General features: G+C 42.8%; 1 pseudogene across 1 annotated transcript; it reads left to right on the forward strand.

Annotated features, from left to right (window-relative positions):
* The first annotated feature begins 29844 nt into the window (after positions 1 to 29844).
* Positions 29845 to 54914, forward strand: LOC127488356 (uncharacterized; annotated as a pseudogene). Its single transcript, XR_016227512.1, has 5 exons — positions 29845 to 30250; positions 46989 to 47114; positions 48264 to 48390; positions 48620 to 48712; positions 51060 to 54914. The product of XR_016227512.1 is annotated as an uncharacterized LOC127488356 (transcript).
* The last annotated feature ends 17175 nt before the right edge of the window (positions 54915 to 72089 follow it).

The raw sequence follows: 72089 nt of genomic DNA on the forward strand, positions 1-72089 counted from the left end.
GAGAGTGCGGTCCAGCCCTGTAGGGCAGCAAGGGGAGCGGAGTCCAGGCCCTGGAGGGCGAGGAGGGGAACAGGGCCCAGGCCCTTAGGGCAGCGAGTGGAGCAGGGTCCGGCCCTGGAGGGCAGGGAGGGGAGTAGGGTCCAGCACTGGAGTTTAATGAGCAGAGTGGGGCCCAGGCTCTGGAGGTCTTGGGGACCTGCACTTTAGGAGAGCAGTGCCCAGCCTTGAGGGGTGAAGAGGAGGGCAGGTACTGGCCCTGGAGTGTGGTGACAGGAGCAGGGTCTGGCCCTGGAGGGCAAGGAGGGGAACAGGGCCCAGGCCCTGGAGGGTGAGGAGGGGAGCGGGGTCCAGCCATGAGGCAGCAAGGGGAGCGGGCTCTGGCCCTGGAGGGTGAAGAGTGGAGCAGGGAGGCCCAGTCCCTGGAAGGTGAGGAGGGGAGCGGGTTAGGCCCCAGAGGGAGGTAAGGGGAGCGGGGCCTAGGCCCTGGAGGGTGAGGTGGGGAGCGTGGTCCAGCCCTTGAGGGTGGTGAGGGGAGCAGGGTGCAGTCCTGGAGGGTGGCAAGCGGAGCAGGGCCCAGGCCCTGGAGGTCCTGGAAACCTGCACCTTAGGAGAGCAGTGCCAGGCCCTGGGGGCGGGGTGAAGAGGAGGGCAGGTCCTGGTCCTGGAGGGCGGCAAGGGGAGTGCTGCCCTGGAATGGATGGCGAGGAGGCCTCCACTTTCAGAGAGCAGTGCTGGGCCCTGGAGGTGGAGGAGGTGCGCATGGTACAGCTCTGGAGGACAGCTAGGGGAGTGGGTCCCAGGCCCTTGAGGGCGAGGAGTGGCGTGGGGCTGGGCCATGGAGGGCAAGGAGGGGAACTGGGAGCAGTACCTGGAGGCAAGGAGGGGAGCGAGGTCCAGCCACAGAGGGCGGCGAGGGGAGTGGGGCCCAGTCCCTGGAGGGCAAGAAGAGGAACAGGGCCCACGTCCCTGAGGGCAAGGATGGGATCAGGGTTTGGCCCTGGAGGGCGAGGAGGGGAGCAGGGCCCAGGGCCTGCAGGGTGAGTAGTGGTGAAGGGTTTGGCCCTGGAGGGCAGTGAGGGGAGCAGAGCGCAGGCCCTAGAGGGAGAGGAGGGGAGCGGGGCCCAGTTCCTGGAGGGCAAGAAGAGGAACAGGGCCCCCATCCCTGAGGGCAAGGAGGGGAGCGGGGTTTGGCCCTGGAGGGCGGGGAGGGGAGCGGGGCCCAGGCCATGGAGGGCGAGGAAGGGAGTGGGGTTTTGTGGGGAGCAACTGAGACTAGACTAAGTTACTGGAATTAAGACTTATTCTATGCATCTGCTCTCCCACAATATGGCGCTGGGGAGGAGTAAACTTCTACGCAGCTGCCTCTCGCCAATTTGACTGATAAGCTGCAGGAGCTGATCCTGCTCCTGATTGGAGGAGAGCAGCATGCTTGGCGTGTAGGTAGCAGAGTTGGGATTGGTGGAAGAGGACTATAGAGGAGGAGAGAGACACCATGCACCGGGAACATCTGAAGGAACACCTGAGCAGCCCCCGAGAGCCGGCCGGTGGTGTGTCATTCCTCCGCGGAAGTGGGGAAAGTGGCAGGGGGAGCTGCCCCTCCACGGAGGTGGAGGGGTCGGCAGCCAACCCGGGAAGGACCAGCAGCAAACCCGGGAAGGGCCGAGCAGACGAAAGAACAGTGCAGGGTTTGGTGTCGTTCCTCCACGAAGAGGTGGAGTGACAGGGTTTGGCCCTGGAGGGTAGTGAGTGGAGTGGAGCCCAGGCCCTGGAGGGTGAGGAGGGGAGTGGGGCCCAGGCCCTGGAGGGCAAGAAGGTCAGCTGGGCTGGCCCTGGAGGTGAGAGACCTGAGCCTGGATCAAGGTGCAGCTATTTTAGACTAGGCCTCCATCTTGTTATTCGGGCCTGACTGGGCCCTGAACCCTAAGCCAAAAGCTCCTAAAAAAGAAAATAAAACTCCCCTTACGATAGACTCTCCTAGCAACAGCCGATTAACAGACAGTAGAGAAATATGCAAAGTTCCAGGTGTCTTTCAGACAGCTAAGGTGATTGATAACATCCCGAAACCCTGCAGTTTGGCATGTACACCATAGCAGCTCGGATCCTAAACTTTAGCCAATTATAAAACGACAAGTATAAATTTAAAACATAAGCCTAACAGAAGCTATACAGCTGAATTTGTTTGTTCAACTGTATAAAGACCCTAACGACCTTACTGTAGGGGCCGCCGATCCAGCCCAGCTGTGCCTGGTGCGGACATCGGTCCAAACTCGAGTTTGAAATAAAATTCTTGTGCTTGCCTCAGCCTCAGCTCCTGGTGGTCTTAATTGGTGGGAATCGGACACTTCGGGTACAACAGCTCTGCTCTCCTCCTAGCCCTCCAGGGCCTGGGCCCCGCTCTACACCTGGCCCTCCAGGAAAGGGCCCCGCTCCCCTCCTAGCCCTGCAGGGCCTGACCCCGCTCCCCTCGCCACCCTCCAGGGCCTGGGCCCTGCCCCCCTCCTTGCCCTCCATGGCCAGACCATGCTCCCCTCCTCACTCACCAGGGCCAGGGCCCTGCTCCCCTCACCACCCTCTAGGGCCAAACCCTGCACTCTCCTTGCCCTCCAAGGCATGGGCCTTGCTTACCTTCTCTCCCTCCAGGGCATGGGCCCTGCTCCCCTCACTGCCTTCCAGGGCATGGCCTCGTTCCCCTCCTCACCCTCCAGGGCAAGGCCCTGCTCCCCACCTCGCCCTCCAGAGCCAGGCCCTGCTCCCCTCCTTACTCTCCATGGCCTGGGCCCCGTTCCCTCCTTGCTCTCCAGGACCTGGCCCTGCTCACCTCCACACCCTCCATGGCCTGGGCCATATTCCCTCCTCGCCCTCCAGTGCCAGACCCTGCTCCCCTTGTCGCCCACCAGGGCTGGGCCTTGCTCCCCTCCTCGCCCCCCTGGCCAGGCCCTGCTTCCATCCTCACCCTCCAGGGCTGGGCCCTGATCCCCTCCTTACCTTCCTGGGCTAGGCCCCCCTATCCCCCCCTTTTTTTTAACTTTTAATTAATGAATATACGTTTCCAAAGTACGAATAATGGATTACTATGGCTTCCTCCCCATACCATCCCTCCCACCCACAACCCTCCCCTTTCCCACTCCCTCTCCCCTTCCATTCACATCAAGATTCATTTTCGATTATCTTAATATACAGAAGATCAGCTTAGTATACATTAAGTAAGGATTTCAACAGTTTGCTCCCACACAGAAACATAAAGTGAAAAATAATAGATGATTTTTTTTAATGATGATGAAATCAGATCAGACCTATTGTCATGTTTAATCCCAGTGAGAGTCAAGTTGGGAGTTGATAGTTTATTTTCTTTTCTTTTTTTTCTTTTTCTTTTTTTTTTTTTTTTACAGAGGATCAGTTTAGTATGCATTAAGTAAGGATTTCAACAGTTTGCACCCCCATAGAAACACAAAGTGAAATATATTGTTTGAGTACTCGTTATAGCATTAAATCTCAATGCACAGCACATTAAGGACAGAGATCCTACATGAGGAGTAAGTGCACAGTGACTCCTGTTGTTGACTTTACCAATTGACACTCCTGTCTATGGCATCAGTAATCTCCCTATGCTCCAGTCATGAGTTTCCAAGGCTATGGAAGCCCTCTGAGTTCTCCGATTCTTATCTTGTTTAGACACGGTCATAGTCAAAGTGGAGGTTCTCTCCTCCCTTCAGAGAAAGGTACCTCCTTCTTTGAAGACCTGTTCTTTCCACTGAGATCTCACTCACAGAGATCTTTTGCCAGAGTGTCTTGGCTTTCCATGCCTGAAATACTCTCATGGGCTTTTCAGCCAGATCGGAATGCCTTTAGGGCTGATTCTGAGGCCAGAGTGCTATTTAGGACATCTGCCATTCTATGAGTCTGCTGAGTATCTCACTTCCCATGTTGGATCACTCTCCCCTTTATTTATTCTATCGGTTAGTGTTAGCAGGTACTAGACTTGCTTATGTGCTCCCTTTGACTCTTAGTCCTTTCATTATGATCAATTGTGAACTGAAATTGATCACTGGGACTAGTGAGATGGCATTGGTACATGCCACCTTGATGGGATTAAATTGGAGTCCCCTGGTATGTTTCTAACTCTACCATTTGGGGCAAGTCAGCTTGAGCATGTCCCAAATTATATATCTCTTCCCTCTCTTATTCCTACTCTTATGTTTAACAGGGATCACATTTCAGTTAAATTTCAACACTTAGGAATAACTGTGTATTAATTACAGAATTAAACCAGTCATATTAAGTAGAACAGACAAAAAAACTACTAAGAGGGATAATGTATTAAGTTGTTCATTAACAGTCAGGGCTATGCTGATCAAGTCACCGTTTCCCATAGTGTCCATTCCACTTCAACAGGTTTCCTTTTTGGTGTTCAGTCAGTTGTCACCGATCAGGGAGAACATATGGTATTTGTCCCTTTGGGACTGGCTTATTTCACTCAGCATGATGTGTTCCAGATTCCTCCATTTTGTTGCAAATGACTGGATTTCGTTGTTTCTTACTGCGGTATAGTATTCTAAAGAGTACATATCCCATAATTTCTTTATCCAGTCTACCGTTGATGGGCATTTAGGTTGGTTCCAGGTCTTAGCTATTGTGAATTGAGCTGCAATAAACATTAGGCTGCAGACCGCTTTTTTGTTTGCCAATTTAAATTCCTTTGGGTAAATTCCAAGGAGTGGGATGGCTGGGTCGAACGGTAGGGTTATCTTCAGGTTTCTGAGGGATCTCCAGACTGATTTCCATAGTGGCTTGACCAGTTTGCATTCCCACCAACAGTGGGTTAGTGTCCCTTTTTCCCCACATCCTCGCCAGCATCTGTTGTTGGTAGATTTCTGCATGTGAGCCATTCTAACCGGGGTGAGGTGGAACCTCAATGTGGTTTTGATTTGCATTTCCCTGATTGCTAATGACCTTGAACATTTTTTCATGTGCCTGTTGGCCATTTGGATTTCCTCTTTTGAAAAATGTCTATTGAGGTCCTTGGCCCATCTCTTAATTGGGTTGTTGGTTTTGTTTTTGTGGAGTTTCTTGATCTCTTTGTAGATTCTGGTTATTAACCCTTTATCTGTTGCATAGTTTGCAAATATTTTTTCCCATTCTGACGGTTGTCTCTTCACTCTCCTGACTGTTTCTTTTGCAGTACAGAAACTTCTCAATTTGATGCAATCCCAATAGTTAATTTTGGCTTTGAGTGCCTGTGCCTCCCGGGTCTTTTCCAGAAACTCTTTGCCTGTGCCAATATCTTGAAGGGTTTCTCCAATGTTCTCTAGTAACTTGATGGTGTCAGGTCGTAGATTTAGGTCTTTAATCCATGTTGAGTGGATTTTTGTGTAAGGTGTAAGGTAGGGGTCTTGCTTCATGATTCTGCACGTGGAAATCCAATTTTCCCAGCACCATTTATTGAATAGACTGTCCTTGCTCCAGGAATTAGTTTTAGATCCTTGATCAAATATAAGTTGGCTGTAGATGTTTGGGTTGATTTCTGGTATTTCAATTCTGTTCCATTGGTCTATCCATCTGTTTCTGTACCAGTACCATGCTGTTTTGATTACAACTGCCCTGTAGTATGTCCTGAAATCTGGTATTGTGATGCCTCCGGCTTTGTTTTTGTTGTACAAGATTGCTTAACTATTCGAGGTCTCTTGTGCCTCCATATAAATTTCAGCACCAATTTTTCCAGATCTGAGAAGAAGGTCTTCGGTATCTTGATTGGTATTGCATTGAATTTATAAATTGCTTTTGGGAGAATGGACATTTTGATGATATTGATTCTTCCAATCCATGAGCATGGAAGATTTTTCCATTTCTTGGTATCCTCTTCTATTTCTTTCTTTAAGGTTTTGTAATTTTCATCGTAGAGATCTTTAACGTCCTTGGTTAAGTTTATTCCAAGGTATTTGATTGTTTTTGTAGCTATTGTGAATGGGATTGATCTTAGAAGTTCTTCCTCAGCCATGGCATTGTCTGTGTATACAAAGGCTGTTGATTTTTGTGCATTGATTTTATACCCTGCTACTTTGCCAAACTCTTCTATGAGTTCCAATAGTCTCTTAGTAGAGTTCTTTGGGTCCCCTAAATAAAGAATCATGTCATCTGCAAAGAGGGATAGTTTGAGTTCTTCCTTCCCAATTTGTATCCCTTTAATTTCTTTTTCTTGCCTAATAGCTCTGGCTAGAACCTCCAGAACTATATTGAATAGCAGTGGTGAGAGTGGGCATCCCTGTCTGGTCCCAGATCTCAGTGGAAATGCTTCCAACTTTTCCCCATTCAATAGGATGTTGGCTGTGGGTTTTTCATAGATTGCTTTGATTGTATTGAGGAATGTTCCTTCCAAACCCAGTTTGCTTAGAGTTTTCATCATGAAGGGGTGTTGTATTTTATCAAATGCTTTCTCGGCATTTATTGAGATAATCATATGGTTTTTCTTCTGCAGTCTGTTAATGTGGTGTATCACATTGATTGTCTTGCGCACATTAAACCATCCCTGCATACCAGGGATAAATCCCACTTGGTCTGGGTGGATGATCTTTCTGATGTGTTGTTGCATTCTATTGGCGAGAATTTTATTGAAGATTTTTGCATCTATGTTCATCAGGGATATTGTTCTGTAATTCTCTTTCAGTGCTGCATCTTTTTCCGGCTTAGGAATTAAGGTGATGCTGGCTTCATAGAACGAATTTGGGAGGATTCCCTCTTCTTCGATTGTTCTGAATAGTTTGAGAAGAATTGGAGTTAGTTCTTCTTTAAATGTCTGGTAGAATTCAGCAGTGAATCCATCTGGTCCTGGGCTTTTCTTTGTTGGGAGGGCCTTTATTACTGTTTCAATTTCTGTCTCAGTTATGGGTCTGTTTAGGTTTTCGATGTCTTCCTGGTTCAATTTAGGTAGGTTGCATGTGTCCAGGAATCTATCCATTTCTGATAGGTTTCCCTGTTTGCTGGCATACAAGTCCTTGTAGTAATTTCTGATGATTCTTTTTATTTCTGTGGTGTCTGTTGTTACATTTCCTTTTTCATCTCTGATTTTATTGATTTGGGTCTTTTCTCTTCTTTTTTTAGTTAGTTGGGCCAATGGGGTGTCAATTTTGTTTATTTTTTCAAAAAACCAGCTCCTCGTTTGGCTGATTTTTTGTAATGTTTTTCTTGATTCAATCCTGTTGATTTCTTCTCTGATTTTAATTATTTCTCTTCTCCTACTAGATTTGGGTCTGGTTTGCTGTAGGTTTTCTATATCCTTGAGGTGAATAGAAAGCTCATCTATTTGGTGCTTTTCCAATTTCTTGATGTAGGCACCTATTGATATAAACTTTCCTCTTAACACTGCTTTTGCTGCGTCCCATAAGTTTTGGTATGTTGTGCTGTTATCCTCATTTACTTCCAGAAAATTTTTGATTTCTCTTTTAATTTCTTCTATGACCCATTGTTCATTCAGGAGCATGTTGTTCAATCTCCATGTGTTTGCGTATGCTCTAGGGATTCCTGAGTTGCTAATTTCCAACTTCATTCCTTTATGGTCTGAGAAGCTGCATGGTATGATTCTAATTCTTTTGAATTTGCTGAGACTTGCTTTATGGCCTAGTATGTGGTCAATCCTAGAGAAGGTTCCATGTACTGCTGAGAAGAATGTAAAATCTTTAGTTGTAGGATTGAAAGTTCTGTATATATCTGTTAGATCCATTTGGGCTATAGTGTCGTTTAAATCTACTGTATCCTTGTTGATCTTCTGTCCTATTGATCTGTCTATTTCTGAGAGTGGAGTATTGAAGTCCCCCAGTAGTATTGTATTGGGGTCTAAGTCTCCCTTTAAGTCCGTTAACAAATCTTTTAGATAAACCGGTGCCCTGTAGTTAGGTGCATATACATTGATAATTGTTATATCTTCCTGTTGAATTGATCCCTTAATCATTATATAGTGCCCCTCTTTGTCTCTCTTAACGGTTTTTGTGGTAAAGTTTATGGTGTCTGATATTAAGATGGCTACGCCTGCTCTTTTTTCATTTCTGTTGGCATGGTATATCTTTTTCCAGCCTTTCACTTTCAGTCTGTATGGATCTTTGTTGGAAAGATGTGTTTCTTGTAAGCAGCAAATAGATGGGTTTTGTTCCTTAACCCAATCAGCCAAACGGTGTCTTTTAACTGGACAGTTCAGGCCATTCACGTTCAATGTGACTAATGATAAGTGGTAACGTTGCCCTGCCATTTGCCAAAGATAAGTTCTAATATATGCTTTGAATTCCCTGTGATCTTTTGCTGTGAGCTTTCCTTCCTTGGTTTCCTTCCTTTACCTTCTTTCATATTGATGACCGTGTTTCTTTGTTTCTGTGTGTAACACATCTTTAAGCATCTTTTGCAGGGCTGGACGAGTGGTGACAAATTCTTTCAATTTCTGTTTATTATCAAAAGTCTTTATTTCACCTTCATTCACAAATGATAGCTTTGCAGGATATAATATTCTGGGCTGGCAGTTGTTCTCTCTTAGTACCTGGGCTATATCTCGCCATTCCCTCCTAGCTTGTAGAGTTTCTGATGAGAAGTCAGCTGTGAGTCTGATTGGAGATCCTCTGAGAGTAATCTGACGTTTCTCTCTTGCACATTTTAGGATCTTTTCTTTATGTTTCACTGTGGAGAGTTTAATTACAACGTGTCGTGGTGAGGATCTCTTTTGGTCGTGTTTATTAGGGGTTCTGTGAGCTTCCTGTACTAGGATTTCTCTGTCCTTCTCCAAACCTGGGAAATTTTCTGCTAATATCTCACTAAAAAGGCCTTCTAATCCTTTCTCCCTCTCCATGCCTTCAGGAACTCCTAGAACCCGAATGTTGGGTTTTTTAATAGTATCCTGAAGATTCCCGACAATATGTTTTAGATTTCTAATTTCCTCGTCTTTTCTTTGGTCTGACTGTATCCTTTCCTGTTCTCTGTCTTCTAAGTCCGATATTCTCTCTTCTGCTTCTCCCATTCTGTTTGTAAGGCTCTCTATTGTGTTTTTCATTTGATCTATTGAATTCTTCACTTCAGTCACTATCCCAGTTTCCTGTTGTACTAGTTGTTTCATTTCATTTTGATTCCTCCTTAATATTTCATTTTCATGAGAGAGATTTTCTATCTTGTCCATTAAGGATTTCTGTAGTTCAAGAATTTGTTTTTGAGAACTTCTTAATGTTCTTATCAATTTTTTGAGATCTGCTTCTTGCATTTCTTCTATGTCATCATCCTCATAATCTTGAATTGGGGTGTCTTTTTCATTTGAGGGCTTCATGGTGACTTCCTTGTTTTTATTACCTTGGTTTTTGCGTTTGTTATTTGTCATATTGGAGATATTTGGCTTCTTCACTGTGGTGCTTTTTCTTGTTATACTATGACTCTAGATTCAGTGGACTATCTGTTTTTGATGGAGCCTTAGGGCTTGAGATGGGTGTGGCCTGAGAGCTCTGTTTGGTGTGCCAAAGGTGACACTCCCAGGTTAGGCGTGGTAAACCTCTCTCTCTCTCTCTTTTTTTTTTTTGATTCAAAAGGGAAGTTATTCTGCACAGCTGAACGAAGTTGGAGGTAGTTAGCAGGCAAATGATATACCCACAGGAGCCAGAGATCGGAAGCTCTTTCCCAAGGACCACACAGGGAATCTGTTCTGCCCTCAGAGTGGGCTCAAATTCTCCTTCAGTCTCCCACTGGGTTGCCAAAGTTACGGAATTGTAGCGTCTCTGGAGAGTGCTCACGTGAATTCCGTGAGTTCTCTCCCCCACCGTCTCTTTTTTCACAGTCTCAGTTCAGTAGCACCACAAATTTACTAGGTCCTAATCTCCTGTTAATTCGCCCCGCCCAGAGTCAGGTTTTTCTGCTAGGCTCAGGGCCGGTGCAGACCTGAGGTGGCTCTGCTTATGACGTATGTCCAAGATGGCGCCTGCTCTTTGTCTTGCTCGCCCTTGAGAGGTGAGCGGAGAGAGAGAAACCCGTGTCCGTACCAGTCACCTTTTTTTTTTTCCCTCTCTCTCTCTTCCAGTTAGCTTGGTGAAGTCCCCCCCCCCGGGGGTCGTTCCCTCTAGTCTCCTCTCTCCACTTGCCTGCCGGTGTCTCGGGTTATTGAGGTTCGGCTCACCTCGCGTTCCAGCGCTGGTGTGTTGAGTCTGCCGCTGGTGTCCCGAACTGTGGGCTCCCACGCTCTCCACGCAGGTCTGCTCCCCTTCCAGCGCCGATGTGTGGACTCGGAGCCCTGGACGTCCCAAGTCTCCCCGCTGTTGCACTCCCCTTCGAGCACTTGCGCGCAGACCCTGCAGCTTGCGCAGCTCAGTCCCGTGGCTTGGCTTCCACGGCCCCCCCATCCCCCTTGATCTATCCCCCTCTCTAGGGCCTGGACCCCTCCCCATCTTGCCCTAAAGGGCTGGGACGGGCTCCCCTTAGTTCCCTCCAGGGCAGGGCCCTGTTCCCCTTCCTGCCCTCCAGGGCCAAACCCCACTCCCCTCAGAAACGGCCATCATTGCCCTCCAGGTCCCTCCTAGGGGACCTCCTAGCAGGGCCTAGATCCTGCTCCCCTCTTTGCCCTCAAGGGCCCTCTTGCAGCCCTCCAGGGCCGGGCCCTGCCCACCCCCTGCCCCGCCACCCTCCAGTGCAGAACCCTCCCCCTCCGCCCCCAGGGCCAGGCCCTATTCCCTTCCTTTCACTAGGGTCTGGACCCTGCTCCCCTCCTCACCCTCCAGGGCCTGGGCTCTGCTCCCCTTGCCACCCACCAGGGCTGGACCCCACTCCCCTCCTTGCCCTCTAGGGCCTGACCCCACTCCCCTTCTCACCCTCCAGGGTTGGGCCCTGCTCACCTCCGCACCCACCAGAGCATGGGCCCCACTCCCCTTGCTGCCCTCCAGGGCTGGGCCATGCTACCTACTCACCCTCCAGGGCCCGGCCCTGTTCCCCTCCTTGCCCTCCAGGGAAGGCCTTGCTCCTCTTGCGGACCTCCAGTGCCAGGTCCTGCTCCCCTCCTCACCCTCCAGTGCAGGACCCCTCTCCCCTCCTCACCCTCCAGTGCAGGACCCCTCTCCCCTCCTCACCCTCCAGTGCAGGACCCCTCTCCCCTCCTTGCCCTCAGGGCCTGAACCCTGTTCCCCTTGCTGCCCACCAGGACTGGGCCCCGCTCCCCTTCTTGCCCTCCAGGGCCAGAACCTGTTCCCTTGGCTTCCTCCAGTGTGGGACCCTGCTTCCCTCCACAGCCGCCAGGGCCTGACCCTGCTCCCCTCCTCGCCCTTTAGGGTCAGGCTGCGCTCCCCTTACTGCCCTCCAGGGCCGGGCCCTGCTCCCCTTACTGCCCTCCATGGTCCGGCCCTGCTCCCCTCCTTGTCCTCCAGGGTCCAGTCCCGCTCCCATCCTTGCCCTCCAGAGCCAGACCCAGCTCCCCTAGCCTCCCTCCAGTGCGGGACCCTGCTTCTCTTCACGCCCTCCAGAGCCTGGCTCTGCTCCCTCTAATATTTCTAAAACCTAAAATGAAGATGATTTCTGAACTCTAGAAAGCTGAAATTGTGTTAAGTGAAATGCATTGGGGAGATCATGTGCATTGGTCATAAAGTTTATAATCACTGTTTAGTTATAATGGAGAGTGAACATGATGCATAAAACTATGGTAAAGTCCAAATGCCTGAATCTAACACCAAACTGTACATGTAGTGTTATGATCATGCTAAATTCTCTTTTTTTTTGACAGGCAGAGTGGACAGTGAGAGAGAGAGAGAGAGAGAGACAGAGACAGAGAAAAAGGTCTTCCTTTACCGTTGGTTCACCCTTCATTGGCCACTGTGGCTGGCGCACTGTGCTGATCTGAAGGCAGGAGCCAGGTGCTTCTCCTGGTCTCCCATGGGGTGCAGGGCCCAAGTACTTGGGCCATCCTCCACTGCACTCCTGGGCCACAGCAGAGAGCTGGCCTGGAAGAGGGGCAACCAGGACAGAATCCAGCGCCCCGACCGGGACTAGAACCCGGTGTGCCGGCGCTGCAAGGCGGAGGATTAGCCTATTGAGCCACGGCACTGGCCCATGCTAAATTCTAACAGAATTTGAATCACTAGAAAATATTGAAAAGCTGCCCAAATATTTATAAACCTCGCATCTGTATCCATAGTAATGAAGCTAAAAGTACAGTGTGTAACATTTCCCAGTGTGCATTTATATGCATTTCCCTTTCACAAACACACATGAATGCACACATGTACAAATCATGGATGCTTAGGGGTTTAGAAACAAATATTTATGGACTTTAGGCCTCCATTATAGTTTATTGACAATTGAAAATAACCAAGTTTAATAATTTTATATGTGTTAACATTTTTGTAACTTTGAACCCGCTATGCTTTTCAGCATGATTAGCAAGCCAACATCTGCTATGTCTTCAAAGGGACGCTTAAAAATCGAAAGTATACAATGGTGCTTAAAACAATCAATGCAAAGCAGGTGGTTCTGAGCAATGTCTATAAATGGTGTCAATTGCTTGGCTTCAATTACATTTGCTTGTTCGCCAAGCAGTGTGGGAACGGGGTATAAACTGCCCACTTTCAGGTAAAATAACTAAAATTGATTAATCGGTATAATGCTAGTTTTTTTGTGGGGGATATACAATATGTATTGTAAGTATGTTCTTTCAAATTAGTGGATATAAGTATATATTTCCTAAAAATTGGAACTTAATCCAAAACAGGACATGATTTGGGGACATGAATTTTATTAGATGTTGCATTATATTAGATTTTTGTAAAATGGCAAATATTTTATTTATAGCTACCAACTCATAAAACATTTGTTGTGGAACAGTGTTTGTCGATATGCTTGGCATTATAGAATGACAGGTGCACAGTGCACTTAATAAACTGAAAGTTAAACCCAAAGTTACATCTTACTCAAACTAATTATGCATCATATTGTAATTTTTCCTAGATATTCCATCATTTTTTTTGACAGGCACAGTGGACAGTGAGAGAGAGACAGAGAGAAAGGAGAAAGGTCTTCCTTTGCTGTTGGTTCACCCTCCAATGGCCGCCGTAGCTGGTGCACCACGCTGATCCGAAGGCAGGAGCCAGGTGCTTCTCCTGGTCTCCCATGGGGTGCAGGGCCCAAGCACTTGGGCCATCCTCCACTGCCTTCCTGGGCCACAGCAGAGAGCTGGCCTGGAAGAGGGGCAACCGGGAAAGAATCCGGCACCCCGACTGGGACTAGAACCCTGTGTGCTGGAGCCGCTAGGTGGAGGATTAGCCTGTTGAACCGAGGCGCCGGCCCCATCATTGTGTTTTACTATTCATTTCTGTCTTACTGAGTTGTGTCTTTTTAATATTTGCTTCAGAGTAGAAAAAAATACTCTGTTGTATCTCAGAGATTAAGGAGAATGTTGAACAATTTAAAAATCTCAAAACTATAGAATGCACCATTTTCACTATTTTTCTCGGAGTAGATTAATTTTGGGGTAAGAACTCTTCGAACTGAAGATGCTTTATTGTTGAAAGTCATCAATGAATGAAAGGAAGAATGTAAATAAAAATGAGAATATTTTTCAGTTCTGTGTTAGTCTCTAAAATATTTGAAAAGGATAACCCTTAAGTGCAAGATATAACAATGTATAAGCTTTCACTCAGATTAGAAATTTGATGCTAAATATTTAACATTTAATCTTTATTTAATAGTAACTAAGAATGGAGGGCATTATGTTGACACCCTGTAATCTGATTTCTACTCTTAAACTGAAAAAAAAAAAAAACCCCACAGGTGTTGTTCATTACCCCTCTCCTCTCCGTGCTTGAAAACATTGGCCTTTGTCACAACGCCAGAAAGTCACATCTGAAGCCAGGACCTCCTCAAGGTCTCCCCCGTGGATGCAGGGGCTCAAGGACTTGGGGCATCCTCTACTGCTTTCCCAGGCCATAGCAGAGAGCTGGATGGGAAGTGGAGCAGCCGGGACTCGAACCGGCGCCCATATTGAAACCTTAAGTTTTTAGCCTTCCCAATAAAAATAAATCTCAGCATCATTTAAAATGTTGGCTACTGCCATTGAGTGAACACATTGAAATCTGACAAAACACTTAACTTTGGTGTAAAAGACCATTGTCTGATCAGATTTTATGATTACCAGAGTCATTTTTGATCCTCGTTTCATGAATACAAACACTGATACATTTTCTTGGCTTCAGATCTTGAACATTCCAGTGATGTAGCTCCTGCTAACAAAGTGCCTGAATATTTTTGACACCTCATAGCCTTCTAATGTGTCCTATCTATATACACACGGGATCTATTATAAATTAGAGATACTTTCCATAAATAGAATAATATTTTGGATAACCATTGATGAATTGAAGAATCTCTTTTCGTCTTCAAAATTTTTTTATTTTAAGGCAATTTTGTGAAGTTGAATTTTACCTATGGTTTTATTTGTCTTTGTGTCCAGATAAAGTAATACATAAAATAACTCCAATTATACCAAGGAACCCATCCTTGTCTCAAGTACTTAACTTTCTCTCTGCATTCTTAGATAACTGCTGATTTCTTAAATTGAACAGTCATCTTGTCCAGCAGCTGCTCAAGCACATTTGTGATTGGCCATTTTGTTTGCACTAAGCAGACATGCTTTCCTTCTTTCTCCCCCTCTCTGGTCCACATCATCTTCCCATCACCTGTGCACACCAGGCCCATCTGTTCCTTCCTCCCCCAATAAATCACTGAACCCTGCAAAGACTCTAACTCTGACCTCTCATGGTTATTCCAGATCCTTGTTTTTTCAAGACTCTCAAAACAAAATCAAGTATGGAAAATAGGGTTGATTATTCCACATTTTTTTTTGTCAATCATGACTCTGATCCCAAACACATGCATAAAAATCCCTGCTTTACATAACTAATTTTAATTTGCTTTCCAAATGTCTTCACATTAATGATTTCCACTGGTGACTTCTCATCTTCACTTACATTCAGTCCTCAGTGCCATGGCTTTATTCTACTCAGCATGGAACAAATGCATTCTATTTGACATCATCCTTTATTTTATTCCTATTGCCACTTTGTGTCTCTGGAATTTAATGTATTCCCCTCCCCACAGAACTCCTAAGTTAACTGTCCTCTGAGCATTTTTATCTGTTTTCATTGTTCCCTAGTGGGATCTTGTAGGATTTATTTACTATAACACACACTAATATGTTAACTTAATCATTTTTCTTCTTAGAATTCTGCATTAACCTGAAGCTATTCCACACTTACAATACAAATGCTTACTCATAAAGTTTGATGCATATGACACACAAAGTGCCTGATATGCATTGCTGAGATACTATGCAACTTTGCTTGGACTGTCTCTTGAGTGTAATCTTGTTTTATTGAGTGCAGTGTTTTTCTGGAAAAATTAATCTTTGGAGCATGATTGTACATCATTAGCATTCAAGACAGTGTTCTGTTACTTCATGATGTGAGCACCTAGAACTCCTTGTGAAAGATTCATTCAGGAAATTTTCAGAAGGTTTTCTGCATCCATCATTTAGCTAAGAACCCCTAGCGACATGCAGTACCATATTCACTATCTGATTTCCTTTGATAAGAATTTTGGAGTGTATATTCATAGGCTTTCATCTAGAATTTCTTAATCCAATCATTAAAGCCTTTATTGAATAGTTGATTACATTTGCACTGATAATTGATTTTGTTTGGTTTTAACACATCTTTTTCCAATAGATTTGCTTCTGCTTAGCACTTCACTACAAAAACTATTTTGAGCAAGTGTAAATTCACGTGCAGTATTTAAAGAAACGATGCAGAGGTATCCTATAAATCCTTTACCTAGCTACCCTCAACAGCAGTAGCTTGAATAATTGCAATATAATAGCACAACCAGAAAATTCATTTTGATACAATCCTCCAACATTACCCAGATTTCACTAGTTTTACATGCTCTGTGTGTGTGTGTGTAGCTTTAGTTGCCTATCATATTCATTTATTTTTAACCCACAGACTGCAGCATCTTTTTGCCAATCTGCATGCATTGTTTTTATTAAAATCTGCATGACACCTTGTCAGATGCATTCCTCCATGATTAATCATTACATTCTCCACTGGCAGTAAAGACTCTAAAGTCTCACTGTTCGAGTTTGTGTGTGGTTGATATCAATGGATGCTTTCTAACATCAAATACCTTTGGTTATATATTATATGTTTACCATTTTTTATTAAGTCTGGACAAAAATAAGTGCAAACTTATTAAAAAGTTTACCATAACCAAGCTAAAAATGTGTATTTTGAAATATAAAGTGTCTATACTTTTAATAATCTGGTAACTATGAAATCCAATTTCCTATTAACCAATATGTATGAATATCTTGTGACATTACTTTTAGATGAGACATGAGATTCTATAGTGATCTCTTCAGAGTTATGCATTGTTTAGCTTTATGCATTTTATACATTTATGCATTGTTGAACATTATATGTAGTCAATTCATCATTTTTTAAAATGTCAAGTACTAAATAAAACTTGAACTTATTGGACATTTGGGAAGCATGTCTATTAAGCAAGCTGCATTGTACTACTTGATAGTGGTACACACATTGGTGAATTAAAGAAAAACAGACTGCTTTCAAATTTTTTAAATTCACTGGCTTTAAAAATAGATTAAAAATCTCTTTTATGAGGATTTTGATACAATGATGCTGCTTCAGTCCAGGATGTCTGAGTATGTATGACCCACTTTGTAGAGGATCATAGTTAACCATTGTCTAACAGTGCTATAGGATTAGGGAACATGGATCTGAGACACTGACTGAGGACCACCTGGGTGGCCTGGCCAGTGAATAAAGTACAAGGAAAGGGAGGGTGGGCAGACCAACAGTACTCTTCCCATGAGGTCTTCTGAGATAGGTTCCATAGACCACCTGGAAAGGAAAGTTGGTGGTAAATCTACTTGTGCAACACTGTTAGCATTATTTTCTGTAAGAGAGTGAAGATAATGCACATGGCAATGCATTTTGGTCAGTCTTTTTATTTATTTCTTTTTATAAAATGATTATTTATCTACTAATTTGAAAGGCAGAGTGATAGGGAAAAGAAAGACAGAGAGAGGTTTTCCATGTGCTGGATCACTTCCCAAGTATCCAAAGCAGCCAGGGCTGGGCCATGCAGAAGCCAGCACCAGGAGCCAGGAATTCCTTTCTAGTCTGCCACATGGGTAGCAGGAGCCAGGTACTTGGACTGGGCCATGCAGAAGCCAGCACCAGGAGCCAGGAATTCCTTTCTAGTCTGCCACATGGGTAGCAGGAGCCCAGGTACTTGGACCATCAGGTGCATTAACAGGAAGCTGGATAGAAGCAGAGCAGTTGAGACTCAAACCTGCACTCTGATATGGGATGCCAATGTCACCAGCAGTGGCTTAAACAGCCATGTCACAAAGCCTGCTCCTTGATGAGTGTTTTTTTAAATAAATATTGTTTTCTATGACTTTGCTATTGATTCCTTTTTCCTGATCTCTTTGGATCTTAAGGAAAGATAGCTCATATTCTCTGTGCATCAAGACTTCTTCATAAACCAGTGATTCTCAAAATTTTAAGCACTGGAGTAATACAAGCCCTTTCCAAAGATACAGAAGCCTCTTAGATTACAATTAAGTTCATCTAGAGTGCAGCTGCCTTTTGTTAAATTTGACAATACATGGAAATCATAGCATGAAATGGGAGAATGGAGTATAGGACGTGTGCAAGTCCTGTTTAGTGTTTCTCAGCATGTGACAAATGCCAGCTCATTTCTGCCATCCTGTCTCTGTTCCCATTTTTCCCTGTATTTTAGTGCAAGTCCCAAGTGTCTCATCATTTCATCAGGACACATCCAGCCTACGAAAAGTCCCCAGGTGATTCTTACACACCATCAGAGTCAAGAATTCCAAGACAAGAGGAGTCCTGTTTCTCAATGAGAAGTCCTAAGACATAAGCACTTGTCCTTTGGATGTTATTCTTTCAACATGACTGCCCAACAAAGCATTACAGATTTACTACAATGCATGGCTTGTCTCTGTGTTTATCAGCAATAATTGTAATATTCCCTTTTATAAAAATATTTGTTTAATTTTATTTATTTGAAAGGGAGAGGAACAGAGAGACAGACACAGGCAGAAAGTGGTCTCTTATTTGCTGATTCATTCTGCAAATTGCTGCCACACTGGGGTTGGGCCAGGGCAAAGCCAGGAGCCTGGAACTCCATCCAGGTCTCCTGTGTGGGTGGCCCTGACTTAAGTTTTTCAACCATTACCTGCTGCCTCCCAAGGTGTACATTAGCAGGAAGCTGGAATTGGAAGTGAAGCCAGGACTCCAAAACAGGCATGCAATCCACATGGGACATAGCCTGTCCCATTATAATACTCTTTCATGCTGTGTGGTAAGGGAACCACTAGCCATTTATGGCTTTTTAAATTTTAATTAGGTAGACTTAAAAATGCAATCCCTTGATTCAATGAAGCACATTCCATGCACACCATAGCTGTGTGTGGCTATTGGCTAATGTATGGGATAATGCAAATACAGGACCCTTTTTTTTTTGACAGGCAGAGTGGACAGTGAGAGAGAGAGACAGAGAGAAAGGTCTTCCTTTGCCGTTGGTTCACCCTCCAATGGCCACCGTGGCCGGCGCGCTGCGGCCGGCGCACCGCACTGATCCGATGGCAGGAGCCAGGAGCTTTTCCTGGTCTCCCATGGGGTGCAGGGCCCAAGCACCTGGGCCATCCTCCACTGCACTCCCTGGCCACAGCAGAGAGCTGGCCTGGAAGAGGGGCAACCGGGACAGAATCCGGTGCCCCGACCGGGACTAGAACCCGGTGTGCCGGCGCCGCAAGGTGGAGGATTAGCCTGTTGAGCCACGGTGCCGGCCAGGACCCTTTCTTCCACTGAAGTGTTCAGTTGGTCTAGATGTAAGGACCAACCTTTTTAATCTTCAGCTGCTGAAAGAAGGACTTTCTCAACAGAGCAAGAGATTATGAGAACTCCAACACGGAGAGAAGCTAAATATGATAAAAAAGGAAGCATCTTTAAAAGTGAAATATAGAGAGCATGATTTTACAAAAGAACTTTTAAAAAATAAACGCTTGCATCAACCAGCTCTTTGGTAGAAGAAAATGCAAGCATGGATTTGAGGACAAATATGCATCCTAAAGTCATTCTTCATTGAGGACAATGTATAAGCATCAACTTTGGGCAGTCATCAAGAGACAAATGGACTCAGAGGTACTGAGATGTTATATCAGTAAGTTGTAGATACGCAATTAAAACGCAGTCAAATGCACCGTAACAATGGATTTGAGTGTCAGAAAATGGAATTTTTGAAGCGGGAAGGCAAACAATAAAACATATTTAAAAATGTAAGGTCAACTAGGGAGAGTTCCAGGCCCCCAGAGGAACATGGAGGAGAACATGTTCAATATAAGAGTAGGAAGGGTGGGGAGCATGCAAGGAACTAGGCTGGATTTTTCCAGGGGAAAAGTATGAAAACTTAATAGAATCAGACAGTGGCAACTACCAACATAGAATCATTAACTTTTAAAGTCTCACCCAAGATTCAGTGTTTTTGAATCCCTAGACTGAATTCTAGAATTGCTAGTTTGGTAGCTGACAAGCAGAAGGAGTTCCTAAAGGAGATTTGAAGCACTTTTAGCAGGTGGGGATAAAGCATTCATCTTGGATTTGCGGAAAGTCAATGTAGAGAAGTGTGAGGAGTACAGCGTCTGTCCCATGAAACATTGGGCCTGCTGGGTTTTCAGCCATACATTGTGCAATGAAGCTGCCCCAACGCAGGGCATAAGGATGTGGGAAGCAGGAGGACTATTCACTGGTGAATTCTTTTTTTTTTAAATAGAGATTAATTGAGAATTAATTGAGGATTGCTCTGTAAGTCTTGTGTGGTGGAAAAGGCATTATTACTATTGAACATTAACAGATATCCCTGGGTGCAATTATGTTAGAATTTAAGGGTTGAGAATGTGCATTAAAAGGATGGAAATGTAGAAAAATGTTAATGATTAGATTCAGGATATATTAGGAACCCAGGAAAGAAATATGTATATATAGTACAGCACTGATCCAAACAAATACGTGTCTAGGCAACTCTTGTTTTTTGTTAGGGACTTTGGAACAGAAAAAATATCTATTATACCAAATATAATTTGCAGTAAAGTTTTATTGGCAGTGTAGAAAAAAAGGGTGGGAAAACATTTTAGTCATTTTAAGTTGAGTTTACTCTTATATTGAAACTTTGTCATATATTATTGGTGGCCATCAGTGCATATGTGTGTGGATGTGGTAATCAGTGTTCTTAATGCCAGTTGTTTTTTACTTTGTATTAATGCTTCTGATTTTTCCTCAATCAAAAAAGTTATTGCTTTTTCTATGATTATAGTAACTAGAGATAAGAGTTTATTTCTGTAGTAGAAACCACTGAAAAGAAGTTCTACATTTGTAAAACATCTCTATTAGAGAACCATTAGAACCATGTTAAATCCATGTAATGAAGTAGTTCGATGCATCACAGAAAATAGGTGGATTTCCACATTGAATGGCTTCACTTAAAAACTCAAGATTCAAAGGAGATGAAATGAAATAGGTCCAGCATTTGCTCAAGAAGGTGATGTACTAGGGAGTGGCCTCCTAAGCTGAGTTGCAAGCAGATTGTTATTCACAGATTTCCTTGTGAAGGTGCTGTGTTAGGCTCAGCATGCACACAAAGCCTCCCTCATGGTTACTCAACACTTCTCCAAATATTTTTAAAATTTCTTCCTTTTCCCTGCTCTCATGGAAATACTTCATTTTTCATCTCCCACTAACTTGAAAAAGAAGCCTTGGGTTTTTAGATCAAGCTGAAGTACTTTAAAATGTTGCTCAGGACCACGTCACTGAATGGTAATTAGTGTTAAGTTGTAACCCATCTCTTCCAAGTTTGCAGCACACATGCCAGCGCCATAGAGATTTGAGGAGCATAGTAATTCATACATAATCCCTTCAACGCCCCTGATGTGCCTGGGACTTGACTCTGTCTTGTGGATGCTCCAAGATGAATAGAACACTTTGAGGTTCCTGGAAGGGTCCAGGAAAGAGCAAGAAAGATAAGCATGGGAATGAATCCTTTCAACTGTCTGATAGAGGATGACACTGACAAACAGATCCAGGGAGATTTCAGAAGAAGAAAAAAAGGTGATACCTCTCAGTCCCTCTCACCTCTTACAGCTGAAGTAATGGCTTATGGAAATCTATTAGACTTGGTATAGATCTAGTCACCCTGCGAGGAAAATACAGGATCCTTGTCAAATAATGAGACCATTAAAGGCAGAATGTGTTTGGGGTTCCTGGAATCATGCACACAGTCTGTTTCTAGACTATTCTTATTTATATCCTTAATTTTTACAACTTAAAAATTCCTCTGTCTCATGTGCCATGATTAATGAGATAGTAACTTATCTGAGGCAAGTAAACTTTTTAATTTAAAAAATATTATTCTCAGGACATCATTTGATGAAATCACCATTAAAGATGAGGTTTTTCTAGCTGGTTAAATACATAAGCTGTATCATTTTTGCCATGAAATCAATGTCATCCTCATGAGGCAAGGGCAGAGTCGGGTGAATGAAAGATGATTTGGAGCAATTTACAGCCACAAGTGGGACGTGATTGGTGTTCCCATATTTGAAGAACAGACTTTAGATGAAAATACTGAAGCAAGTGAAATGACTTTGAACTCTACCTAGGTTTCCCTTCATTGACTTTCTTTTTTTTTTCTTTTTTTCTTTTTTGACAGGCAGAGTCAGACAGTGAGTGAGAGAGAGAGAGACAGAGAGAAAGGACTTCCTTTTCCCATTGGTTCACCCCCCAAGTGGCCGCCATGGCCGGTGCATTGAGGCCAGCGTGTTGCGTTGATCTGAAGCCAGGAGCCAGGTGCTTCCTCCTGGTCTCCCATGTAAGGACTTGGGCCATCCTCCACTGCACTCCCAGGCCACAGCAGAGAGCTGGACTGGAAGAAGAGCAACCGGGACAGAACCAGTGCCCCAACCGGGACTAGAACCTGGGGTGCCGGCACCGCAGGCAAAGGATTAGCCTATTGAGCTGCAGCGCCAGCCCCCTTCATTGACTTTCTTCTCTTTCTTCTTTTATTTCTGTGTTGATCTTGAAAGTTGGTGAGACTTTCTTGCAGTCTATATTAGCAGAACATTAGGAACATTAGACTTCCATGATCTATCAAAACCACTCCCTCAATCTTAAAGATGAGCTGATTGAGACTGAGAGGGTTTTACCTCTTGTATTACGTTGGACTAGCAATACCACCAAAGTCCTTAAAGCCAGAAACTGTGAAAAATAAAAAAGCCAACCCATGCCTTCCTTTTTGAAAATTACCAGCAAAACCAAAGAAAAAGAGAAAGAAAAAAAATCTTGCTTGCCTTTTGAGTGAGCAAGCTGCTCTTCTCCCTTAGGGTGGGGTGGCTCTGGCCACATGGTTGACTACTTCACTAGGCTCCTCTCCTCTCAGCTTGCTTTGAGCGTGTTATGGCTGCTGCCTTTACACTCCAGTGGGGGGGCGGGGCTAGCTTGAGACGTGGGTGGAAGTGCAGCTCCCTGTGGGTGGCCCTCCGGTGGACCTGAAACTGGGAGGCCAGATCCAGGGCACCCGCGGCACCCAGATCTGGGGCCACTTCGTACTTCAAGTCTGGCCATCCTATCCCTGCCTTGCAGCCAGCACCAGGGCCGAAGGAAAAGTCCATGAGTACAGCCCCACAGGGTGGGCACTTTGGAGCCCTGAGTTCCCATGGCTGGGTACGAAAGGAAAGCACCAACCCAGATGGAGGAGAGAGAGGGTGCAGGCAGAGAGATAGGGTCAGAAGCCACAGAAAGTCCACTCTTACCATGCTGCCTAGTTTTAAAATTTCTTAACAACCAGTCCCTTATTAAAAATTATAAATCACTTCATAAAAATTTTGAAATTTTATGTCCCTTCGTGGTCACCATATGAAATCAGACATGCTCCCCTAAAATCTATACTGAAATGTAGCCCCTAAAAGTTCCCCAGAAATGCTATCTGGGGTGCCACATGTGCTACCGGAATTTGGGGTGCCATACGATTTCACTATATGCATATTAATAAATCCCCAATGTTAATAAGCCTGAGAGGGTTCTTGCCTAATATTTAGAGAAGAATACTAAATGGCAGCACAGATCAACGAGGCAGCATGGTACATTTTAAGCCTTTATTCAGTGAGAAAGATGCATAGGAGAGTGAGAGCTTTATTTAAGAGAGGTAAATATGGGTTCATACCGAGCACCAGCAACTTGCCACATGGAGGAGTATCTAGGCCAGGAAGCCCGAAGGCCGTGTGCCCTGGAGTCACAGGGCTACAGCAAAACCCCTCCTGGCAAGAGGCCAGGCGAAAGAAAAGGGACAGGACATATCGTGTCCCAGGCTTTTAGCCCACTTCCAAAAGGGAGAGGTTAATTAACCTGATTGGCTGGTGGGCACCCAGGTGTGACCAGGTAGGGACATGATGTCACACAGGAGCGTGGCGAAGGTATCAGGTAGGGTGTGAGGTCACACAGGAGTGTGACAAAGGTGTGATCTTCCAGCTCACAAACCTAATCAAATTTAACCTATATGCCTGCCTACTTCACCTGCACCCATGTGGGAGACCTGGAAGAAGCTCCTGGCTCCCGGCTTTGGATCAGCACAGCTCCAGCAGTTGCAGCCAACTAGGGAGTGAACCAGCAGATGAAAGACCTCTCTCTCTCCTCTCCCTGTGTAACTTTGACTTTCAAGCAAATAATAAATCTTTAAAAATTGAAAAGAAATGTGGCCTTGAAAAATATGACTGCCTTATTTTCAGTGTGATGTTTTCACATGAATAACCTGTTTTATTTATACAGTAAAAAGTGGCTGGAAAGGGCTTGGAGGTCTGAACTAAAGCTGGGTTGCTGAGACAGAGGGAGAGTCTGGGATTTAACATAACATTGTGAGCTGAGAGCCCTTCAGGCTGAGGCTGTACTCTGAGGCTGAGCAGCAGAGGTCTTTGGATAGTGCTGTGTCCAATAGTAGAGACAGGGCAGGGCTTGGAAAGGTAGGGTGGGGCTATATTAGCATGGCAGAGAAATAGGAGTTTGCTTGTTGTTATGTAGGTGAGGGGTCAACATGGATCTAAGGCTTTTTGTCCTTGCTCCATCACTGTGTATGATAATATTAGAATAAAGCAGACTTTGATGAAGGTAATTTCTGGTAGAAACCCTATAATGAAAATTTGGGCAATCAGAATCTATTGCAGTTCAGATAGATTTAACTCTTTAGCTAGGAGGATTGATTCATATTTTGTGCCTTTCAGCTGGGAACCTGAGAAAATGTCTAATAAAGGTAAATGCCCTGGGAGTGGCCAGAGACTCTGATAGAGACAATGATGTGCACCAACAGTGGCAAAAGCCAGCCCTAATGACGGAACTCCAAATCCCCAACGAGGGGCCACATAGCTAGCATCTTTCACGTCAGCAAGGACTACTTATATTTTGCAGGAACTCTCAGTCAAGCCTCAAGCTATGTGTATTCCTATTTTTGTCTTAAGGAAATATCATTTGCTGGACCTTTTGGTGGAAAGACAAGCAGAAAGTTAACCACATTAGGCACTTCCTTCACAACTTCCAACATCATTATCACCAACTCAGGTTTAAGAAGAGGTCAACTGATAACCTTTGGTGTGCTTCTCAAGGAAGGGGCAAAGGAGATGTACTGTCTGCTATCTCTTTGCTCCATTTCTAGCCTGCAAGCTTCTCTTCCCCTTCTCTTGTAGTCCCAGGTAAGAAGTCTGCTTCACTAGCTCTCCAGTCTGTCTTGCAAATCCCATGTCCCACCCTCCCTCTGTCAGAACCTCAGAGTAGCTGTGTGGGTGAGCACATGAGCCAGCACCCAACACTGCGTATACTGTTGACACTATGACCCATAACCTGTGTACATTAACCAGAATGTCCTCTGGTGGCTTCTCAACATCACATCAAGAGATTCTGGCCTCAAATGTGGGGAGCTCCCACAGTCCTTCCAGTCAGCTAAAGCCAGATATGAGTTTCTTTTTCTTAGTTATGACTCTGCAAAGACATGGGTACCAGGACAGAAGCTGGGAGAGTTCAGCCTTATCCAGGTTAATGATGAGTTTGACAGCCTCTCACAGGATCCATGTTCCAGTTCCAGCTTTAGTCACCAGGCTTCTGCCTACCATCAGCCTATTTTCATTTCAGACAGTGGTGTCATTTCTGAGTTTTTTTTTTTTTTTTTGACAGGCAGAGTGGATAGTGAGAGAGAGAGACAGAGAGAAAGGTCTTCCTTTGCCGTTGGTTCACCCTCCAATGGCCGCCGCGACTGCCAGCACACCACACTGATCCGATGGCAGAAGCCAGGTGCTTCTCCTGGTCTCCCATGGGGTGCAGGGCCCAAGCACTTGGGCCATCCTCCACTGCCTTCCCTGGCCACAGCAGAGAGCTGGCCTGGAAGAGGGGCAACTGGGACAGAATCCGGTGCCCCGACTGGGACTAGAACCCGGTGTGCCGGTGCTGCAAGATGGAGGATTAGCCTACTGAGCCACGGTGCCAGCCCTGAGTTCTTCCACCTCTGAGATCTGACCTTACTTGATGATTCCTGCCTGACATGGGCATGACATCCACAAATGATGTAGGTGATTCTATTGTGCACCTACAGTTTTTGTCACATAGTTTTGTAATTGTGTATGTCCTTGTCATCTGTCTCCCAGGACTATAAGTGCCTTTAGGGTAAGCTTTATATTCACCTCATTCATGTTGTATCAGTTATATCCAAGGGAGTACCAGGCATAATGCAGACAAGTCACCCTTAACTACCTCCATCATCTGTTCCTCACCCCTACAGTGCTAGGGCTCTTGCTCTTCTCCTCCTCCTCCTCCACCCACGCACCTGCACAGCTACAACCAGCATGAGACCCTACACACCATGCTCCTCTACCTGCCCTGAGCTCATGTGCTCTGCAGTTCCAGTGGCTCCAAACAGGATGATGTAGCAAATGAGTGAGGCTTAACAGCATCCATGAATCCAAGCTTCTGTGCTCCACTATCACTAAGTAAAATTTGTGTGCTGTCTTTGAATGCTCTGACTGTGCTCAGTACTTATGGTCCCATGACAACTGAGAGCATGGCAGTCTACCAGAAGTCAAGAATACGCCTGGCTATAGGCACAGTGTGCTGGCCATGGCAGCCATTTTGGGGGGGTGAACCAATGGAAGAAGACCTTTCTCTCTGTCTCTCTCACAGTCTTACTGCCTGTAAAAAAAAAATATGCCTGCCTGCATATTACATTCAGTTAGGGGCCACAGAGCTCTGTAGCATTCTTGCTGGTCTTTCCAGTTATTCACTGTTCACACCTACTACTTTCTTCTCTTTGAGTGGATCCACTCGCATCAGAGCAGCCAACACAGAGTGAGTTTATTTTAGAGCCATGATGCTGAGCCAGTGTCAGGATACCTCACTTGGACTTAATAATGTGTATTTGGGTATTCTGGGAAATTTTTACTTATTTTCTTCTTCATTGTGCTTTGAGTACTTGAGTTTGGTGGACACATGTACCGTGAATTAATGAAGTATTACAAATTCAGCTTTGAGTTATGGGTTTTTTTAATTTAACTTTTTCCTTAAATTGTTCTTATAGCCTCTGATTGTGTCTTCTAATTTCTAAGCCACTTTGCCATAATGAGGACTATTTTATTTGGTCACAGTGAAAAATGCTTGACTGGATGATTGGCACAGGGCTTATAGATAGCATCTACCCATGAGATTGTGTCCTGGATTTATGGGGATTTTATGAGTTTACTGGAAGTAGCTTTTTATTTTTTATTCTATTTTGTGAAGATTTGTTTGTTATTTGAAAGAGTTACAGAGAGACAGACAGACAGACAGACACACACACACACACAGAGTGAGACAGAGCAAGAGAGAGAGAGTGAGAACAAGAGTGAGAGCAAGAGCAAGAGCGAGAACGAGAGCAAGAGCGAGTCTTCCACCCACTGGCTCGCTCACTCTCCAAATAGCTGCAATGGCCAGATCAGAGCTAGGGCAATCTGAAATCAGGAGCCTGGAGCATCTTTTTTTTTTTCTTTTTTTTTTGACAGGCAGAGTGGACAGTGAGAGAGAGAGAGAGAGAGACAGAGAGAAAGGTCTTCCTTTTTGCTGTTGGTTCACCCTCCAAAGGCTGCCGCAGCTGGCGTGCTGCAGCCGGCCAGCCTGGAGCTTCATCCAGGTCTCCCATAGAAGAGAGCACTTCAGGTCAGGGCTTTAACCCATTGTGCCACAGTGCCAGTCCCTAAAGCTTTTAAGCCGGAGACCAGCTCCAGCCAGTTCAGGGGCCCCAAGGTGTGAGAGGTGTGGGTGCTGGAAGAAATGAGAGACACTCACAGCAAGGCTGATGGCATGGCTCTGGCTTTTGAGCACCAGGCTTTATTTTTATATTATAAGCCACATAATGATTTTTTCTTCTTACAATGAAAATCCTGTTGTCCATTTTTTTAATTTTTATTTTTGACAGGCAGAGTGGACAGTGAGAGAGAGAGACAGAGAGAAAGGTCTTCCTTTTGCCGCTGGTTCACCCTCCAATGGCCACCATGGCTGGCGCGCTGCGGCCGGCACACCGCGCTGATCCGAAGGCAGGAGCCAGGTACTTCTCCTGGTCTCCCATGGGGTGCAGGGCCCAAGCACTTGGGCCATCCTCCACTGCACTCCCTGGCCACAGCAGAGAGCTAGCCTGAAAGAGGGGCAACCAAGACAGAATCCGGCGCCCTGACTGGGACTAGAACCTGGTGTGCTGGCGCTGCTAGGTGGAGGATTAGCCTATTGAGCTGCGGCATTGGCCATCCATTTTTTCTAATTACTTTTTTTTTTTTTTTTGATTTTCAAGGGCATACTCAGAGCATGGGTTACAATCAAAGACAGGTGCAAGATAACAGGCTGCCCACACAAGCCAAGGCCTCTAATGCTGCCAAACTATGCAGAAATTGGCTACATAGGCTAGAATAGTACCTTCCTAATCTACTCTTTACTAGAAGCCCCAAGTTCAAAGCAGACCCTTTTTAAAATGTATCCCCTCTTTGCAATTTTTTTCTGTAATTCTTTAATTTCTTTATTGCACTTATTAAAAGGTTTACTTAGATCTATTCTACAGTTTTGACATCCTAACCATTGTAGTAGTTGTAGCATATAGTGAATTAAAGCTTTATTAGCATCTATCTTTATTCTAGTGGGAAGTATATACCAGAGAGCCTGTTGCCTTTTAATTCTTTTCTACAAACAGCTCAACCTTGCATAAGGCATTAACCCTTTCTTATACACTAACATTCTGCTTGATTAAAATTCTACAAGGCAATGGACATTTTGGAGGTTATGAGACTAAGTGCTCTTCCGTAAAATTAGGAATACAGCAATCAATAGCAGGACCACCAGGAGGCTCCAGCTTGTAATTCCCATCAAACCTAAAACCACCAAGAGGACCGCAGCTGTCCTTCTCATGCCTTGCTGAGACAGACTTTCTGCTGTGACCTTGTCAGCCAGCTGAAGTTGCCTTTGCCTCGTCACTTTTATTTAATAAATACAATTTTCATAGGTACAACTTTGGAATGGGAATATAGTGGCTTTTCTCCCTGTGCCCACCCTCCCTCCCCCATTCCCTCCCACCTCCTATTCCCTCTCTCATCTCATTCCTCTTTAATATTCATTTTTAATTAACTTTATATTCAGAAGGCTAACTCTATGCTAAGATTTCAACAGTTTGCACATATACCCACACATGATGTAATATGTATTGTTATATATTAATGTTAGCCATCACAAACACACACCAAACACCGGAGTAAGGGAAAGGGTTTATTGGGGAACACCCAACAGACTGGAGTGAAGGGGCGGCGAAGGAAAGAGAGAAAAGGAGACTATGAGAGAGAGAGACAGAGAGGAGGGAGAGACGAGAGGAGGAGACCAGAGAGCAGGAGAGGAGAGCTAAGAGAGCAGAGCCAAGAGAGCACCTGTTCAGGAAAAGGCCCTTTTAAAACTTTGCCTGAGGGCAGGCAGGGAAGCAGGAGCAGCGAATCCCATTAGGCTGGGGGTGGAACCTGGCTCAGGTAGCTGGGCCATTCGGCCACCTGGCTAAAACTGCGCCAGTTTCCCAACATGTATTGTTTGAGAACAAGTTTTGCAGTTAATTCTCATAGTATAACTCACTAAGGACAGAGGTCCTACATGAGGACTAAGTGACTTCTGTTAACATAGACTTTTAATGATATTGCCATGAGCAAATAATAAACTTTTTCCACCTCAGTTTCCTCTTTGTGAACTCCTGATAATACTGTGTCCAGGATTAATCTAAGGTATAAAGGTTACAATGTAAGGCATTTAGTCCCTTAACCTGGATCCTAGAAGATACTCAGTAATGTTAGTTTTGTACCCAATTCCCTATTTGTTTTTGTATTTGGTGACTTAAGAATGGTGTGAAATGATTTGCAAGGAACTATAAGCATCAATAAAACGCAAATTAAAATTATTTTCTCAAATCTGAATGTTAAACTATGCCCTCTACACCTCTGCTAAAAGTTAAACTGTACTCATAGTCATCTATTATTTAAGAGTCACTTCCAGGAACAAAGTAGCAAGTAAGATTTTTCTGGAAGGAGACAGAGTTTATGAAGGAGCAAGGATTTGGGTGTTAGCAGCAGTGGGTGTCATTGCTTAAGATTTTGGTTCAGGAGACAGAGCACCAACTGATCCTTGAGATTTTTGGAATGGGAAGGAGGGATGTAAGCAAACGCAAATGCCCTGTTCTCCTGTCTGTCTCCATCTGCTGCAGACAGAAGTCCTTGGGGAGGCCCACCTGGTCTCTGGGAAAGACCGCCCTGGACTCCATTTCCCAGAGTGCCAGGTGAGCTGAGGAACTACGTGCTCCGAATGCGCATGCTCCTAGTTTGGGCTAGAGGAAGTTCAATCAGTGACCAGAGTCAGCCCTAAGAGGTCGCGGTGCTGGTTCTCCGCGTTCACTGTGTCTCTCCCGGCACTAACCGACCCGGCAGTTTGAGCGCACGAAGCCCCAGCCTGCCACGCGCTGCGTCTGTGCTGCAGCTTCTGCCGCCTGCGGGCCACGTGCCGGGGACTTTACTGCCCCGCACACTGCGCTCCACTCCACGTGTGTCCTGAAGAAAGGAGACCTGCTCCCGGGACTGTGCACGGCAAGTATGGAGGGATGTGTTCGCGGGGGAGGGGTTTGGTGTGAGGTGGCTGGCGGCTCCCAGACGGGGCTCCCTTGTTTCTTAGCGATCCTTGCAGCTTTTCCTGGCAAGGCTCGGGCTGGGACCCTGCTGCCCTGTCTCCCACTGCCGCTTCCCAGCCCCCAGCGCCCAGCCAGTCCTGCGGGCTACTTTGCTCCAATTTTCCTGAATGTGCTTTATTTAGTGGTACAAGAGAAGGCGCTGGTGGGGGGAAGTGCACTAGCAGGGCAGGCGAGAGGACCGGGAAGGAAGGCAGAGATTCCAGTTCTCTACATTAAAAAAGCTCAGTTCCCACTTTGGGTGGGTCGCTGAATGCCTTCAGGCTGAGCCTCTGGCTGTGTCCCCGGGGTGCTTCTGGTGGGGCGGGGGTTGGAAGCCTAAAGTGTGAGGCCTGAGGCAGCAGGGGGCTGGGGAAGGAGGATCAGGCTAGGATCTGCTCCAGGGACCCCATCCTGCTTCTTGTTGGCCCTGTGGGGTCCCTGGCGAATGCATCTGGCAGCTGTGGTCCTATGTGTTTGTTTTTTTCCTGGTGGGAGCAGCGTGAAGGGTGTGCAGTAGCTTTGTGGATTGACCCCTCTTTGTTAAGTTAACAGACTTTTTTCAGTCTGGAGTTTGAGGTCATGGAATCATAGTTGATGATTTATTTGGCTGCTTTTCGACTTCTGTCTTCAGGCTTTCTTTGTTCTCCTGTTAGCAAGGATGTCAACTGTTATCTGCCACTGATCCCTTTGCAAAATGAGAAGTGAACTGAAGTTAATGCAGCTCTGTGTGTGTCAATAACGTGGAGTTAGTTTAATCTGGACTCCCATGTGGGTGGCAGGGACCCAAGTTTTGGGCTGTCTTCTGCTGCCTTTCCCAGGCATACTAGTAGGGAACTCGATTGGAAGTGGAGCAGCTGAGACTTGAACTGGTGCTCATATGAGATGTTGGCATTGTGGGAGGTAGCTTAACACATTGTGCTACAATACTAGCCCATCAATAGACATTTTGGGTGGGACCAGTGGCTATGAAAATGCACAACCTAAAGTTACAAGGAAGTGGAAAGCAGTTTCTTCTAACTGCAGTTGGTTCCAGGGGCCTTTATTGCACATCAGCTCTGACCGGGCCAGTAAGTGAAGAGTAAGAAGTCAGAACCTCAGTTAGTATTTTACTCTGAATCAGGGATGGGGACATCCAGCCTGTGGGCTATTTAGGGTCCATGAAATCATTTGTTCTGCACCTGCCAAAGCAACTGCATGTTGGATTGGATAATCAATCTACAGCATGCTAATTTTTAATTCAGTAATTTTGTATAGTCCATGAATGATGTTATAAATCTCCAAATGGCCTTGGCAGAAAAAACATTCCCACCCCTGCAAAATGTTAATGGCAAATCCAGGGCAACTTACAAATATGTTTAAGAGTGAATGAATAACTACAATTACCAATCCTGTGAAAGACAGACACTTCTAGACAACACATTCCAGACATCGATTGTGTTTCTACATACTGCCAGAGATGCCAGGCATGTTGTTGAAATGGCTTTATTCCTTCTTAGAAGACAGAAATGGGAATCCTGTGTGATGAGATAGGCATGTGCCGTTAGCTCACATAGAATCTGTTTCTGGAAACAGTCTTAGGTTGCATAGGGAGATGCATGTTTGTGCATGCAGTGTGCATGAGGTATCCATGTATACAATTTGTACCAACTCGTATGTACAGACATTCTTTTCTAAATGCACATTATATAGAGAGAAGAGACAATGCATTTGTGAAGAAATTGCGTAGCTCAAAACTGTTCTTTGTATGTATATGAGGCCTGCCCTGAGTGGTGCTTCTTTAAAATATAGATTCCTCCACCTACTCTATTGGGTGACTTGGCTTTGCAAAGTTCATTTCCCATGAAATATTATATTTGAAGGGGTTTATAAGTCTTTTTCTTTGCTTAACTTGGGTGCATTTCACCCAGAATGTGTACAGACCCAAGTCAGCTATGTACAGACAGCAAGAAGCTGTCTGATTTTTCTGAGTGACCATGGAGTGTTGCTTTGTCCAGTGGTTCTTAAGGCCTGTGGTGGCTCTTGGCTGAGAATCTGTAAGTCAGAAAGATGGAGTCTGTACCACGTGGAGTTTCCATATTTTTCTCTGGACTTTCTTCCCCCTCTTTCTCTTTGCTGTTTCTGCTGGTCTGCAAAGGGGATGATTCCCCAGCAGTAGTCACTGCCTTGATCTAAAATGCTACTTGGCCTGCCTTCTTAGGAAGACTATTGTGTGACAGTGGGCATTGAAAGAGACTGATTGGTCACCTTCAAGGTGGACAACTTGTCCTGCCTTCCAACACTTTGGCAGTGGAGTGAATGACACTACATTAGCAAATGTAGGTTTCTAAGGAATTTGATGGAGGAAAAGGGCAGAAGACACTCATCCATCCCTCATTTCATTGCTTTTCTCATTATACTTCTCTAGTGTTAGGATCATTTTCAGGTTTTTCCATTGATTCACATCCAGTAGACTGCATGTGGTTCTATTTTCCTAACTCTCAGCCCTTGTCCACATCAGGCTATTCTTCAGAGAAGGACAAAAGTGTTTTCAGTCACCATAAAGCATTTTAAGTAGTTGTGTTTTCCTTGTGACTGCAGGGCTAACAAGCTGACTTCTCTTGGGACCTAACTGGTTTGCTGTGTGCTTATCCTGGGGCTCACATTTAGCACTAGAAACTGTTTTCCTGTGTGACTGCTTCATATTTCACGTTCTTTGTTGTGGAAGAGCTTTTCTCATGTTCTCAGTGCCTGGTTGGGCTACCCCTGCCCATAGTGGAAACTTAAGGACTTTTTTTGGCACTTGGAGACTCAGATTGCTGAGTGTAGCGATCTTCTGCACACATTTAATCAGAAAATGTGTTTTAAAATATTTGGTCTGAGGGTAGACAAGGCTGCTTTCCTGGATCCTGGTGAGAGCTGATGAACTGATGGTGTTTTCCAACCCACATTATATTCTGAGATTTACTTCATTTTATTTTCTTAAGAAAACTATATCTGAGCTTTGCTCTCCCCTTTCTGAAATTCTTGTGCTTCCATCTTCTTTATAACCACAGACACGAGCACACTTTTCTCCTTCTCTTTATGATGCCGAGAAGAGCAATGGGGACGATTCAGCTCTCTCCCCTGTCAGCACAGGCTGACTCCTCGAATTAGGCACTGGCATAACTTGGCTGCGCCAGAAAGCTTCTGCTTATACTCAGCATAAGTTTTCACTAGAAGGCATCCTAAAACCAACCTGCCTTGAAAACCTCTCCTCTGTTATTTTGAAATATGCTGTGAGTCTGTCTTTTATGTCAGTGTCTGTAAGCTGGAGACTTCCCACTTGGAGCAGAAGGCTGCTGAGGGACAGCACAACTGTAGCTGGCTCTGCTATTTGGATGTGGCTCCTTTTTACCCTCTCCTCCCCCTTTTTTAGTAAGTTTTAAAATTTTTACTTTAAAGGCAGATTTACAGAGAAAGACGGAAGGCTGGGGATCTTGCATCTGCTGGTTCACTCCTCAAATGGCCACAGTGAACAGGGCTGGGCACGTTGGTAGCCTGGAGTCTAGGACTCCATCCATGTCTTTTATGTGATGCATGATCCATGGATGGCCCTAGTACTTGGACTCTCTTCTGCTGCTTCCCCAGGTGCATTAACAGGAAGGCAGATCAGACGTGGAGCAGCTGTGGCTCAAACTGGCACTCAGGCAGCCAGCATTTTACACTATAGGTTAAATCCACTGCCTGTAATTCTGGCATCCCAAGTGGGTGATGGTTCATGTCCCAGTTGCTCCACTTATGATCCACCTTCCTACTAATGGTCTGGGAAAAGCAGCAGAGGATGGCCCAAGAGTATGAATCCCTTCTACCAGTGTTGGAGACCTGGATGAGGCACCTAGCTCCTGACTTCCACCTGACTCAGCCCTGGCTATTGTGGCCAGCTAAGGACTAAACTAACAGGTTGAAGATTTCTCTCTCTCTCTCTTTCAGGATGTATTTATTTATTTGAAAGTCAGAGTTACAGAGAGAAAGAGAGAGAAAGATCTTCCATCATCTGATTCACTCCACAGATGGTTGCACTTGCCAGTGCTGGGCCAGGCCCTAGTCAGGGCCACACCAGGATCCAGGAGTTTCATCCATGTATTCCACGTGGATGGCAGGGGCCCAAGTACTTGGGCCATCTGCTTCTATTCCAAGGCCATTTGTGGAGAGCTGGATCAGAAGTAGAGCAGTAGGACATGAACTGGTGCCTATATGGGATGCCAACATTTTAGATGATGGCTTTACCTGCTACACCACAAATCTGTCCCTTCTTTGTCTCTCCTCCTCTCGGTATAACTCCATTTTTTAAATAAATAAATAAATAAATAAGTCTCAAACTGGCACTCACATGGGTTGCCAGCATTTGAGGTGGTAGTGGCTTAACTCCTCATGGAAAAATACCAGTCCCATGATTCCCCTTCTGTTGGCTTGTGTGTCAAGATCTGGGAGATGCCTGTTGAACAGGTGTCAGCATTGTGTTGGACTATTCTATTTCAGTTTGGTTGTCATTTGTTGAATGGGGCATAAGTGATCAAGATTAGCTGTAATGTGAACAGTGTCTAAAGCTGCCATGTGTTAGGGTGGAACTTATTCAAACTTTTTATTTCTTTAAATATAAATAGAAAGTGCAATCCTCTCAAAGATAATATGCTACAAAGTATCTGCTGGAGACCAATATTCCGTTCTCACCAAACAGTGTCAGCTGGTCTCTGTTTTATCTTTTTAACCAAACCTGTATCACTCCTAGAGCAAGGTTAAGCTTTTTAGTCAAGTCACAATTCATACACATTATTCATTCCCTTCAGGGCATCAAAGCCACAGCTCTGCCATTTGCCTGGTTTGCACTGTGTGGTGGTGCCATCCTGCGTGGAGATGGAGCCTTTCTCTTGGTGGAGAAACATTGATGTAGTCTGTTTCTCAAAGTGGACTGGAGTTGTGACGGTGATGTTCTTGAGATTGTGCTCAGCAGGGTGGGGAAATTGTGTTTAATGTGTTTCACCCTTGGGGAGTGCTCTGTGTTCTCCCTCTGCTGTACACACAGGGAGCTATGGAAGTGTCTGTGGTTGAAGGTGTTTGTGCGTACCGAAATATATGAAATTGCCTTTGTGACCATCTCTCACTAGAAGCCAAGGTTCAAAGTGAGGAGGAGACTGTCACCTTGAAATCACCCTGGATTTGTGCCCCTGCTCCTTTTCTTTCCTTCAATGCTGGTGCAGCCTTAAACAGAGTTATACTGAGTAGCATTGGTTCTTTTGGTTTTGAGTGCTTGGAAAGCAAGAGAAATGGTTTTTCTGTAGAAAAAGATGGAGGAGGCACTAGACCAAGTTAGGAGTAGCTTTCTTGGCTCCATCATATGTTAACGTGAGTCAGAATCTTTATGTTCAGTTATTTTTTTTAATTTTTTGAAATTTTTTAAATTATTTTTTTTAAACTAAAGGGAGGATGTCAGAGGAGGAGTTTTTTGTATCAGTTTTATTCTAAGAGAGACATCTTCCTTCTGCTGGTTCACTCCCCAAATGACCACAATAGCCTGGGCTGGGCTAGAATGAGGCCAGGAGCCAGGAGTCAGGAAACAGTTCTTGGATGTGGATGGAGAGCCCCAAGGACCTGAGCCATCCTCTGCTGTTTTTCAAGGCCAATTTCAGGGAGCTGGATGGGAAGCTGAGGCATCAGGAAGTGAGCAAGTGCCTATATGGGCTGCTGGAGATGCAGGCCATGGTTTTAACTGGTTGTGCCACAGTGTTGACCTCTTCTTGAAAGTTTTATTTTTAGAAGAAGTTTATTTGATTGGCAGAATTGGAGAGAGGGAAAGACACCCTCCTCCATACACACCACACACACACACACACACACACTCAGAGAGAGATCTTCTTCCATCCACTGGTTCACTTCTTCAGTGGCCACAACAGTCAGGGCTGGAGATTCATTCAAGTTTCCCATGAAGGAGCAGGGACACAAGTACTTGGGCTACTCTGTCATGCTTTTCCAGGCACATGACTAGGGAGCTGGATTAGAAGTAGGGTAGCTAGGACATGAACCACAGCCCATGTGGAATCCAGTGTCACAGGCAGTGGCTTCACCTAAGATTCCACAGTGCTGGCTCCACATATGCTGGCAACATTTTTAAGGGATATTAGAAGGCCTGCGTATTGCCATTAGATGGCGTTCAGCCCTGTCTTTCTGAGCCATTTTGAAATAAGTAACATTTCTCACATGATTGAATGGCAGTCTACAGGACTGCTCCAAAGGGAACAGGCTTCAGGGGCACGAGGGGCAGTGATGCAGAAAGGAGGTGAGGGGAAGGCCAGAAGGGAGATCGGGAATATTCAAAAGCACAGATAAGACATAGGTCATTTGTGCAGGTTGCCAAAATTAAACTTCTATCTTTTAGGGTTTTTAAATTTGTTTAAATTTAGAGTTAATTTCTAAAGTAGTTTGATATAGTTGACTCACTTTTCAGTATTCTTACATTGCTATTTCTATAAGCAGTAAAGAACTGGTGCAATTAAATGTGAAAAGACAATCCTAAATAAACAGCATGCAACAGAGTTTTGTAGGGAAAGGGCTGAATATGGCTGTGCGTGTGTCCTTTGCTAGGAGCAGAAGTTTTGTGATTGCATCTGAGGTCACTGAAATCAGTTTTAATGGAAACACTGACCACTTTCACTGCTGCAGTTACTCCTGACTCACACTCCACATTCCTGTGCAGATAGTCCACCTGTGAGCACAGTCAAAGGGGGTGCAGACCTGGAATAATGCACATGTGCCCTTCGCTTGAACTAGGGGACTGACAGACTGGAGCTCTTTATTTCAGGTTTCATTTTGTTTGTGTGTGTGTAGAGTGAAATACAGCAATTTGGGTTAAGTGTCGTGTCTCCTAGTAGATGACTTCAGTAGGCTTGCTTGTGCATCCATCTGGCATCACAGGTGATCCCCAAGGCAGGTGTTGGGCTCTATATAAAAAAAAGGGCCAGTGCCACGGCTCACTAGGCTAACCCTCCGCCTGTGGCACTGGCGCTCTGGGTTCTAGTACCGGTTGTTCCTCTTCCAGTGCAGCTCTCTGCTGTGGCCCGGGAAGGCAGTGGTGGATGGCCCAAGTGCTTGGGCCCTGCACCCATATGGGAGACCAGGAGGAAACACCTAGTTCCTGGCTTCGGATCGGTGCAGCACGAGGGCCGTAGCACCCATTTGGGGGGTGAACCAACGAAAGGTAGACCTTTCTCTCTGTCTCTCTCTCTCACTAACTCTGCCTGTCAAAAAAGAGAAAAAAAAAAAAGAATCTGTTCTGGAATGAATTATTTCTCCTTGCAAAATAATAATAATAATAATAATAAGCTATTGATTCAAAGACGGTAATATTATCTATTATGAAATAAAAGAGATTCTATTGTTCTTAAATGGAAAATAAGAGAAGTTGCTTGTAAAAAGAGGTTCCTTGGGGATGCATAATTCTCTATGAATGGGACTGAAGTAATCCCCTTTGATTGTCCCTCCTTGAGGTAGTTCCTGATGGTCATTGCTCAGAGAAATAATGGTATTTATAGTCCAATTATGAGTAATCCATGTGTGTTTTACACACAAAGTGTTAACAGATATGTTTCCCAAGGCCTTTAAAATAAACGGTGGGAAATTTACAACAAAAGAGAAGGTTGGCATTGTCTGCTATCTTGGGCTAGAATCTGTGCCTTTATTACCCCCTTAGCACTCTGGCTAACTCCTGTTTTGTGCATCTCTTTGTGATGGTTCTTTTTAGGTCACTTCCTGTGTCCAGATTCCTGAATGGGTGAGACAATCTTTGGCTAGGCTGCTGATCTGTTCCCTCAGCCTAAATGTGAGTTGGCAAGTTTGTGTACCCACTCCAGGGTCAAGGAGGCCCAGAACTGCCCATGACTGGTGCTGTCTTCTTGCTCACTCCAGAGATGGACTCTGCACAAGTCCCAAGTGGCTTTGCTTGGGCCTCTTTCCTTGGTCTCCCTGGTGACCAGGCTGATTCTTAGGTAGGTAGGAAACCTGTTGATTCACATCAGCCTTTGGAACAATGTCTTATTCTAATCTGTGATGAGATCTCACAACCATTCAAGAAGGGGTGTTATTTTATACTGAGATGTATCTATATAAAAGTAGGTATCACTGAGGACTGTGTGTCTTCAGGATCAGCTGAACTCACCCAGGCCTGGTTGGAGTTCCAGAATCCTGGCTTCAGGCTGGTACGTTCCCGGCTGTTGTGCGCATTTGGGATGTACCAGCAAATGGAAATCTCTCTCCTTCTCCCTCTCCTTCTCTCCCTGCCTATCAAATGAAATGAAAAAATAAGTGCATAAAAATTGGGGGAAAAATGTTGTTCTTGTGTCCTAAGAGGGAAAAATTACTGTTACTGTATGTAGACCTCATTTACAGTTTGCAAATATTAATAAATCTCAACTTAAAGGCTGGTTGACCACTGCTGTCTGGGCTGGCTACTTTAGCTCCCATTCTGGGATCCATCTCCTTCCATCATCTGTAGTTCAATGCGAGTGCTCATAAACTACAAAAATGCCTCCCAACTTTTTATTCTTGTGTTCTTTATACAAAGCTTGGCCATAATCTCACTTTCTTTAGCAGCATGCTAATTCCTAAGATGCTACATTGGCAAGGAGACAGTGAGGTCATTGATTTTTCTCCAAATGTTCCCCATCACAGGTTTATTTTATGAAGTTGATTCTGGGTAGTTGCTAGACCTTGGCTGGATCTGAGTTGGGATGCAGAGGTTGCTGTTTGAGAAATAGGGCTGTCGCTGGCCCTTCCACTGTGCCCCAACCTGCAACTAATGTGTGCCTTGGGATTCTGTTTTTTGAGTGCTGGGATGAGGCAGTAGTGACACAGTAAAAGACAAAAAAACTTTTAATTTTTAAACAGTTTTATTTTTATTAATATAAAGAGAACAGATTCCATATTTTTCATGGATACAATTCTTTTTTTTATTTTTATTTAGTAAATATAAATTTTCAAAGTACAGTTAATGGATTACAATGGCTTTCCCCCCCATAATTTCCCTCCCACTGACACCCCTCCCCTCTCCCGCTCCCTCTCCCATTCCATTCACATCAAGATTCATTTTCAATTATCTTTATATACAGAAGATCAATTCAGTATATATTAAGATTTCATCAGTTTGCACCCACACAGAAACACAAAGTGTAAAATACTGTTTCAGTACTAGTTATAGCATTACTTCACATTGGACAACACTCTAAGGACAGATCTCACATGAGAAGTAAGTACACAGTGACCCCTGTTGTTGACTTAACAATTTGACACTCTTGTTTATGGCGTCAGAAATCTCCCTAGGCTCTAGTCATGAGTTGCCAAGGCTATGGAAGCCTTTTGGGTTTGCTGACTTCGATCTTATTCTGACAGGGTCATAGTCAAAGTGGAAGTTCTCTCCTCCCTTCAGAGAAAGGTACCTCCTTCTTTGATGGCCCCATTCTTTCCACTGGGATCTCACTTGCAGATATCTTCCATTTAGGTCTTCTTTTTTTTTTTTTTTTTCCAGGGTGTCTTGGATTTCCATGCCTAAAATACTCTCATGGGCTCTTCAGCCATTTCCGAATGCCTTGAGGGCTGATTCTGAGGCCAGAGTGCTATTTAGGACATCTGCCATTCTATGAGTCTACTGTGTATCCCGCTTCCCATGATGGATCGTTCTCTCCCTTTTTGGTTCTATCAGCTAGTATTAGCAGACACTAGACTTTAGTTTATGTGATCCCTTTGACTCTTAGACCTATCAGTGTGATCAATTGTGAACTGAAATTGATCACTTGGACTAGTGAGATGGCATTGGTACATGCCACCTTGATGGGATTGTATTGGGATCCCCTGGCATGATTCTAACTCCACCATTTGGGGCAAGTCTGATTGAGCATGTCCCAAATTGTACATCTCCTCCCTCTCTTATTCCCACTCTTATATTTAACAGGGATCATTTTTCAGTTAAAATTTAAACACCTAAGAATAATTTTGTGTTAATCACTAATAGTACTAGAACAAAACAAAGAGAAAATACTAAAATGGATAAAGTATTACATTGTACATCAACAGTCAGGACAAGAGCTGATCAAGTCACTGTTTCTCATAGTGTCCATTTCACTTCAAAAGCTTTCCCCTTTGGTGCTCAGTTAGTTGTCACCGATCAGGGAAGACATATGATATTTGTCCCTTTGGGACTGGCTTAATTCACTCAGCATGATATGTTCCAGATTCCTCAATCTTGTTGCAAATGACTGGATTTTGTTGTTTTTGACTGCTGTATAGTATTCCATAGAGTACATGTCCCATAATTTCTTTATCCAGTCTACTGTTGATGGGCATTTGGGTTGGTTCCAGGTCTTAGCTATTGTGAATTGAGCTGCAATAAACATTAATGTGCAGACAGCTTTTTTGTTTGCCAATTTAAATTCCTTTGGGTAAATTCCAAGGAGTGGTATGGCTGGGTTGAATGGTAGGGTTATATTCAGGTTTCTGAGGAATCTCCAGACTGACTTCCATAGTGGCTTGACCAGTTTGCATTCCCACCAACAGTGGGTTAGTGTCCCTTTTTCCCCACATCCTCGCCAGCATCTGTTGTTGGTAGATTTCTGTATGTGAGCCATTCTAACCGGGGTGAGGTGAAACCTCATTGTGGTTTTGATTTGCATTTCCCTGATGGCTAGTGATCTTGAACATTTTTTCATGTGCCTGTAGGCCATTTGGATTTCCTCTTTTGAAAAATGTCTATTGAGGTCCTTGGCCCATCTCTTAAGTGGGTTGTTTGTTTTGATGTTGTGGAGTTTCTTGATTTCTTTGTAGATTCTGGTTATCAACCCTTTATCTGTTGCATAGTTTGCGAATATTTTTTCCCATTCTGTCAGTTGCCTCTTCACTTTCCTGTTTCTTTTGCAGTACAGAAACTTCTCAATTTGATGCGATCCCAAATGTTAATTTTGGCTTTGCCTGCCTGTGCTTCTGGGGTATTTTCCAAGAAGTCTTTGCCAGTACCTATATCTTGCAGAGTTTCTCCAATGCTCTCTAATAATTTGATGGTGTCGGGTCATAGATTTAAGTCTTTAATCCATGTTGAGTGAATTTTTGTGTAAGGTGAAAGGTGCTTTTTGTGTAAGGTAAGGTGTTTCATGCTTCTGCATGTGGAAATCCAATTTTCCCAGCACCATTTATTGAACAGACTGCCCTTACTCCAGGGATTGGTTTTGGATTCTGCTTCAATGCTGCATCTTTTTCTGGTTTTGGAATTAAGGTGATGCTGGAGCTTCATAGAAAGTATTTGGGAGGATTCCCTCTTTTTCGATTGTTCTGAATAGTTTGAGAAGAAATGGAGTCAGTTCTTCTTTAAATTCAGCAGTGAATCCGTCTGGTCCTGGGCTTTTCTTTGTTGGGAGGGCCTTTATTACTGATTCAATTTCTGTCTCAGTTATGGGTCTGTTTAGGTTTTCTGTGTCTTCCTGGTTCAATTTAGTTAGGTTGCATGTGTCCAGGAATCTATCCATTTCTGATAGGTTTCCCTGTTTGCTGGCATACAGGTCCTTGTAGTAATTTTTGATGATTCTTTTTATTTCTGTGGTGTCTGTTGTTATGTTTCCTTTTTCATCTCTGATTTTATTGATTTGGGTCTTTTGTATTTTTTCAGTTAGTTGGGCCAATGCGGTGTGAATTTTGTTTATTTTTTCAAAAAACCAGCTCCTCGTTTGCTGATTTTTTGTAATTTTTTTTTGGATTCAATCCTGTTGATTTCTTCTCTGATTTTAATTATTTCTCTTCTCCTACTAGATTTGGGCCTGGTTTGCTGCAGATTTTCTAGATCCATGAGATGCATTGAAAGCTCATCTATTTGGTGCCTTTCCAATTTCTTGATGTAGGCACCTGTTGATATTAACTTTCCTCTTAACACTGCTTTTGCTGCGTCCCATAAGGTTTGGTATGTTGTGCTGTTATCCTCATTTACTTCCAGAAAATTTTTGATTTCTCTTTTAATTTCTCTTTTTTTTTTAATTTTATTTTTTGACAGGCAGAGTGGACAGTGAGAGAGAGACAGAGAGAAAGGTCTTCCTTTTGCCATTGGTTCACCCTTCAATGGCCGCCGCGGCCAGCGCGTTGCGGACAGCACACTGCACTGATCCGATGGTAGGAGCCAGGCACTTATCCTGGTCTCCCATGGGGTGCAGGGCCCAAGTACTTAGGCCATCCTCCACTGCACTCCCTGGCCACAGCAGAGAGCTGGCCTGGAAGAGGGGCAACTGGGACAGAATCCGGCGCCCCAACTGGGACTAGAACCTGGTGTGCCGGCGCCACAAGGTGGAGGATTAACCTAGTGAGCTGCGGCGCCGGCCCTCTATTTTAATTTCTTCTGTGACCCATTGTTCATTCAGGAGCATGTTGTTCAATCTCCTTGTGTTTGTGTATGCTCTAGGGATTCCTGAGTTGCTAATTTCCAACTTCATTCCTTTATGGTCTGAGAAACTGCATGGTATGATTCTAATTCTTTTGAATTTGCTGATTCAGTTTCCATCTTGATTATTGATCTGTTTAGATTTTCTGTATCTTCATCACTAATTTTGGTAGATTGCTATTTTCCTAGGACTCTACCCATTTCTTCTTGGTTTCCTAGTTTGTTGGCATACAACTCTTTGTAATAATTTCTGATGATTCTTTTTATAACTGTTGTTAACATTTCCTTTTTCATCTCTGATTTTATTGATTTGGTTCTTTTTTTTTGGTTAGTTGCACCAGTGATGTATCAGTTTTGTTTATTGTTTTAAAAAACCAACTTCTCATTTCATTGATTTTTTTTCTGTTCTTTTATTGGTTTCAATTTTGTTTATTCTTTTATAATTCATGCATGTATTTCAATAGTCTTTGTGGAGTCTTGGTTTCCCTATATATAAGATCATGTCATCTGCAAATAGGGATACTGTTAGTTTCTCCTTTATAATTTGTATTTCTTTTATTTCCTTTTCTTTTATTATTGCTCTGGTTAAAACTTTCAGAACTATATTGAATGTCTGGTGAGAGTGAGCAACTTTATCAGCGTCTAGTTCTTAGGGGAAATGCTTCCAACTTTTCTTATTCAATATGTTGTTGAAGATTTGCTATATATCACCTTGATTTTGTTAAGGAATGTTCTTTCTATACCCAATATGTTTATAGTTTTTATAATGAAAGTATTTTGTGTTTTATCAAATGCTTTTTATGCCTCTATTGAAATCATTATATGGTTTTCATTCAGTTTGTTAATGTGATGTATCACATTTATTGTTTTGCATATATTGAACAATTCCCTCATACCAGTGATAAATCCTTCTTGGTCTGTGTGAGTGATCTTTCTGATGTGTTGTTGGATTCAATTAGCAAGTACTTTGAAGAGGATTTTTGCATCTATTTTCATCAGTGGTATTGTTCTGTATTTCTCTTTCTGTGTTGTGTATTTTTTTTCTGGTTTTGGAATGGAGGTAATGCTGTTCTTATTGAGGAGTTTGAGAGAATTCCCTAATATCAGGAGACCAGAGCTTCTTAGAGGTCTCTCACATGGGTTCAGTGGCCCAAGCATTTGGGCCATCGTATGCTGCCTTTCTAAACACATTAGCAGGGAACTGAATCAGTTTGGAGCATAAATGCTATGATAGTATCCTTGTAGTTCAAGGATATAGAACCCATCTGGTACAAAGTCCCTTTTATGGGTGGCCCTTGAGAACTAATGGACTTGACTTTACATATGTCCCAGGTAATTAAGAAGGCATGTGAGCTCCTAGAATGAAGAAGACACAGAGAACACTAAGGATAGCACCTATAGAATTTATTTAGACTGATTTTAGTATACCTTTCATTGGAGAGGGTCCCATAAAAGATGGGCTGATCTGTAGTATTAGTGACAATTAATTTTTGAAATGAGGCATGCATTGCACCATAACCCAAGAAGCACTGTAAGGTATTAGCCTTGTATGTTCTTCACAAGTGTGTCAGATAGTCTCCTTCAGTAAGGATGTGTGCTTATTATCCTAAAAAATGTTGGGTGCAGTTAAATTCTTTGTAAAAATTGTGTCTGATGCCAGTCTCAATGAGGTGCCCATGTATACCCTAGAAGAAATGTCTTTTCAAGGTGAAAACAAACTGAGCCTGAGGGGCTTTTCAAAAAGCTTTGAGCAAAACACATTTTTCTTGCTTGTAATAGCCAAGAAAAGTCATTTATCTGTTGAGAGGCATCAGATATGTTAATATTGGATATAAGGGATTGTAGATATAATGGATGCCATATAACATTAAGATTTTAGTAATCTACCATGAGGTGCCATTTATTTTTTTCCAGATTTAACAGGTAAATTAGTTTGCCAAATGGTGAAAGTTGGAATTAAAACCTTTTATTAATTAAGTATAATGTAATAATTTTTCCCCAGAAAACTTTTATTTAAGGAATACAATTTTGATATATTTCGTAATTAGAACTTTAGGAACATGTTGATTCTTCCCACTGTACCCACCATTCCACTCTCCCACTCCTCTTCCCAATCTGATTTTTTACTAACATCTTGTTTTATTTATTTATTTATTTATTTTTTTGACAGGCAAAGTGGACAGTGAGAGAGAGAGAGACAGAGAGAAAGGTCTTCCTCTGCCGTTGGTTCACCCTCCAATGGCTACCGCGGCCGGCGCACCGCGCTGATCCGATGGCAGGAGCCAGGTACTTCTCCTGGTCTCCCATGGGGTGCAGGGCCCAAGCACTTGGGCCATCCTCCACTGCACTCCCTGGCCACAGCAGAGAGCTGGCCTGGAAGAGGGGCAACCGGGACAGACTCTGGCGCCCCGACCAGGACTAGAACCCGGTGTGCAGGCACCGCAAGGCAGAGGATTAGCCTAGTGAGCCACGGCGCCGGCCACATCTTGTTTTTAATTAACTTTATAGACAAGATAAGAGCTCAACAAATAGTATGGGAAAAAATGAACTGTTCCTCAGCAGTTGAGAAAAGGGCTGTTCAAAGTCATTACTTCTCAGCATGTCAGTTTCTCTTCTATAGATTACAATTTCTCTCCTATAGATTACAATTTTTTGCTCCATTTGTTGTTACAGGTCAGGAAGAACATACTACATTTGTCCTTTTGGGACTGGCTTATTTCACAGTATGTTTTCCAGCTTCATCCATTTTGCTTCAAGTGACTCAGTTTTTTTTTTTTTTTTTAACCCTGCGTGGTACTCTATGGTGTCATTATCCTATAACTTCTTTATCCTGTCTTCAGTTGAAAGGCATTTGTGTTAATTCCATATCTTAATTATTATTAATTCAGCTGCAATAAACATGTGAGTACAGATAATTCTTTTCCCACATTTTTGCCAGCATTTGTTTGTTGATTTCTGTATGAGAATCATTGTAATGGGGATATGAAACCTTCCTGTGGTTTTAATTTTCATTTCTCTGACAGCTCGTGATTCTGAGCATTTTTTCATGTGTCTAGTGGCCATTTGGATTTCCTCTTTTGAAAAATGCCAGTTTGGGTGCTGGCACAGTGGCATAATGGGTAAGGCTGCTGCTTGCAGTGCTGGCATCCCATATGGACACCAATTCGAGTCCTGATGCTACACTTCCAATTCAGCTCTCTGCTATGACCTGAAAAAATAGTAGAAGATGGCCCAAGTCTGTGGGTCCCTGCAGCCATGTAGGAGACCTGGAATAATCTCCTGCCTTCTGGATCTGGATCTGTGAAGCTCTGGCTGTTTTGGCTAGAGCTCTCTCTGTCTCTCTCTCTGCCTCTGCCTCTCCATAACTCTTTCAAATAAAATAATATAATAAATGATATAATAAAAATCTTTTTTTTTTAAAAAAGTAAAGATGCCTGTTTAAGTCCTTTGCTCATTTCTTAAATGGGTTGTTTTTTTGTTGTTGAGTTTCTCTATCTCTTTATATATTCTGGTAGTTAATCTTTTATCAGTTTCATAGTTTGCAAATAATTTCTCTCATTCTGTTGGTTGCCTCTTCACTTTGCTGAGTAGAAGTGTTTCCCCTGCCAATGTTTTGTAGGGTTTCCCCAATATTATCTAATTATTTAATGGTATCCAGTCATAGATTTACCTCCATTTTGGGTAGGTCTTTAATATAATAAAATTTAATAGATGAAGACATTGAGTTTCCATTTATCAGCCCATCTTAGCTAATTTATTTTGGGAATCTATGAATTCCTATTTTCTCTAGACAAGTTCTGACTTAAGAACTATATTTTATTACTCACCCTTTCAGACTGTCTCTTCCAGCTGTCGGATTTTTTGACTACACTTGACTATTGAAAATTAGGCAATACTGTAGTTAAAGTGAAATATACCAAGTAAACTATTTTTCTCCTGATACATATTTTGGAACTGATCAAAAATTTGTATTGAGTACCCTGTTTAAATTTAGTAGGAATCCAGGGTAAGACTATTGTTTACACTACTGATTACATCAGGAAACTGTGAATAATACATACAAAACCAGAGAAAGTTGATGTATATCTCATGCTGTTGAGAATAAGAATCAGTATCTTTTTTAATTATACCATTTAAAATAAATTTTAATTTCCAAATGGATCAAATTATGCACTTTTTAGAAATATATACATATATACAAGTGTAGTTTATACCTTTTTCATTTTTCTGCTTTATCTAGATTCTTAAAAAGATTTATTGGGGCCAGTGCTGTGGTGTAGCAGTTAAAGCCTCCACCTGTGGTGGCAGCATCCCATATGGGCAGTGGTTCATGTTCCAGCTGCATCATTTCCAATCCAGCTCCATGGTAATGTGTCTGGGAAAATAGGTCCCAAGTCTTTTAGCTTATACACCCATGTAGGAGATCCAGAAGAAACCCCTGGCTGCTGGCTTCAGATTAGCCCAGCTCCACATGGCAGCTATTTGAGGGTTGAACAAGCAGATGAATGATCTCTATTTCTCTCTCTCTCTGGAACTCTGCCATTCAGATAAGTAGCTTTTAAAAAAGATTTATTTATGTATTTGGAATAAATAGTTTTGAGATCATCCAAGCATTGATTCACTCGCCAAAATGGCTACTATGGCCAGGGGTGGGCCAGACTGAATCTAAGAGCTGCATCTGGGTCTGCCAGGGGGGTGGTAGAGGTGCACACACTTGTGCCATCTTTTGCTGCTTTCCCAGGAGCAGTAGCAGGGAGCTGGCTCAGAAGTGGAGCCACTAATACACAAAATGGCACACATGGGATGTCAGCATTGTTCTTTCCCATCATAGCATCACAGAAGGTTTCTAGTCTTTCCCCCGAACACTTCTAGATTCTTCTCCTTAACATTGTTCATTTATGAGTCAATATTGTCCCTCTTTTAGCCTGCTGTGCAATCCCCCTTGGTAGACTCTGGCCATTTGTGACCTGAAACTCCTGTTTCCCTCTAGTTGGGGTATTTTTTATAGCCTTTAGAACATAGATTTGACTCCCTTTTGAATGCTTCTGTGTGGTTGCCCAGTGCTCAGTAAGTCTAAAATGAAACCAGATCCTTGGGGCCATTGCTGTGGCATAGCAGGTAAAGCTACCTACCACCTGTAGTGCTGGCATCCCAAATGGGTGCTGGTTTGAGACCCAGTGGCTCCACTTCTGATCCAGATCTCTGCTATGGCATGGGAAAGCAGTAGAAGATGGCCCAAGTGCTTGGGCCCCTGCACCCTCTTGGGATACTTGGAAGAATCTCCTGGCTTCCGGGTTCTGATTGGTGCCATTGCAGTCATCTGGGGAGTGAACCAGTGGATGGAAGACCTCTTCCTTTTTCTCTGCCTCTTTTCTCTCTGTATAACTCTTGACTTTTTTTTTTTAAAAAGAAACCATATCCTTCTTTCCTCCCTCATACCCATATGTAAAATACAGAACTGTCAGTGTTGTTATGTGACAGAATTGATATGTTGACCAAAAGTGTTCTATCACAGGTGATGACAACATTTGAAGACCTCGCTGTGTACTTCACCTGGGAAGAATGGCAGAATATGAACAAAGCTCAGAAAATCCTGTACAAGGATGTGATGCTAGAGACTTACAGCAGTCTGTTCTCCTTGGGTGAGTGACATCCATCACAAGCCGAATGGTAATATTTTCTTGCTATTTGACAAATAAGTGAACACTTCATAAAATTGAATAATGGGCAGATTCAGAATTTAAGTCCATGAATAACCTGAATACCTGCCATTGAGGAAAGGATTCATATTGGAATATCTGCTGCATAGCTCCTAGACTAACCTTAACCCAAGATAGATTTCACAAAGTCTTATATTGTTTCCATTAATAGGACAATGCATTAGCAAACCTGACTTGATCGTCAAGTTGGAGCAAGGTGCAGAGCCATGGATAATGGAAGAATGTCTAAATCAGAGCCTACCAGGTTAGTTTGCACATAAAGGGGCAAGAAAGAATGCAAGGCAGAAAGAGTGCAACAGGTCTTGACTGGTGTTCTTTCCATGAATTATTACCAAGTCTTGCTCCTGATGACAGCTGGTTTTGTGCACCAGACACTCAGACACAGAGTATCTAGGGCTACCAGTATCTCTACAACTCTTTTGTTCTTGGGTGAAGATGTTCTTTGATTTCAAACAAAACAAAACAAAACAAAAACCCTTCCTCTTCTGATGTTACTAAGGTATTTTTCTAGTTTAGATACATTCCACAAATGCTAATTTGTCCTCCTATACACTTACATACCTTTTTCTTCATCAAGTTATTAATTCCTTTGGTGCTCATTAACTGGGTAACTTATAGACATTTGTTACTTATCTCTCAGATTGAGTTTCCAATCATGGTTTTGCCCAGGCAGAAAACTTACTATTCTAGCATCTCAGGACTGAACCACTAAATGCTGTCTCCTTCTTTGTCCCTTCTTTTATTTTTATTTTTTTTCTCTGTGACTATCAGATAAATAAGAAAATGGTAGGTTGTTGGTAGAAAATGGTAGGTTGTCATTTTAAAAGTGAGCCTGTGGCTGACAACCCCCTGTTTCATTCTCTCTTTGTCTCATTCTCTGACTCTCTGATTCTTAAGTAAGTAAATGTTACAAGGTGGTCATGAGTAAGCCTCTATGCTGACATCAGAAATCATGGAACTAAGCATGAAAATCATGGAGCTAAGCATACAAATAAGTGATTCTAGACTCATTAAGAATGTCATGGGAGCTGGTGCCGCGGCTCACTAGGCTAATCCTCTGCCTTGCGGCGCCGGCACACCAGGTTCTAGTCCCAGTTGGGGCGCCGGATTCTGTCCCAGTTGCCCCTCTTCCAGGCCAGCTCTCTGCTGTGGCCAGGGAGTGCAGTGGAGGATGGCCCAAGTGCTTGGGCCCTGCACCCCATGGGAGACCAGGAGAAGCACCTGGCTCCTGCCATCGGATCAGTGCGGTGCGCCGGCCGCGGTGGCCATTGGAGGGTGAACCAATGGCAAAGGAAGACCTTTCTCTCTGTGTCTCTGAGTCCCAAGGTCAAGTAACCTCATGGTTTCATATTTGTTAAAGAGTAGAGCTTAATGTATGAATTTTCTAATTTTTCAGTACCATTGAAAAACAAACAGATATGAAAGGCATAGGAAGTAAAGTCTTCTATGAAAATATGAGAAAACTGTTCAAAAGCCTTAGAAACACAAATTACCACAGAGGAGTGTTTATAGAAAGAATTGAGCGGAGATAACTAGGAATGGTAATTTCAGAATGAACTAGAAAACACTTTTTTAAAAAAGTAAACACACCTGGGTTGCAGAGACAATTCCATAAACTGGTAAGAAGTATATACCCAAGATGGTACATTGGGACTTTTCTGCACCTGTTGTAGTTCTGAGAAGCTGAAGATGTCGGGTTTCCTTAGGAATAGGAGGCTGCTGTTACAGAGTGCAGATGAAAGTTTTTCATTTGAAAAATCCCACAAAAACCATTTTCCTGTAAAGAATGAACATGAGATGGCCATAGATTCAAATCTTGTCCCTTAAATGTGCTCCTGCTTAGAGTACAGATGTATTTCACTCTTTTCCACCTTCAAGTAAATGATCTAGTAAAAATTTCCCATATTTATACTTGCAAATCAGAGAAACACAAAACACAGTTTTTATAAAAATAATCTGGAAAAAAAAGGACAGGGAAAACTTGGTTGCTAGACAGTGGATAAATATTTTTACTAAATATTTGTCCACTCTTTAAAATCACATATACTTGTATCATCTTTGTGTTCACCAAAAAGTCAGTGAGAGGAGAGATTTTCTATTAGCTCAATCGTCAGATGCCTACAACAATTAAGTGTGACAAGTCTGAAGCCAAAAGCCTGGCATTCCTCTAGTTCTCTCTGATGTATTACAGGGGATCAAGTACATGAACCATCTTTTGCTGCCTTCCAGTTCACATAAGCAGATGTATTGGAAGCAGAGTAGCCGGGGCTGAAACTTGCACTGGTTTTGGATGCAGGCATCCCAAGCAGTGACTTAACACATGTTGCCACAAAACCCATTCTGCCATACTTGAAAAAAAAAAAAATCAGTAAACAAGGTTATGATGAACTTTGGGATGTGTATTGGTACAAATTAATATATCCATGTATTAGGGAGAAAAAAACAATATAATGGTCATAAATTAGTATATTGTACAGATTTTGTTAAAATCTTATTCCACTTGGATAACAAGTAACTTCATTCCCTTTACATGAATATGCTAGAAGAAAGTTATATGTGATTCAGTGACATGGTTATTTTTTTCTTTTCAGTTTCCATAAAAGGGGATGACCTGACTAGGATCAACCAGGAAAGTCAGGACAAAAATCTGAATCAGAATGTAATGAAAAATAAGAAGATATCAATTCCCAAGAGAGCTGAATTAAGAAAAACACTTAATTTAAGTTCAAGCTGTAGTCCAAAACTGATTATCAAAAAGAGAAATAGTGAGCATGGAGAAGCTTCTTTCCAGAAATCAGACCTCACCATACATCAGAAAATTCACACAGAGGTGAAACCTCATAAATGTAATGACTGTGGAAAAGCCTTTGACCAGAAGACAAACCTCATAACACATCATAGAATCCACAAAGGGGAGAAATCTCATGAATGTAGTGACTGTGGAAAAGCCTTTCGCCATAAGTCAAGCCTCATAACACACCGGAGAATTCACACGGGTGAGAAACCTTATGAATGCAATGACTGTGGAAAAGCCTTTGCTGTTAAGTCACAACTCATCACACATCAGAGAACTCACACAGGGGAGAAACCTTATGAATGCAGTGACTGTGGAAAAGCCTTTGGCCAGAAATCAAACCTCAATATGCATCAGAGAATTCACACAGGGCAGAAACCTTATGAATGTAGTGACTGTGGAAAAGCCTTTGGCCAGAAATCAAACCTCAATATGCATCAGAGAATTCACACAGGGGAGAAACCTTATGAATGTAATGACTGTGGAAAAGCCTTTGGCCAGAAATCAAACCTCATAACGCATCAGAGAATTCACAAAAAGGAGTATCATTATGAAGGTAGTGACTGTGGAAAAACTTTGGCCAAAAGTAGAGCTCATCAAACATCAGAGAATTCACACAAGGGAGAAACCTTATGAACGTAATGACTGTGGAAAAGCCTTTGGCTATTAGTCAAGCCTGATAATGCATCAGAGAATTCACACAGGGGAGAAACCTTAAGAATGTAATCACTGTGGAAAAGCCTTTGGCCGTAAATCACTACTCAATGATCATCAGAGAACTCACACAGGGGAGAAACCTTATGAATGTAATGACTGTGGAAAAGCCTTTGCTAGTAAGTCACCACTCTTAAGACATCAGAGAATTCACACTGGTGAGAAACCTCATGAATGTAGTGACTGTGGAAAAGCCTTTGCTACTAAGACACAACTCTTCAGACATCAGAGAGTTCACACAGGGGAGAAACCTTATGAATGTAGTTACTGTGGAAAAGCCTTTGGCCAGAAAGCAAGACTTATAAGGCATCATGGAATTCACACAGGAGAGTATCATTATGAATGTAATGACTGGAAAAGCCTTTGCTAGTAAGTCACAACTCTTCAAATATCGAAGAATTCACACAAGCAAGAAATTTATGAATGCAATGACTGTGGAAAATCCTTTGCCAGTAAATCACAATACATCATATGTCAGAGAATTTACACGTTCAGAAACCTTATGAATGTAATGACTGGAAAAGCCTTGGCCAGAAGTCAGACCTCAGAACATGTCAGAGAATTCACACAGGGGAGAAACCTTATAAATGTAATCACCGTTGTAAAAGCCTTTGTCCAGAAGTCCAAACTCAGATAGGGGAGTATCCTATATGTAATGACTATGCAAAATCCTTTGGCTGTAAGTCAGAATTCTTCATCAGATAATTCACACAAGGGAGAAACCTCATGAATGTAATGATTGTGGAAAGCATTTTGTTATCAGTTTTAACTCCTAAGACATCAGATAATTCATGGAATTTTCCTCCCAGTCACAAAAGGGAGAACCTTATGATTATAACAAATGTAGAAAACGTTTTTCATGTAAATCACACCTCTTCAAACATAGGAGAATTCACATGAGGAGAAATTTTATGCATGTAATTACTCAAAAAGCCATAATTCAACCCTCATTGCACATCATGAAATTCATATTGATTGTAGTTTACCTGGCTGTAATGGTTTTGGAAGGCTGTGGCTGGTGACAGGGTAGTTGGTATTGGCACTACAGCCAAGGATGCTGTTGTTCCTGCTGTTACTGCTGCCCCTGATGGTGTCTGAATAGGACTATGTCTGTGTGGTAGCTGCAGCTGCCATGATATTGACAGTTTCTAGGGATCCAAGTTGTAACAGCCTCAATTTTTGGATTTCTTGTTACACTGGCTGTTGTTAACCCTGCATGTCTTGTTGTATTCATTACCTGCACTGAGGTGGAGAACTCCTTGGTAGTCATCTCCTGCACCACTGTCTCCACCTTGGTTCTGAAAGCCTCCTTGGTTACCTCTAGCAAGACCTCCATCATGATAGTGCTGGAAGCCATCACCACCTAGAAACTGCCATCACCTCAGTAAACATAGCAGTTTTCAGGGTTGGCCCAGCCTTGTGGCTGCTTCATTGTATTTCCTCACCAGCTTGTAGGCTTCTCCTCCTGCAGTCCAATGGACAGAATCTCATCCAGGAAGTCCCTGATGTCTGGCAATGTGAATGCAGCTTTCATTTCTAAGACCACATGGTATAGGTTATCTTTCCAATCTTGTCGATTTGGTTTTTTTATTTTGTCTTTTAGGTCCTTCATAGTGGTTTGATGTCATAAGTAATCTTGTTTTATTTATGAGTTTCCTTTCCTTTTTCAGATGAATATTAGTTAATTTTTTTCAGGTTAGGAGAAATTGTTAGATCTTTGTGACAAACATTATACAAAGAACTTATAGCTTCTTATATGTGTTAGAAACAACAGTTCACATGCAGATGTTAAATCCATGTTTTCACTGAAGTGATTTGGTTCAGATTTTAGGTGCAGGGGTTAATTATTTCTAAAATGGTATTTGAACAAAAATGTGCTGTTTCATCAATCTTTCAACTAGATTCTTATTCCTTTAAATCAGAACTCCACATTCATTGTTTCCTTTCTCTATTTTCTATTATGTATATCTATGAGGATGAAAATCTTTGCAGAGAATTCCTGTTTAAACATTACTCTTTTTGGGCCGGTCCTGTTGCAGTGAAGCTGCTGCCTGAAGTACAGCATCACATATGGGCGCGGTTCAAGTCTTGTCTGCTCCACTTCTGATCCAGCTCTCTGCTATGGCCTTGGAAAGCAGAAGTTGGCCCAAGTCCTTGGGCCCCTGCACCCATGTGGGAAGACCTGGAGGAAGCTCCTGGCTCATGGCTTTGGATCAGCACAGCTCTGGCTGTTGTGGCCAACTGGAGAGTGATCCAGTGGATGGAAGAGCTTTCTCTCTGCCTCTCCTCTCTCTGTGTAACTCTGACTTTCAAATAAAAAAAAACTTTAAAAAATTACCCTTTCCTATGAATTTCTATTGAATATTCCTTAAGAGATACTATTAAGCTTTTTACCCTCTTCATCTGTTTTTGAATATATTTCTTGAGGCTAAAATAATTTATTGTCCAATTAGTTCTTTTTCACTTGGTTGAGGAGCAGAGACAGATTGAGAAAGTGTGTGATCTCCCATCCACTGATTTACAATTCATACAGCACCCAGGGCTGAAACAGATCAAAGCCTGAAGCCAGGAACTCAGTCTAGTCCTCCCACATATGTAGCTGGCATCTAGTCACTTGAGCTATCATTTGATGAATCCCATAGTATCAGGATGGTGAGTTTGATTGCTAAACTAGAATCCAACCATAGCCACTGCAATATGGGATGTGGTAAATCCAAACAACATGTTACATGATGTACCAAATGTCCATCCCTAGTAGACTTATGCTTAATGTCTGTTTTCTAGGTCTATAGTAATTCTGCCATAATTTTGAGAAGTGAGATTACTCTGTTTTGTTCCACAACTTTGCAAAGATGTGCTGTGTAATATTTCCAGATGAATTTGCAAATTTTTCTAATAGCCCTTACAGAGTTCTTGCTTTCACAAATGAGCTGAAGTGTGTGAGTCCTCAAAAAGATTTAGGGGTCTGTGTTGTGGCAAGCAGACATCTGTAGCACCAGTATCCCATATTGGCATTAGTTAAAATCCTGGCTATTCTACTTCCCCTCCAGCTTCCTGCTAATGTGCCTGGGATAGCTGCAAAAGATGTCCCAAATCCTTGGGTTCTTGCTACTACATGGGAGACATGGAAGAAGTTTCTTTATCCTAGCATTGGGTTGGCTCACATCTGACCTTTGTGACCACTTGGGTTGTAAACTTGTGGATAGAAGATTATCTTTCTATATCTATGTATCTATGTTGCTGTGGATTCATTCTGAGAGGAGAGGTGTGGTGGGGGCTAGAGGCATGGAATCATGACACAGACACTGGGAGTTGGGTGAAAGTGGGTTAGAGGTGAGCAGCTCACAGAATCGTTTATTTCAGTTAGTGCAGCAGCTTATATAGCCAAGGCAGCCAATCCAAGCAAGGGTCGGTTTATGCCATAACCAATTACTGCCTGTTGCTAGGCCAGATCCTTTGCTAGGTGGGTTCCACCACCATTTCCTGAATAACTAAAGCTCTCACCAGGGCCATCTTGGCATGGCCTTCTCAGTCCACTATGTGTGTGTGTGTGTGTATCCCCTTTCCTTCTCCCCACTCCCTTTGTCTCTCTTTGTAACTCTGCCTAACAAATAAATAATAAAGAAAAATGAAATTTAAGTTATCTGTACTCATTTTTTAAATTACACAGTACATTCATTGTACCCTAGAATGTGTAATATAGACATTGGTATGGAATGTAGGAAAAGGGACAGATATTCTGAAAGTGTTTACTCCTTAGAGTTCACTTTTCATAGATTATTCCGTGGAGGCTGGTCTTGCTACCACGGTAGTCAAAGGGAACAGAGCATCAGTCAACCAAAGGAAAGGTGCTATAGTTCTGAGCCAAAGCTTCCAACACAGTGTATGAAGCTATGTTTGGCTTGAATAAGAGGGGCCCTACTGCTTCTCTCTTCCTCCATCCTGAATGTAGGTTACAATCACAAAGATCTCACCCCTTTTCTGTACACTGAAACTCCCTGAACCTTGCTATCAGAGTCCTGGAAAACTGCTTCTCAGGGAAGTAGTTTCTTTAGGGAACTACACCTTGCCATTTTCTCCTTTACTTATCACCAATAAATAAAACTTTCCTTTCAGCACCCCCCAGTTGAAGCTGATGATTCAGGGACGTCCCAAATGGTTGGATTTTTTGTGTCTGCTAAAAATGACTGCAGTTTTTGAGGGTGCCAGGAGGCTTCTCTCCCTTTCAGGGTGGAGTTTCTCCAGTAACTTGCATGAGGAAGCAGAGTTTAATGCTAATTGTTTTCCATCAGGTTCCTCAATACAGGTCATGTGCTGTGGCAAAGTTTGAAGTCACAAGAGAAACCACAGGCACAAGGGTGGCAGGCTTGAGCTGGATGGGACTTAGTACTAACAGCTGGATTGGAAGGCTTGAACCACATTTCTACTAGGAGCCGGAACTGGAAACCCTGAATTTCTCTCCACATGAAGTTTCTACCTGTAACCCTTAAGGACTATGTGACTTCATCTAGGCCAACAGTGGTTTTGGGGTTAATACAGCACAGATAAGGGTTAAAAGAAGAGTCATTTTGAGGTCTCAGGAAAAGGAATAAAGTAGCACATAAGTTCAACCTGATAACCTGTTGATGCATCTCAGTAAGCACAGCAGATGCAGAGGAATTGACAGAATGGAGAGGCTTCACCTGACATCCCACGGGGCCTAAGAATGTCCCTGTGGTGGGTCCTACTCATCCTTTCTTGCAGTTACTGAACACAAGACCTTGCCATTAGGATGTGACAGCTGAATATCCTGTGAGTGGTGTCAGTGCTTTCTTCTTGGAGTCTCTGACCCCTACTAGCTTGAGGTCTTCATCTAACTCAGCATTCTCCTCAGGAGTAGCTCTCACAAGGACATGAAATTTTGCAGATGTGTAGATTCCTGATTTTTATGGCACATCTAGCACCTGATGCAACACTTGATTCCATCTATTTTTAGAGCTGGGTCCTCTGCCAGCATTCTCACCCCAAGGAAGGACCAGAGTGGGGTGTTGAAACTGGGCATCATCCACTGCCACTTGCATCTCAGGCTACCACTGTGGGTTGAAGTGCTAAGAAATTATGTGCCTTGTAAATGGAGTACACATGTCCACTTTCAGCAATAGAACATGCACATGTGTGATTTAAACACATTAACAAAAGGTTTACATGTGGACCCCACAGGGGAACACAGCTCAAGTTTTCCTAGCAGAGAAAAGGCATTAAGTACCAGGGATGCTGGAGCCAGGAAGCTGCACAAATCCCCCCAGGCTCTCACTGCTCCTGTAGCACTCAGAGGTGACCATGACCAACCTAAGAGCATTGGTGACACTGGTGGTATCTCCTAGTTGTGGAGATTCCATAGCTTAGAAGGTCCTGGAGCTCCAGAGATTGTAGATCCACCCCTCCCTTATACACAATGGCTATACCATTATTATAAGCATCAATTTCAGTGTGATCAGCATAAATTTTAGCACTGTTCAGGGGAAGCCACAATGTTTCATCCCTTAACTTCTTGCCTGTGTACAGTAAAATACAGTAAAGGGTTGTTCCTCCTGAAGACTGGATCCTGCGTATGATGATCTCAGGTACATGGCACTTAGCCTGCCACACCTCTCCCTAAGTATCAGTACTCTGGGACCTGCACCCATGGCCTTAGAGAGGATAAGGCCAGGAGCAGAGCAGGAGCCCAGTCTGTATCATTAGCACTGAGGTTTGCTATGTCTGGTATTCTCAAGTTCTGGTCACTGCAGTGTTTGACAGAGTGTTATGTACTTGGGAAGCTACATGAGACTTGAGTGAGGATTTATTATATTAACTTTAGCATATGAACAGACTTAAACATTGTTAGAAAATAGTGCTGGAGGAAGATCACTTGTTGGAGGTGGAGGCTTACAGGAACTTTGCACCTTGTCCAGCAGGTGACAACAGTGGCTCATCTGGATCATTTGTACCAGCACACCTGTACAGACATGTCTTCCACACCCATGCCCTGGAAAAACCACAATATTGCTAGAAAGTTTTGATTATTTAGGGGGAGTGAGGGCTTGAAGAGGCTGATCCTGTACCATCTTGACCTGGGCACACCACTGGGGCAGGGCTGGAAGAGCTCCATGATGTTCCTATTGCACATCACCCTCTCAGTGTTCTCTGGCAGTTAGAGGGCACCAGTGTGTCCAAGGACTGAATGAGCTGGTGTTTGTTCTCTAGAAAGAAGGCACCACTTAAGAGTGGGTGGACTCTGGAAACAGGTATGTGGTAGTTGCTCTTTTTTTTAATAGATAGCTTTTATTGAATAAATATAAATATCATAAGTTCAACTTTTGGATTATAGCTTTTCTCCTCCCCTACCCTCCCATCCCCAAACCATCCCACCTCCTACTTCCTATCCCATCCCATTCTTTATTAGGATTCATTTTAATTATATACAGAAGATCATCTCTTAAAGTAAAAATTTTAACAGTTTGCACACACAGACATACAAAGTATAAAGTACTGTTTGCAGACTAGTTTTATTGTTAATTCTCATTGTACAACACATTAAGGTCTGAGGTCCTACTTGAGCAGCCAGTGCACAGTGATTCCTATTGATTTAACAATTGACACTCTAATTTATGGTGTCAGTGATCACCTGAGGCTCTTGTCATGAGCTGCCAAGGCTATAGAAGCCTCTTGAGTTCAAAAACTTTGATATTATTTAGAAAAGGCCATAATCAAAGTGGAAATTCTCCCTTCAGAGAAAGGTACCTCCTTCTTTTATGGCCCCTCATTTCCACCAGGATCTCATTCACAGAGATCTTTAATTTAGGTCATTTTTTGCCACAGTGTCTTGGTTTTCCATGCCTGAAATACTCTCATGGGCTTTTTAGCGAGATCCAAATGCCTTAAAGGCTGATTCTGAGGCCAGAGTGCTGTTTTGGGCATCTGTCATTCTAAGAGTCTTCTGTGTGTCCTACTTTCCATGTTCAATGTTTCTCTACGTTTAAATTCTATTATTATTAGCACACACTTGGTCTTCTTTGACACTTAATCCTATCTTTATGATCAGTTATGAATTTAAAATGATCATTTTAACTAGTAAGGTAGCATTGGTACCAGGCAACCTAATGGGATTTGGAGTCCCATGGCAAGGTTTTAGCTTTACCCTTAAGGGTAAGTCTGAGGGAGTGTGTGCCAAATTGTACATCTCCTCCCTCTCATTTTTAACAGAGATCAATTTTCAGTTGGATTTAAATTTTTTTTAAAATTTATTTGACAAGTAGAGATATAGATAGTGAGAGAGAGAGAGAGAGAAAGGTCTTCCTTCCGATGGTTCACCCCCTAAATGGTAGCTATGGCCAGCATTGTGCCATTCCAAAGCCAGGAGCCAGGTGCTTCTTCCTGGTCTCCCATGTGGGTGCAGGAGCGCAAGCACTTGGGCCATCCTCCACTGCCCTCTTGGGCCACAGCAGAGAGCTGGACTGGAAAAGGAGCAACCGGGACTAGAACCCGGAGCCCATATGGGATGCCGGCACTGCAGGCAGAGGATTTACAAAGTGAGCCCCTGAGCTGGCCCCAGATTTAAATATTTAAGCATAATTCAGTTTTAATTACAGCATTCAACCAATGGTATTAAGTAGAAAAAGAAAATACTAAAAAGAATAAAATGGTAAGCTCTTCCTCGAAAAACAGGACAAGGGCTGATCAAGTCATTCCTTCTCATATTGTCAGTTTCACTTCTACAGGTTTCCTTTTAGGTGTTTAGTTACTTGTCACAGATCATGGTGAACATGATATTTGTCCCTTTGAGACTGGCTTATTTCACTCAGCATGTTTTCCAGATTCTCCCATTTTGTAGCAAATGTCTGGATTTCATTTTTTTTAACCACTGTGTAGTATTCCATAGTGTACATATGCCCTATTTTCTTAATCCAGTCTTCTGTTGATGGACATTTAGGTTGATTCCATGTCTTTACTATTGTGAGTGGAGCTGCAATGAACATTGAGTTGCAGACAGCTCTTTTATTTGCCAATTTATTTCTCTTGGGTAAATTTTGAGGTGTGGGATGGATGAGTCATGTGGTAGAGCTATATTCAGATTCCTAAGATACCTCCAAACTATCTTCCATAGTGGCTTTAACAGTTTGCATTCCCACCAACAGTGAATTAGTGTGCCTTTTTCCCCACATCCTCACCAACATCTGTTGTTAGTTGATTTCTGTATGTAAACAATTATAACCGAGGTGAGGTGAAACCTCATTGTGGTTTTGATTTGCATTTCCCTGATGGGTAGAGATCCTCAACATTTTTTCATGTGTCTGTTTAACATTTGGATTTCTTCTTTTGAAAAATGTCTGTTATGTCCTTAGCCCATCTCTTAAGTGGGTTGTTTGTTTTGTTGTGGTGGAGTTTCTTGATCTCATTGTAGATTCTGGTTATTATTCCTTTATCAGTTGAATAATTTGCAAATATTTTCTCCCATTCTGTAGGTTGCTTCTTCACTTTCCTGATATTTTGATTTTAACTACCCTGTAGTATGTCTTGAATTGTGATATTGTGATGGCCCTGGCTCTGTTGTTGTATAAGATTGCTTTAGCTATTCAGGGTCTCCTGTGCCTCATATGAATTTGAGCATCATTTCTTCCAAATCTGAAAAGCATATCTTTGATATTTTGAATGGTATCATATTGAATCTGTAAATTGTTTTTGGAATAATGGACATTTTGAAGATAATGATTCTTCCATTCCATGAACATGAAAGATTTTTCCACTTTTTTGTATCTTCTATTTCTTTCTTTAAAATTTTGTAATTCTCACTGTAGAGATCTTTGACATCCTTGGTTAAGTTTATTCCAAGGTATTTGATTTTTTTTGTAGCTATAGCGAATGGGATTGATCTCAGTTCTTCTTTCTCAGTTGTGGCATTGTCTGCACATACAAAGGCTGTTATTTTTGTGTATTGATTTTGTATATTGCTACTTTACCAAACTCTTCTATAGTTCCAATAATAGTCTCTTATTTGAGATCTTTGAATCTCCTAAATGAAATGTCATATTGTCGGCAAATGGGGATAGTTTGATTTCTTCCTTCCCAATTTGTATCCCTTTAATTTATTTTGCTTGCCTAATGGCTCTGGCCAAAAGTTTCAGTACTATATTGAATAGCAGTTGTGAGAGTGGGCGTCCCTGTCTGGTATTGTATCTCAGTGGGAATGAATCCAATTTTTCCCCATTCAATATGATGCTGGCCATGGGTTTGTCATAAATTACCTTGATTGTGTTGAGGAATGTTCCTTCTATTCCCAATGCGCTTAGAGTTTTTGTAATGAAAGGGTGTTGTATTTTATCAAATGCTTTCTCTGCATTTATTGAGACAATCATGTGATTTTTCTTCTGCAGTTTGTTGATGTGCCGTATCACATTGATAGATTTGTGAATGTTGAACCATCTCTGCATACCAGGGATAAATCCCACTTCATCTGGGTGGATGATCTTTCTGATGTGAAATCTATTGGCTAGAATTTTATTGAGGAGTTTTGCATCTATGTTCATCACAGAAATTGGTCTGTAATTCTCTTCTGCTGCATCATTTTCAGGCTTAGGAATTAAGATGATGCTGGCTTCATTGAAAGAATTTGGGAGGACTCCCTCTCTTTCAATTGTTCTGAATAGTGTGAGAAGAAAAGGAGTTAGTTCTACTTTAAATGTCTAGTAGAATTCAGCAGTGAATCTACCCAGTCCTGGGCTTTTCTTTGTTGGGAGGGCCTTTATTACTGATTCAATTTCTGTCTTGATTGTGGGTCTGTTTATATTTTCTATGTCTTCATGGTTCAATTTATATAGGTTGTATATGTGTCCAGGAATCTATGCCATTTTTGCTAGATTTCCCAGTTTGTTGCCATAGGACTCTTTGTAGTAATTTCTGATGACTCTTTTTATTTCTGTGGTGTCTATTGTTACATTCCCTTTTTCATCTCTGATTTTATTTATTTTTTTTTGAAAGGCAGAGTGGACAGTGAAAGAGAGAGACAGAGAGAAAGGTCATCCTTTACCATTGGTTCACCATCCAATGGCCCCTGCGGCTTGCGCATTGTGGCTGGCACACTGCACTGATCCAAAGCCAGGAGCCAGGTGCTTCTCCTAGTCTCCCATGCGGATGCAGGGCCCAAGGACTTGGGCCATCCTCCACTGCACTCCTGGGCCACAGCAGAGAGCTGGACTGGAAGAGGGGCAACCAGGACAGAATCCGGCACCCTGATCAGGACTAGAACCCGGTGTGCCGGCACCGCAGGTGGAGGATTAGCCTATTGACCCACGGTGCTGGCTTCTGATTTTATTTATTTGGGTTTTTTTCCTCTTTTTTTTTGGTGTTGTGCCAATGGTGTGTCAATTTTTTTTATTTTTTCGAAAAACTAGCTTCATTTTGCTGATCTTTTGTAATGTTTTTTGGATTCAATTTTGCTGATTTCTTTTCTAATTTTAATTATTTCTCTTCTACTAGTTTTGGATTTGATTTGCTATAGTTTATCTAGATCCTTGAGATGCATTGATAGCTCATTTATTTGTTGCATTTTCAATTTCTTGATAAGGCACCTTTTGCTATAAACTTTCCTCTTAACACTGCCTTTGCTGTATCCCATAAGTTTTTTTTTTTAAACTTTTATTTAATGAATATAAATTTCCAAAATACAGCTTATGGATTACAATGGCTTCCCCCACATAACGTCCCTCCCACACGCAACCCTCCCCTCTCCCACTCCCTTTCCCCTTCCACTCACATCAAGATTCATTTTCAATTCTCTTTATATACAGAAGATCAGTTTAGCATACATTAAGTAAAGATTTCAACAGTTTGCTCCCACACAGAAACATAAAGTGAAAAATAATAGATGATTTTTTTAAATGATGATGAAATCAGATCAGACCTATTGTCATGTTTAATCCCAGTGAGAGTCAAGTTGGGAATTGATAATTTCTTCTTTTTTTTTTAACAGAAGATCAGTTTAGTATACATTAAGTAAAGCTTTCAACAGTTTGCACCCCCATAGAAACACAAAGTGAAATATACTGTTTGAGTACTCGTTGTAGCATTAAGTCTCAATGTACAGCACGCTAAGGACAGAGATCCTACATGAGGAGTAAGTGCTCAGTGACTCCTGTTGTTGACTTTACAAACTGACACTCTTGTTTATGGCCTCAGTAATCTCCCTATGCTCCAGTTATGAGTTTCCAAGGCTATGGAAGCCCCTTGAGTTCTCCGACTCTTATCTTGTTTAGACAAGGTCCTAGTCAAAGTGGAGGTTCTCTCCTCCCTTCAGAGAAAGGTACCTCCTTCTTTGATGACCTGTTCTTTCCACTGGGATCTCACTCACAGATATCTTTCATTTAGTTTTTTTTTTTTTTTTTTTTTTTTGCCAGAGTGTCTTGGTTTTCCATGCCTGAAATACTCTCATGGGCTTTTCAGCCAGATCAGAATGCCTTTAGGGCTGAATCTGAGGCCAGAGTGCTGTTTAGGACATCCGCCATTCTATGAGTCTGCTGAGTATCTCGCTTCCCATGTTGGATCACTCTCCCCTTTATTTATTCTATCGGTTAGTATTAGCAGGTACTAGACTTGTTTATGTGCTCCCTTTGACTCTTAGTCCTTTCATTATGATCAATTGTGAACTGAAATTGATCACTTGGACTAGTGAGATGGTATTGGTACATGCCACCTTGATGGGATTGAATTGGAATCCCCTGGTATGTTTCTAACTCTACCATTTGGGGCAAGTCAGCCTGAGCATGTCCCAAATTGTACATCTCTTCCCTCTCTTATTCCCACTCTTATGTTTAACAGGGATCACATTTCAGTTAAATTTCAACACTTAAGAATAACTGTATTAATTACAGAATTAAACCAGTCATATTAAGTAAAACAGACAAAAAAAATACTAAGAGGGATAATGTATTAAGTTGTTCATTAAGTCAGGGCTATGCTGATCAAGTCACCGTTTCCCATAGTGTCCATTTCACTTCAACAGGTTTCCTTTTTGGTGTTCATTCAGTTGTCACCAATCAGGGAGAACATATGGTGTTTGTCCCTTTGGGACTGGCTTATTTCACTCAGCATGATGTGTTCCAGATTCCTCCATTTTGTTGCAAATGACTGGATTTCATTGTTTCTTACTGCGGTATAGTATTCTAAAGAGTACGTATCCCATAATTTCTTTATCCAGTCTACCTTTGATGGGCATTTAGGTTGGTTCCAGGTCTTGGCTATTGTGAATTGTGCTGCAATAAACATTAGGGTGCAGACTGCTTTTGTGTTTGCCAATTTAAATTCCTTTGGGTAAATTCCAAGGAGTGGGATGGCTGGGACAAACGGTAGGGTTATATTCAGGTTTCTGAGGAATCTCCAGACTGACTTCCATAGTGACTTGACCAGTTTGCATTCCCACCAACAGTGGGCTAGTGTCCCTTTTTCCCCACATCCTCGCCAGCATCTGTTATTGGTAGATTTCTGTATGTGAGCCATTCTAACTGGGGTGAGGTGAAACCTCATTTGGTTTTGATTTGCGTTTCCCTGATTGCTAGTGACCTTGAACATTTTTTCATGTGCCTGTTGGCCATTTGGATGTCCTCTTTTGAAAAATGTCTATTGAGGTCCTTGGCCCATCTCTTAAGTGGGTTGTTTGTTTTGTTTTTGTGGAGTTTCTTGATCTCTTTGTAGATTCTGGTTATTAAGCCTTTATCTGTTGCATAGTTTGCAAATATTATTTCCCATTCTGTCAGTTGTCTCTTCACTCTCCTGACTGTTTCTTTTGCAGTACAGAAACTTCTTAATTTGATGTAATCCCAATAGTTGATTTTGGCTTTGACTGCCTGTGCCTCCCGGGTCTTTTCCAGAAATTCTTTGCCTGTGCCAATATCTTGAAGGGTTTCTCCAATGTTCTCTAATAACTTGATGGTGTTGCATCATACATTTTGATCTTTAATCCATGTTGAGTGGATTTTTGTGTAAGGTGTAAGGTAGGGGTCTTGCTTCATGCTTCTGCACATGGAAATCCAGTTTTCCCAGGACCATTTATTGAATAGACTGTCCTTGCTCCAGGAATTGGTTTTAGATCCTTGGTCAAATATAAGTTGGCTGTAGATGTTTGGGTTGATTTCTGGTGTTTCAATTCTGTTCCATTGGTCTATCCATCTGTTTCTGTACCAGTACCATGCTGTTTTGATTACAACTGCCCTGTAGTATGTCCTGTAATCTGGTATTGTGATGCCTCTGGCTTTGTTTTTGTTGTACAAGATTGCTTTAGCTATTCGAGGTCTCTTGTGCCTCCATATGAATTTCAGCATCATTTTTTCTAGATCTGAGAAGAATGTCTTTGGTATCTTCATTGGGATTGCATTGAATATAAATTGCTTTTGGGAGAATGGACATTTTGATGATGTTGATTCTTCCAATCCATGAGCATGGAAGATTTTTCCATTTTTTGGTATCCTCTTCTATTTCTTTCTTTAAGATTTTGTAATTCTCATCGTAGAGATCTTTAACGTCCTTGGTTAAGTTTATTCCAAGGTATTTGATTGTTTTTGTAGCTATTGTGAATGGGATTGATTTTAGCAGTTCTTTCTCAGCCATGGCATCGCTTGTGTATACAAAGGCTGTTGATTTTTGTGCATTGATTTTATACCCTGCTACTTTGCCAAACTCCTCTATGAGTTCCAACTGTCTCTTAGTAGAGTTCTTTGGATCCCCTAAGTAAAGAATCATATCATCTGCAAAGAGGGATAGTTTGACTTCTTCCTTCTCAATTTGTATTCCTTTAATTTCTTTTTCTTGTCTGATGGCTCTGGCTAAAACTTCCAGAACTATGTTAAATAGCAGTGGTGAGAGTGGGCATCCCTGCCTGGTGCCAGATCTCAGTGGAAATGCTTCCAACTTTTCCCCATTCAATAGGATGGTGGCTGTGGGCTTTTCATAAATTGCTTTGACTATATTGAGGAATGTTCCTTCTATACCCAATTTGCTTAGAGTTTTCATCATGAAAGGGTGTTGAATCTTATTAAATGCTTTCTCTGCATCTATTGAGATAATCATATGGTTTTTCTTCTGCAGTCTGTTAATGTGGTGAATCACATTGATTGATTTGCGAATGTTGAACCATCCCTGCATACCAAGGATAAATCCCACTTGGTCTGGGTGGATGATTTTTCTGATGTGTTGTTGTATTCTATTGGCGAGAATTTTATTGAGGATTTTTGCGTCTATGTTCATCAGGGATATTGTTCTATAATTTTCTTTCAGTGCTGCATCTTTCTCTGGCTTAGGGATTAAGGTGATGCTGGCTTCATAGAAAGAATTTGGTAGGATTCCCTCTTTTTCAATTGTTCTGAATAGTTTGAGAAGGAATGGAATCAGTTCTTCTTTAAATGTCTGGTAGAATTCAGCAGTGAATCCATTTGGCCCTGGGCTTTTCTTTGTTGGGAGGGCCTTTATTACTGATTCAATTTCTGTCTCAGTTATGGGTCTGCTTAGGTTTTCTATGCCTTCCTGGTTCAATTTAGGTAGTTTGCATGTGTCCAGGAATCTATCCATTTCTGATAGATTTTCTTGTTTTCTGGCATACAAGTCCTTGTAGTAATTTCTGATGATTCTTTTTATTTCTGTGGTGTCTGTTGTTATGTTTCCTTTTGCATCTCTGATGTTATTGATTTGGGTCTTTTCTTTTTTTAGTTAGTTGGGCCAATTGGGTGTCAATTTTGTTTGTTTTTTCAAAAAACCAGCTTCTCACTTGGCTGATTTTTTGTAGTTTTTTTTTGGATTCAATCCTGTTAATTTCTTCTCTGATTTTAATTATTTCTCTTCTCCTACTAGATTTGGGTCTGTTTACTGCAAATTTTCTAGGTCCTTGGATGCGCTGAAAGCTCATTTATTTGGTGCCTTTCCAATTTCTTGATATAGGCACCTATTGCTATAAACTTGCCTCTCAATACTGCTTTTACCGTATCCCATAAGTTTTGATATGTTGTGTTGTTATCCTCATTTACTTCCAGAAAGTTTCTGATTTCTCTTTTGATTTTTTGAAGGACTCAGTGTTCATTCAGGAGCATGTTGTTCAGCCTCCATGTGTTTGCATACTTTCTGGGGTTTCCTGAGTTGCTAATTTCCAGCTTCATTCCGCTGTGGTCTGAGAAGCTGCATGGTATGATTCTAATTCTTTTAAATTTGCTGAGACTTGCTTTATGACCTAGTATGTGATCAATCCTAGAGAAGGTTCCATGCACTGCTGAGAAGAATGTAAAGTCTTTAGATGTAGGATTGAAAGTTCTGTAGATATCTGTTAGATCCATTTGGGCAATAGTGTTGATTAAATCTGCTGTTTCCTTGTTGATCTTCTGTCTGAATGATCTATCTATTTCTGAGAGTGGAGTATTGAAGTCCCCCAGTACTATTGTATTGGAATCTAAGTCTCCCTTTAAGTCCCTTAACATAGCTTTTAAATAGACCGTGCCCTGTAATTAGGTGCATATACATTTATAATAGTTACATCTTCCTGTTGAATTGAACCCTTAATCATTATATAGTGCCTCTCTTTGTCTCTCTTTGTTGCTCCCCCTCTTCGTGGAGGAATGACACAGGACCCTGTGCTGACTTTTGTCTGCTCGGCCCTCCCCGGGTTTGCTGCTGGTTCTTCCCGGGTTGGCTGCCGTCCCTTCCACCTCCGTGGAAGGGCGGTGCCCCCTGCCACTTTCCCCACTTCCGCGGGGGAGTGGCACACTGCTGGCCGGCTCTCTCGGGGGCTGCTCAGATGTTCCTCAGGTGTTCCTGGTGCATGTTGTCTCTCTCCTCCTTTATAGTCCTCTTCCACCAATCCCAATTCTGCTACCCACACGCTGAGTGCGCTGCTCTCCTCCAATCAGGAGCAAGATCAGCTCCTGCAGCTCAGTTAATCAAATTTGTGAGAGGCAGCTGTGTAGAAGCTGTTTACTCCCTTCTCAGCGCCATATTGTGGGAGAGCAGATGCATAGAATAAGTCTTAATTCGAGTAACTTAGTCTAGTCCGAGTTGCTCCCCACATCTCTTAACAGTTTTTGTATTAAAGTTTATTTTGTCTGATATTAATACGGATATACCTGCTTTTTTTGTTTTTTGTTGGCATGGAATATCTTTTTCCAACCTTTTCCTTTCAGTCTGCATGCATCTTTGTTAGAGATATGTTTCTTGTAGGCAACAAATAGTTGGGTGTTGTTCCTTAAGCCAGTCAGCCAGTCTGTGTCTTTTAACTGGACAGTTTAGGCCATTCACGTTTAATGTGACTATTGATACATAGTGACTTTGCCCTGCCATTTTCCCAGAGATATTTTCTAGTATATGCTTTGAGCTTCCCATGCTCTTTTACTGGTAGGTGTTCTTCCTTTCCCTTCTTTCATATTGATGGCCGTGTTTCTGTGTTTCTGAGTGTAGCACATCTTTAAGTATCTTTTGCAGGGCCAGACGAGTGGCCACAAAGTCTTTCAATTTCTGTTTGCTATGAAAGGTCTTTATTTCACCTTGATTCAGAAATGAGAGCTTGGCAGGATATAATATTCTGGGCTGGCAATTTTTCTCTCTTAGCACCTGTGCTATGTCTCGCCATTCCCTCCTAGCCTGTAGTGTTTCTGATGAGAAGTCTGCTGTGAGTCTGATTGGAGATCCTCTGAGAGTAATCTGACGTTTCTCTCTTGCACATTTTAGGAACTTTTCTTTATGTTTCACTGTGGTAAGTTTAATTACCATGTGTCGTGGTGAGGATCTCTTTTGGTCATGTTTACTGGGGATTCTATGAGCTTCCTGTACTAGGATGTCTCTGTCCTTCTCCAAACCTGGAAAGTTCTCTGCTAGTATCTCACTAAAAAGGCCTTCTAATCCTTACTCTCTCTCCATGCCTTCAGGAACTCCAAGAACCTGAATGTTGGTTTTTTTTTAATAGTATCCTGTAGATTCCCAACAATATTTTTTAGATTTCTAATTTCCTCTTCTTTTCTTTGGTTTGACTGTATCTTTCCTGTTCTCTGTCTTCTAAGTCCGATATTCTCTCTTCTGCTTGCCCCATTCTGTTTTTAAGGCTCTCTAATGTGTTTGTCATTTGATCTATTGAGCTCTTCATTTATTTTTTATTATTTTTTTTATTTTTTGAGAGGCAGAGTGGACAGTGAGAGAGAGAGACAGAGAGAGAGGTCTTCCTTTGCCGTTGCTTCACCCTGCAATGGCCGCTGCGGCCAGTGCGCTGCGGCCAGCGTACCGCACTTATCCGATGGCAGGAGCCAGGAGCCAGGTGCTTTTCCTGTTCTCCCATGGGGTGCAGGGCCCAAGCACCTGGACCATCCTCCACTGCACTCCCTGGCCACAGCAGAGAGCTGGCCTGGAAGAGGGGCAACCGGGACAGAATCTGGCGCCCCGACCGGGACTAGAACCCGGTGTGCCAGCGCCGCTAGGCGGAGGATTAGCCTAGTGAGCCACGGCGCCGGCCTTCATTTCATTTTGACTTCCACTGGGTTGCCTAGGCTACTGAGTTGTAGCCTTAACTCTCCCCTTTTATTATGTATATCCCAGCTCTTTGTCTCTTGCTCGCCTTTGCAAGGTTAGTGGAGAGTGGAACTTGCCTGTACCAGTATGCCCCCACCTATTTATTTATTTATTTATTTTTCCTTCTCTCCTGTAGTCAGTCTGTTGGACTTTCCCACTTCAAAACCCGCGTCCCTCTAAAATTCTGTCCGCCGTTTCCCCGCCAATGTCTCCGGTTACTGAGCTCACCTCCGCTTCCAGCGCTGATGTGTGGACTCGGAGCCCTGGGCGTCCTTCCTCTCCCTGCTGGTGTCTTTGTCACATAGACTCCCCTTCCTGCACTCGCCATTTACATTCAATGTGACTATTCATAAGTAATGACTTTGCCCTGCCATTTTTTAAAAGCATTTCTAACATATACTTTGAACTCTTTTGATCTTTTACTGAATTTCTTTCTTTACCTTTTTTTACACAATTTTTATTTATTTGAGAGTTAGAGCTACAGACAGTGAGAGGGAGAGACAGAGAGAAAGGCCTTTCATCTGCTGGTTCACTACCAAATGGCTGCAATGGCTGGAGCTGCACTGATCCAAAGGCAGGAGCCAGGAGCATCTTCCCAATCTCCCACATGGGAGCTGGAGCCCAAGGACTTGGGCCATCTTCTACTGCTTTCCTAGGCCATAGCAGAGAGCTGGATGTGAAGAGAAGCAGCTGGGCCTAGAACTGGTGCACATATGGTATGCTGGCTCTGCAGATGGTGGATTAACCTACAGTGCTAGCCCCGTGTTTACCTTCTTTCATATCTGTAGATATCTGTTAGATCCATTTGGGCAATAGTGTCAATTAAATCTGCTGTTTCCTTGTTGATCTTCTGTCCGGATGATCTGTCTATTTCTGAGAGTGGAGTACTGAAGTCTCCAGTACTATTGTATTGGAATCTAAATCTCCCTTTAAGTCCCTTAACATATTTTTAAATAGACCGGTGCCCTGTAATTAGGTGCATATACATTTATAATAGTTACATCTTCCTGTTGAATTGAACCCTTAATCATTATATAGTGTCCCTCTTTGTCTCTCTTAATAGTTTTTGTATTAAAGTTTATTTTGTCTGATATTAATATGGCTACACCTGCTTTTTTTTGGTTTCTGTTGGCATGGAATATCTTTTTCCAACCTTTCACTTTCAGTCTGCATGCATCTTTGTTAGAGAGATGTGTTTCTTGTAGGCAACAAATAGTTGGGTTGTGTTCTTTGAGCCGATCAGCCAATCGGTGTCTTTTAACTCCCCTTCCAGCGCCGATGTGTGGACTTGGAGCCCTGGGTGTCCCAACTCTCCCCGCTGGTGTCTGTGTGCCATGCACTCCCCTTCCTGCACTGGCGCGCAGACCCTGCGGCTCCCGCGGCTGGGCTTCCGCGCGGTGGGCGACCTTGTTCTCCCAGTAGGTCCTCCAGTTCACAGCCACTAGGTCCAGAAGAGTTTCCTCTGCAATTTTTTCCTGGTCCTTTTTCTGAGGTTACCGTAACTCCACTTTTATTAAACTAAATTTTCCTGGACTATCGGTGCGCGCCCTCACTATTCCGCCATCATGGCTCAGCTGGGCAATTGTAACTTTATGATACCACAATGGTGGTTTATCACAACTGAATTGATTATGACATCACAAAAGGTTTTTTCCTATATCATAATTATGATATAGTAATGTTAGCTTATGATGTCACCATGTTTTTTATCAGAATTGACTTTGAACTCTCAATGGTTTCATGATATCGCAGTTCATTATAACATCATAATGTCAGCGTTACAACATCACATTGAAAGTCTATGACATCACAATTGGATATGCCACAACAATTGACTGTTGGTTTATGGTTTCAAAATAGTTTCACAACTTTGTAAGTCATTAAGACAGCACAATGGTGACTTTATGACATCATTATTTGAATTTATGGCATCAGAAAATTTGTATGGCATCACAATGGCTTTGTGACATCACAATTTATTATTATATCACAGTGCTTGTTTATGCATTCACAAATGATTAAGACATACAATGGTTGTTTATGAAATAAAAATGGTGGTTTATGACATAATTGATTATTATGTCCAATGAAAAATGTCCAATGAAATTATGTCCAATGAAAGATTCATAAAAAAGTGGTTTTATGAATTCACAACTGGTTATGATTTCACAGTTGTAGGTTTATGATATAACAATGGTAGTTTATGATGTCAAGGTGACTGTTACATCACAAGGAAATTCATGATATCACAATTCATTGCTTGACAATGTAACTTGATAACAGCACAGTGGCTTTTTTTTTGACAGGCAGAGTGGACAGTGAGAGAGAGACAGAGAGAAAGGTATTCCTTTGCCGTTGGTTCAACCTCTAATAGCTGCCGCGGCCAGCGCCCTGCGGCCAGCGCACCGCGCTGATCCGATGGCAGGAGCCAGGTACTTCTCCTGGTCTCCCATGGGGTGCAGGGCCCAAGCACTTGGGCCATCCTCCACTGCACTCCCTGGCCACAGCAGAGAGCTGGCCTGGAAGAGGGGCAACCGGGACAGAATCCGGTGCCCCGACCGGGACTAGA

This window comes from Oryctolagus cuniculus, chromosome 21, assembly GCF_051225735.1.
Source record: "Oryctolagus cuniculus isolate XC-2025 breed Fujian yellow rabbit chromosome 21, ASM5122573v1, whole genome shotgun sequence".
Taxonomy (NCBI): domain Eukaryota; kingdom Metazoa; phylum Chordata; class Mammalia; order Lagomorpha; family Leporidae; genus Oryctolagus; species Oryctolagus cuniculus.